This window comes from Rutidosis leptorrhynchoides, chromosome 7 (genome assembly GCF_046630445.1).
Source record: "Rutidosis leptorrhynchoides isolate AG116_Rl617_1_P2 chromosome 7, CSIRO_AGI_Rlap_v1, whole genome shotgun sequence".
Classification (NCBI taxonomy): domain Eukaryota; kingdom Viridiplantae; phylum Streptophyta; class Magnoliopsida; order Asterales; family Asteraceae; genus Rutidosis; species Rutidosis leptorrhynchoides.
In genome coordinates, this window is record NC_092339.1 from 312217870 (window position 1) to 312289958 (window position 72089).

Sequence of the window (72089 nt, forward strand, 5' to 3'; positions counted from 1 at the left end):
TGCTAAAAACGAACATATATTTCATAGCATTATTCCTCAAGAAAGACAAGCTTTTAGTTGCAATTGTTCTATTTACAAGTGATATTCGTTTAAATAATAAAAGGTGAAGACAAAAGACATATTCGACAAATTGAAGACGCAAACGACCAAAAAGCTCAAAAGTACAAAATACAATCAAAGTGGTTCAAATTATTGGTGAGAAACGCCTCAAAATTACAAGAGTACAAGACGCGAAACGCAAAATACAAGATATTAAATTGTACGCAAGGACGTTCGAAAATCCGGAACCTGGACCAAAGTCAACTCTCAATGCTCGACGCAACGGACTAAAAATTACAAGTCAACTATGCACATAAATATAATATAATATTTAAATAATTCTTATAATTATTTATATATTATATTTATTTATAAAAACCGTCGGCATACAAAGAAACAAAAATATGTGAGCTGCTACCTACCCCCATGCGATCGCATGGCCTGGAGGCACAAAAGCCATGCGATCGCATGGCACACCTTTTCAGCCCACATGCCTATAAATTTCGCGGTTTTGATCGATGTTAAACACATCTTTTTCTTCTTTCTCTCATACGTAAGATATATATATATATATATATATATATTTATATTTTAATTTTAATTTTAATTTTAATTTCTAATAATAAGGGTATGTTAGCGAATGTTGTAAGGGTGTAAGTCGAAATTCTGTCCGTATAACGCTACGCTATTTTTAATCACTGTAAGTTATGGTTATTGTTATTTTTAAATTAATGTCTCGTAGCTAAGTTATTATTATGCTTATTTAATGCCAAAGTAATCATGATGTTGGGCTAAATATTAAAATTGGGTAATTGGGCTTTGTACCATAATTGGGGTTTGGATAAAAGAACGACACTTGTGGAAATTAGACTATGGGCTATTAATAGGTTTTATATTAACTAAACGATACCTTGTTAAATTAATATATAGACTTATAATTTAACGTATTTATATATAACCACATACGCTTGACTGGGTACGGTGGGCGGGATATCTATTAATACCAATAATTGTTCTTTTACCGGACACGGAACTGGATTAATAGTTAATAGACTTGTTGAAATAGGGGTGGATTACATTCAAGGGTAATTGGTGTAATTGTTAACAAAGTAGTAAAACCTTGGTTTACACGCAGTCGATAACCTGGTGTATTCATTAAACAAAGTATTAAAACCTTGTTACAATTCGAATCCCCAATTAGTTGGAATATTTGACTTCGGGAATAAGAATAATTTGACGAAGACTTTCGCACTTTATATTTATGACTGATGGACTATTATGGAAAAATCCGTATGGACATATCGAATAATCCAGGACAAAGGACAATTAACCTTTGGGAATAAACTAGAAACAACACGTCAAACATCATGATTACGGAAGTTTAAATAAGCATAATTCCTTTATTTCATATTTAATTTCCTTTATTTTCATATTTAATTACACTTTTAATTATCGCACTTTTATTTATTGTCATTGTATTTAATTGCACTTTTAATTATCGCACTTTTATTTATTGTCATTGTATTTAATTGCACTTTTAATTATCGTACTTTTTAATTATCGCAATTTTATTTTATCGCACTTTTATTTATCGCAATTTCATTATCGTTATTTACTTTACGCTTTAAATTAAGTTGTATTTATTTTTAGTATTTTACATTAGGTTTTAACTGCGACTTAAGTTTTAAAATCGACAAACCGGTCATTAAACGGTAAAAACCCCCTTTTATAATAATAATACTACTTATATATATTTTTGTATTTTTACAAATATAGTTTTTAAAATTATAGCGTTAAGCTTGTTTAAGAGTTCCATGTGGAACGAACCGGACTTACTAAAAACTACACTACTGTACGATTAGGTACACTGCCTATAAGTGTTGTAGCAAGGTTTAGGTATATCCATTCTATAAATAAATAAATATCTTGTGTAAAATTGTATCATATTTAATAGTATTTCGTTATAAAAATAATATTATTTCCTAGTACACCTCGCACACATCATATTTCCTTCAAGATTTTATTTTCTTTTTCTAGGTTGTTTAGACGCACTTCTATCCAAGCAACATGGCGTCTGCTATACTCTCTATTCTTCTCACAACTACTCTGAAGGTTGATGATATCACGCTTCACCATTACGTGCTCCATGTTATTACAAAATAATGGACTGGTTTCACCAGTAGTAGCGGGTTCGGGTTGCTTTCTCTTTAGAGTTGAGTTTTCAGATGATTCTTCAATAGGTTCTTCTTTCGGCTCATAATTTGAGAAGTCACTGTCGTAGTTAGGGAGATCTTGAAGAGCATCTCATTCGGGAGTACTCATCGGTTTATATACCAGTGAGTGATAAGAGCCAGAGTCGGCAGAATTAGCAGGGCTTTCTGATCCTTGAGTCGGTTGAAAATCAGGAGAAGTAGGTAGTGTATCCGGGCTATAATTTGGTGAGGGAGGACTACCAATGCCATAAGGTGGACTTTGGACTGGTCTTTCAGTGGAAGACCTTTCAGTATCTTTTTCGGTTGGCTCGAAAAGAGTCATTTTGTTCGCTTGATGAAAATTAAACATCCTAACATTAGGAAAGAGATTTCGATCAGTTTTAGGATAAGATTGTAAAGCATATATTTTAAGATTTCAAGGCAATCCTAAGTGCTTTAAAGTCTAAGGCAGGAAAGGTTATAGTTTCCTAGATTGCTAAGGCACCCTAGCTAGCAAATAAGGCACACATAAAGATGCAATTCTGGTTCTCTATAACAGCCTGGTTATGCTCTGATACCACTCTGTGACGACCTCCAGATAGGGTCTGGAAGAAACGTCACTAATATCAAATAAACCAACATATTATATTATACGAGAACAATACTACAATAAATGATAAGAATAAACTTTATTGAGTACGCAGCGAAAAATAAAATGTCGTTACAATGATGGAAATTACAATAAAGTAATTGTTTCAAATGCAAGAATAATAAATGCGATATCTCTTGATCCTAAGTCCAAGTAGCATCACATAAGCAGTAAGTAAATAAGCCTGATCGATCAGCACCTGAGACAAACATGCTAAAGTGTCAACCAAAAAGGTTGAGTGAAATCATAGGTTTAACAAAAGTAGTTATCGTTGTTTTTAGACCACAAGATTTTGTTTTCAAAAGTAGATCATACAGATCTTTAGTTATTAAAGAAGATCACAAAGGTCTTAAAAGTTGATCTCGCAGGGATCAAAAAGTTATGCCAATTCGTGATATTTAGACTAAACGTTCAAAGGTTGCCCCAAAGACAAGTTGTGTATATACTTGTCGGTTTAATTTCATTATTAAGTAATACAATGACTTGGTCAAATGTATCAGGGACGTTACTCCCGATAGGCCTACCCTCAATAATTAAGAATGCATTTAACGAGCAATTAAAAATATCACTGTAGGGACTTAGTCGGACATAGCCGGGTATAGCATAGTTTAACAGTTGGTACTTGTGTCTAAATTGTAAATAGTTAAAGTAGCATGTGTCTCACCCCAAAAATTTAAATAAGTTGCATGCAAATAAAGAGTGGGGCTATGTGTTCACCTTAGTAAGCAGATGAGAGAGTTATTCCTCAGAATAGAAAGTTTGGATGAACGTAAGCAGAAAGTCAACCTATTGACATTAAGAATAGTTTAGATGTTTTGCCCGAGTTTAAGTTAAGTTTAAGTATGCAAGTATTTAAGTGTAGTTCGTTTTGCTAAGTTTTTATTCTTAGTAAGTTTCCACTTTTAGTAGGTTTCCATATTTAGATAGTTTCCACGTTTAGAAAGTTTCCATTTATAGTACGTTAGTGTTGAACACTAGTGAGTAGTCCTTAATAAGTCTACCACTTATTAAGTGTGATAGTAACTAAGTATATGATTACTATAGTCGGGGTTGACATTGTGCATCATACCCAAGCATCTATTCCACCGCCGAGTCACCAATATGACCTGTTGATACCGGTTGGCCCAGGATTTCTTGACTAAAATCTAAGTTTGGCATTCGTAATCCACAAGCGTCCCATAGTGGTACCAAGGATCACCCTATGCCTTAAGTAGCATTGACGTTCGAGTAATCCTCACGTTATCGTGAATGACTATTGTAATCGTGTGTTATACTATAAGTAGTATATTATAAGTGTTAGTAGTAGTATAAGTGTATAGGTGTTAAGTAATATTACTAATATAGTATAAGTAGTATTAGGGTTTATTAGTTAGGTAGTATTAATAGTTAGGGTGTATTAATTAGTTAATGATTAGGGTTTAAGTAATAAATATTTAATAGTATTATTAGGTTTAGGGTTTAGCGAAGTAATGATTAGGTAATGATTATTAGGGTTTAATAATAAATGTTTAGGGTTAAGTAATAAATTAGGGTTTAATGAATTAGGGTGTAGGTTTAATTAGGGTTTTATTAAATTAGGGTTAGATTAATTAGGGTTTAAGTATTAAATATATATATATATATATATATATATATATATATATATATATATATATATATATATATATATATGTATGTATATCGGGTATATATGTATATATATAGTAAAAATATATATATATATATATTTTTACATATATATTTGTAAACCGTATATGTATATATATATGTAGCATGTATATTCTTGTTTCATTTTTTAAATACTAACAAATCTTTTAGTAAATCTCTAGGGTTTAAAGATTAAACAAAACCTTCCTCTCTTTTTTTTTAAACTTTCGGCATATATATATATATATCCATTTTTAAATATTAACACAATCTTTAATAAATCTTTAGGGTTTTGTAGATCTAAACCTTTTCTTCTTTTCTTTTTTTCGTTTAAGTATATATGTATATGTATATGTTTTATATATATATTTTTTTTACATGAACAAGTATGTATGTTTATGAATAAGAACCTGTATATGATTATGAACATAAACATGAATCAAAAGATAGAATTTAAAAGTTTGGATCTAGGGTTTTACCTTGTTTGAATGATGAGGAAGATTAACAAGAAAAGATGAAGAACACTTTGAAGATGAAAATCAAACACTTGAATATCGAAGAACACACTTGAAGATCTTGATGAACACGAAGAATGCGATGAAGATCCTTTGAAGATTGCTTGAAGATCACTTGAAGATCTTGAAGATGATGATGATTTCGATGGTGGTGGTGGTGATTTCGATTTTTGGCCTAAAATTGGGAGAGGGGGAGAGATTTTGAGAGAGAGTTGTGATTATGATTTGGTACAAGAAAATGGGTTAGCCTAGGTCTCTATTTATAGGAGTGATTAGAGAATTCTAGAATTAGGGTTTAATTAAGAATTACTTAGGGAACAAGTCAAGTAAATGAGGAGGTGATTATGGGGTGCCTTGGCCGAAAATTTAAGGGGCAAAAGGGTAATTTTACCCTTCCTAAATTCGGCTAGGGTTTGCATGGGTTGGTTTGGAACTTTTTCACTTTAGTCCTTGTACTTTAGATTAGCTTAAATAGTTCCTTAATTATCCAAGTTTAATTATTTTAAGTGTACAAGTTTTAAAGTTATTTGTTTGTTCACAAATATTAATAAGCTCATTATTTTTATCTTTTATTAACTTGTCGTTTATTAAATAAAGTTAATTAATATAATTTATAATTCTTAATACTTAACAATCATTAATTAAAGTTTAATCATTAAGTTTAATTACATTGTTGGGCAAAATAAATGATGAAAGGATATATAAATGTTGGAAATTTGAGGATCGTTATAAAACACAATCCCATACTAGAAGTACCTTTCAAATAACGAAGCAACCATTTGACCGCTTCCCAATGCTCTTTCCCCGGATTAGACATATAACGGCTTACAACTCCCAATGCATGAGCTATATCCGGTCTCGTACAAACCATGGCATACATAATACTTCCCACGGTCGATCTATACGGAACCTTTTCCATCTCCACTTTGTCTTCTTTCATTTTAGGTGATTGATTCTTCAATAACTTTATCGCGCTACCCAAAGGCATAGAACTAGCCTTTGCTTTATCAACATTAAACTTTTCTACTACTTTCTCAATATATTTGGATTGAGACAAGTATAGAACACCTTTAGCACGATCACGCACAATACTCATTCCATGTATATGCTTAGCACTACCAAGATCCTTCATCTCGAACTCCTTTGAAAGCATATCTTTCAACTTATTGATCTCGGACATGTCGGAACCCGCAAGCAACATGTCATCAACGTATAACAATAAGATTATGTAAGAAGACTTGAATTTCTTCAAGTAACAACAATGGTCCGCTTCACATTTTACAAAACCAACCTTCTTCATAAACTCATCGAATCTCAAGTATCATTGACGAGGTGCTTGCTTCAATCCATACAAACTTTTCTTTGTAAGACCATGTTTCCTGTTTCAGTTATGTAGGACGCCGTCCAAGAAGTGGGACGCCGTCTAGTAGAGAAGGACTGGACGCCTTCTAAAAAGTGGGACGCCGTCCAAATGGTCTGACAGGCCAGCTGTGTTATTATTTTAAAAAGGGGCATTTTGGTCAAATCACTTGGATGTCGGTTTGGAGCCTTCAAGGCTGATCTAGATCCCATTTGTGGATCACTTTTCACCCACACAAATACTCTCAACCATATCTAGAGAGAGAGTAAGAGTTTAGAGAGAGAGAGAGAGCTTGATTTGGAGAAGAAGGAGTCGGATTCTCACCAAAGGTCGGGTTCTAAAGTTGTTCATCTCATTCTTGGCTACGTTGTGGTAGTAATGGTAAGTTCAAACTCCGAATTTCATTTGTTAGATTTGATATTCAAGTTAGGGTTTAAGCTTGATTAGTTGTGAAACCCTTTTAGATGATGAAGTGGGTTTATGGTGACTAGTTATTCTTGTCACTTGGCGGGTTTTGGGTTGGTTGACGTTTTGGCCATGTTTAGGCTTTGATTTGGGTTTAATCACTAGGTTTAGTGATTTTGGAAGTGTTGGAACCCTTTTGGGAGTATTTGGTTGACTAATTTTGAAATGGGTCAAAATTAGGGTTTGGTGTCATTTTGGATAAGACGAGTGGTTAACACTTGTGTTCGGGTTTAGTTGGCATATTAGGACCATTCTCACTTGTGTTAATGATTATTGGTTAGTTTGGATGCGGTTTGGTGCTTGGAAGTGCAATGGGTCGAAATTGCAATAAGTGTCGATTTGAGTTGGTTTGTAAATCCACTCTAAGTGTGTTGTTGTATTGTGATAATGGAATAGGTACTTTCCATTGGCGCGTTGCAGATTATTCGGTTGCATTCATCAAGGCGAAAAGGTGAGTGTTAATATCCTATGTGCATATGTATGTGTAGGATAGGTGCGGGTCGGGTGAAGTGGTTCTCGGTTATAGAGCTCACTTCACATATAGGTGGATTTGATGGACTTGTGTAATAGGTCCAATTGGCACGGTTGTGCGTTTTGGTTGACCACCTTTGGCAAGGTGCACACTTTGTGTGTACGATATCACATCTGCTTGTGATGTTGATCATACAACCCCAATGGCGAAGGGTTGGTATTGAGTTGTGATTGGAGAAGTGGATCACGTGTGGATGCGGATTCACGATGACGCGTGTAGTTTCGGTCATCTTACTGAGAAAGTGAGTCTCGTGTAGTTTGGATTCACGATGACTCGTGTAGTTCGGTCATCTTATTGAGGTAGTGATCTCGTGTGGTTGCGGATTCACTAAGGCTCATGTAGTTCGGCCAACCTCGATGTTGTTGTGGTATTGAAGATAGTAATCTCGTGTGGATGCGGATTTACTAAGGCTCGTGTAGTTCAGCCAATCTTCATGTTGGTAATTGGTAGTCGGTTCTGGTATTGGGTTAAGGGGTTAACCTTGGACGTTTGTATATTGCTTATATATTGTCGTATTGTTGTGTTGTAGCTAACCCTCTGGGTGTAGCTTATTGGCGTTGTTCACATCGTCGTTGGTGAACTTATACTTGTTGTTATTATTAGCTTGATGATTAGTGATCGCACGATATGCTTAGCTTAGCTTGCCTTTATGCTTGGATGCTCCGGTATACGTTATTTGATTACTTATGTGGCGTGTCCGTTTTATGCATATATATGTATGTAGTATATTCTTACTCACTAAGCATTAGCTTACCCTCTCGTTGTTTACATTTTTATAGATTTGCATGGATGCGATGGCTCCGGTAAGCGTGGGGACTAGTGGACTTGCGTAGTTGCTTAGAAGACGTGCTTTTGGATTTGATTAGGATTGGCTAGCGTATCCCCAATCACCATGCTCGGTCTTCGTTTTTGTGTTAAATTTATAAGGTCGAAAACTCGTAATTTTGTACGAAAGTCTTAAAACGGCCGATGTGGTCCCGGTGTCGTAAAACTCGATTTTATTGTGGAAAACTCTTAGTTTTAATTATTATAACATATTGTGAAAGTGTTTTGGTTTAAAAGTGTCGGGAAGCGGGTTTTTCGCCCGCGTAACTTTGACAAACTGATCAGGAACTTTTAGTACATTTGGACGCCGTCCAAAAGACATGGATGCCGTCCTGGTCTTCACAACTGGACACCGTCCAGATAACTGGACGCCATCCAGATAACTGGACGCCGTCCAGATGAACTGTGTTACAAATTTTTTTTTTTTTTTTGCATGTTTTTGGTCGGATAACGGGTTGGGTCGTTACATTCTTTAACATACAAACCCACTTCTCTTTACCCTTTACCTCAAAGCCCTCGGGTTGCCTCATAAAGATCTCCTCATCAAGATCCTCGTGTAAAAATGCGGTCTTCACATCTAGTTGTTGTAGATGTAAGTTCTCGGATTCGACCAACGAAAGTACCAAACGAATAGTTGTCATCTTCACCACCGGTGAAAATATCTCTTGGTAATCAACCCCTTTCTTTTGTTGAAATGCTTTAACCACTAACCGTGCTTTGTGCCTCTTCTTACCATCCACCTCATTCTTTATTCTATACACCCATTTATTTTGCAACGCCTTTTTATCATGAGGTAATTTCACTAGTGACCAAGTCTTGTTCTTCTCAAGTGACTCCATATCTTCTTTCATAGCAAGCTACCATTGTATGGATTCTTTGGACTTTCTTGCTTCAAAGTAACTTTCGGGTTCACCATTCTCGGTATAGAGCAAGTAGTTTGTTGATGGAGAATACCTAGGATTAGATTTGGGCACTCTAGTCGAGCGTCTAAGTATAGGAGCAACCGGTATGGTTGGACCAGTTTCATTAGTAGCCTCCTCATCACTAGAACTCGCATTATGTTCAGAATTAACACCGCTATCCGAACCATCCCCATCATTGTCAAGATCCGAACCATCACCATTAATCGACAATTCATTGTTCCCCGAACTCCCACTAGAACTCGCAAGATCATCAAGAGAAACATCATCAAGAATAACATGATCCAATTTTTGACTCTCCATTACCGGTTTGCCATAGACCGAATCTTCATCAAAGCTAACATCACGTATTCGGATAACTCTTCTAACTTCATTATCCCAACAACGATAGCCCATTTCATCCGAACCATAACCAATGAACGTACATTTCTTTGACTTAGCTTCAAGTTTATCTTTATCAATATCTTTGGTCTTCAAATAAACATTACACCCAAAGAATCTAAGATAATCATAACTAACTCTTTTACTTAGCCATTCTTCCTCGAGAATTCGGAAACTCAATGGTGTTGAGGGTCTCCTATTAATCAAATAAGCCGCCGTATTCACCGCATCCGACAGAAACATCTTAGGTAAACCGGCATGTAGTCTCATACTTCTAGCCCTTTCATTCAACGTACGATTCATACGTTCGGCGACCCCATTGTGTTGCGGTGTCTCCGGTACCATTTTCAACATTCTAATACCGAGCTTTGCACAATGGTCTTTAAACTCAAGACTACCATATTCTCCTCCATTATCCGACCTTAAGCACTTGACCTTTAAATTTGTCTCATTCTCAACCATAACTTTCCACTTCACAAAAGTACCAAATACTTCGGATTTAGCTTTAAGAAAGTAAACGCATACCTTTCGAGTGGAGTCATCAATGAAGGTGACATAATAACGAGAACCTCCATGTGATTCTACATTCATTGGCCCAAAAACATCTGTATGAACAAGCTCCAATTTCTTTAACTTTGGTGTATTCCCCGATTTAACAAAAGTCACCTTCTTTTGCTTCCCAAAAGTACATGGTTCGCAAAACCCTAGCTCTATCTTTTTCAAATCCGGAATTCTCTTACTCGAACTAAGAACCTTCATACCCTTATCACCTATATGCCCGAGTCTTCGGTGCCATAGAGTAGAACTAGACCCAATGTCAACCATAGCAATCACCGTGTCTTCTTGAAACAGCTCAACCATATAAAGAGTTTCCCTTTTATGTCCACGTGCCACGACACTACTACCCTCAATCACCTCCCATTGGCGATTCTTGAAAGTAACATCATTACCTTCTTCATCTAATTGACCAACCGATATTAACTTCCTTTTTAACTTAAGAATAAACCTCACGTTCTTCAAAGTCAAATTAGAACCAGGAGTAGTCTTCAATACAACATCTCCTGTACCTTTAATCTCGAGACCTTTGTTGTTTGCCAATCGAACTTTACCTTGATACGACCGAAAATTCTTCATCACGCTCTTGGTGGGTGTGGCGTGAAACGAAGCTCCCGAATCCAAGACCCGAGACTCCACCGAACATTCAATACTACATAATAATGCATACTCCATATCTTTCGCGGTCAAGTTAACATCTTTAACCGGAGAATTATTACAATTTCTTTGATAATGCCCCTTTTGATTGCAACCCCAACAAATAGCTTCACTTCGGTCTTTCGATGGATACCTCTTCTTGAACTTCCCTTTACTCTTCTTCACACCGCGATCAACTTTCCTACCACGGTTGTCGGTAGTCAACAAAGAACCGGATAACAATTCCCCCGAACTTCTCCTACGAGTGTCTTCATCGAGAATTAAATCCCTAATTCCTTCATACGCAAGCTTAGTAGTACCGGTAGAGCTACTAACCGAGGTAACCTTACCCAACCAACTTTCCGGTAATGATGAAAGCAAGATTAGTGCTTTTAGTTCATCATCAAATTTGATTTCAACCGACTCTAGTCTTGAAACAAGATTGTTGAATTCATTGATATGATCCATTACACTCATACCTTCCTTCATCTTCGTGTTGAACAATTGTCGCATGAGAAAAACCTTATTCGTCGCCGTAGGTTTCTCATACATGTTGGAGAGTGCCTTCAAACAATTAAACGTTATCTTTTCGTTCATAATATTACCAACAACGTTCTTGGCGAGTGCAAGAAGAACCGCACCCAAAGCTTGATGATCCAAGAGCATCTAATCGGCATCATTCATGCCTTCGGGTTTGGTCTCCAACAAAAGTTGGTGAAGTTTCTTTTGATACAAATAGTCTTTTACCGCACCCAAATAGTCTTTTGATACAAATAGTCTTTTACCGCACCCAAAACCGCTCAATTTTCAATTTACCGTCTTCCGCCATCGATCCCAACTCGAACCTTGAGCTCTAGATACCAAATGTAAATATTATAGGACCCAAACAATAGACTAATTTCAGAGAATTACCCTTCCACAATCGACAAACGAAAGAACAATAATAAAATTAAAGAACGCGAGATTTAACGTGGTTATATGTAATCGAATGTCGATTACTTTAATCCACGGACCAACTAAGGAGATTTTATTGATATAATTCATCCACATACATGAGTGTTACAATAGGATGCTTATATAGGTCAAAAACACCTTGGAGAACAAGAAAAAACATAAATATGGAAACTACCCGTCAGACACTAGCCGCGCCACGCTCAGATGGGGCCGCGCCGCGCCTCTAAGTCAAAACTCTGGACAGACGTTTTCTTCAAACTGATGCTCTGTTCTTGTGTTAGACCGCGTCGCGCCTTCCAAGGCCGCGGTGCACCTCCTCCCTTAAACCGTTTCCTTCGACTTTTGTTTTGATATCCTTCACATCCAACACTTATCAATGGACCAATTAAGGTTATATTTTCATGCATACAAATCTCAACGCCTTAAATGATTATCTCACTTTGTTTATTTCCATTTCCAATGTGTTTAGAGTGATGTACATACAATATCACTTACGACAAGTATCACTTAACGAAAGGCATTTTCGGAACTTTGATTGTATTTCAAACAGAGTTATGTAAAACCATGTAAGAATGGACATACCTGACGAAGTAGAATTCTATTATATGCAAGATCAGGGGTGGATGTAATGTATTGTTATTGGTTGCACTTGCAATCATTGAAAAAAGTCCATTTAGTGCAATTTTTTTGGGCCTTAACTAAATGAAACCATTGGATTATTTGAGTGCACCTTTAAGCCCATTTATCTAATTGAGTCTTTGAATAAATTGAGTCTTTAAAAAATAAATCTTTTGTACTCCTCGTATCAGACTATCGGCCAGGGGCAGATGTAATGTATTGTTATTGGTTGCACTTGCAAGCATTGAAAAAAGTCCATTTAGTGCAATTTTTTGGGCCTTAACTAAATGAAACCATTTGATTATTTGAGTGCACCTTTAAGCCCATTTATCTAATTGAGTCTTTGAATAAATTGAGTCTTAAAAAAAAAAATCTTTTGTACTCCTCGTATCAGACTATCGGCGACTAGAAAACTGAGCGTATCTTGCAAGCCAACTACGAATCTACGAACTACGGTAATTATAATCTCTCTTATCTTATAAGTTGTTATCATAAATTATGGGTATCAAAATTGTTCATTCAAGGTTCAAAGGAACACATTGTATTACCCAATTCAAGTGTTCAGTAGGTAGGTTTTGTTCAATTCAAGGTAGGTAAGTAGGTTTTGTTCAAATAATCAAATCACGTTCACAAATCAGATGTTGATCTTATTTTTAATTGACTTTGTTTATATTGACCTTGTTTAATTGGTTAATTGTTAACCTAATGTTGACCTTGTATAATTGGTTAATTGGTCGAAACATATGTTTTCTTCTAAATAACATTGTTTAATTGTTATCGTGAAAGTGAAAGCCTTTGAGGGTTTGTTTAATTAAAATACTAGATACTAGATACTCTGATGGATACATTGATGTGAAAATGTGTCCAATATTCTTTATATGTTGCTTTCTATAGCTAACAATTGGTACCCTTTTACAGATTTTAATGGAAAAATATTTTAAAAGAAAAATATCAATTCGCAACCTAGCTCTACACCTTCAATGCCCAAAAATATCGATGCAAATGATCTTCCATGGGATCCCGCCGATAGAAAACCAATTTTAGACTATAATCCTAATCAAAGAGAAGAAATAAGACGACTATATTGTCAAAGAGGACCATGTCAACCAAGCGATTATTTGTTCCCATAAAAAACAATATGCGACAAGGAAAGACGTTTTGTGTCAACTTGGTATAAATATTATCCATGGTTAGAGTATAGTGTAAAGGCAAACAAAGTTTATTGTTTGTGTTGTTATTTATTTAGAGATCAATTTGGACAACAAGCTGGAAGTGACGCATTTCTATCTTCGGGATTTGATAGTTGGGGTAAAAAGAAGAGACTTGCTATCTATGTGGGTGATATCACTAGCTTTCACCATAAGGCACTCAAAAAATGCGAAGACTTAATGAAACCAAAGCAATCTATTTTTGTTCTTTAACTCTTAAAGGTGAGATCGATAATTTATTTGCTGAACCTAATGTGAGTTTGAAACAGGTATGAAATGTTTATTAACTTATTAAGTCTATACCACTATGTATATCTCTATTTACTTTATTAGTTAAAAAAGTGCATTGAATTTTTGAATAGATAAGAGGCCAAGGTTATGATGGAGCAAGTAATATGCGAGGAGAATTTAATGGATTAAAAGCTTTGATCTTAAAAGATAATAGCTCAGCATATTATATTCATTGTTTCGCTCACCAGCTTCAGTTGGTGGTCGCGACAATAGCGAAACACCATGAGGGTGTCGGGAACTTCTTTGATATGCTAGGTGTGGTGATTAACGTTGTATGCGCTTCTTGTAAACGAAAAGATATGATTCGAGAATCTTACAAGGATAGAATACAAAAAGAAATTGGTAAGGGTGAAATTGAAACAGGAACGGGGCTACACCAAGAGCTCTCCCTTATACGAGCAGGAGATACACGATGGGGTTCTCATCACAAAACAATGTTAGGTTTGATTTCTTTGTTTCCAGAAGTTGTCCAGGTGCTGGAGTATGTGAAAAAAGATGGTGACAATCCTTTAAGCCGACGTCAAGCATCCGGTATTTTATCATATTTTAACACATTCGATTTTGTGTTGTATTTGCACTTGATGTTGCGAATTTTAGGCTTAACAAATGCGTTGTCACAATCTCTTCAAAGAAAAGATCAAAATGTTGTAGAAGCGGTTTCATTGGTGCACGGAACAAAACGTTCATTGCTAAAGTTTAGAGAAAAAGGGTTTGATGAAATATTGAAGCATGCGTATTCTTTTTGTGAACAACATACTCTTGAAAGTTTGGATATGGATGAACTTTATATTATATCAAGAAACCGAAAGACCAACTTTACCAATCGCCATTATTTCAAGGTTGATATCTTTACTACAGTGATGGATAGATAAATTCAAGAGTTTAATGATCGTTTTAGTGAGATAAGTACCGAATTGCTTTCTAATATGTCCGCTTTGAGCCCACGTGATTCGTTTTCTTTATTTGATAAACAAAAGTTGTTGAATTTGAGTAAGATGTATCCATCTGACTTTACTCATACGGAAAGGGAACTACTTGAGAGTGAACTTGATGTCTATTATGACATTATTCGACATGATGAGAAATTTACGAGTTTGAATGGGATCGCCGACCTTTCTAGATTAATGGTGGAAACTGGAAAACATATTTCATATCGTTATGTTTATCGATTGCTAAAGCTAGCTTTAGTTTTGCCTGTTGCAACTGCAACTGTTGAAAGATGTTTTTCTGCAATGAAGCTTGTGAAATCCGAATTACGAAATCGAATGGGTGATGCTTTTTTAAACGACTGTCTAATTGGTGCCATAGAAAAAGAAGTACTTCTTAATATAAAAGATGAAGCCGTAATGAAACGCTTTCAAAGGATGGAAGATCGTAGAGGACAATTGAACTAGCTAGGAGGCTACTTATTATCTTTTGTACTGAAACACTATCGGTATTATTGTTATTTTGATCCTTTCTACTCGTTTTGCGATCTGTATTTATAATTCACCCTCGGCATCTATTTTGTGGTACTAAGCTTTGTAAATTTCCTTAGTTATATTGTTAATATAATTATAGTTTCTTGTCCAGTGTTCTTGTATTATAACTCCATCTCAACATTTGTTTTGTAGTATTATATACTTTGAAAATAACCTTCTAGTTCTATTGTAATTGTAAATAAAACTATAATGTCTTGCTTAAAAAAAAATTACAACAAAAAATTATTATTTTGTGCAACCAGTGTGTATGAATCCTAGATCCGCCCCTGCTATCGGCGACTAGAAAACTGAGCATATCTTGCAAGCCAACTACGAATCTACGAACTACGGTAATTATAATCTCTCTTATCTTATAAGTTGTTATCATAAATTATGGGTATCAAAATTGTTCATTCAAGGTTCAAAGGAACACATTGTATTACCCAATTCAAGTGTTCAATAGGTAGGTTTTGTTCAATTCAAGGTAGGTAAGTAGGTTTTGTTCAAATAATCAAATCAAGTTCACAAATCAGATGTTGATCTTATTTTTAATTGACCTTGTTTATATTGACCTTGTTTAATTGGTTAATTGTTAACCTAATGTTGACCTTGTATAATTGGTTAATTGGTCGAAACATATGTTTTCTTCTAAATAACATTGTTTAATTGTTATCGTGAAAGTGAAAGCCTTTGAGGGTTCGTTTAATTAAAATACTAGATACTAGATACACTGATGGATACATTGATGTGAAAATGTGTCCCAATATTCTTTATATGTTGCTTTCTATAGCTAACAATTGGTACCCTTTTACAGATTTTAATGGAAAAATATTTTAAAAGAAAAATATCATCGGTTGATGGAGAATCTTCAAGTCAATATAATTCGCAACCTAGCTCTACACCTTCAATGCCCAAAAATATCGATGTAAATGATCTTCCATGGGATCCCGCGGATAGAAAACCAATTTTAGACTATAATCCTAATCAAAGAGAAGAAATAAGACGACTATATTGTCAAAGAGGACCATGTCAACCAAGCGGTTATTTGTTCCCACAAAAAACAATAGGCGACAAGGAAAGACGTTTTGTGTCAACTTGGTATAAAGATTATCCATGGTTAGAGTATAGTGTAAAGGCAAATAAAGTTTATTGTTTGTGTTGTTATTTATTTAGAGATCAATTTGGACAACAAGCTGGAAGTGACGCATTTCTATCTTCGGGATTTGATAGTTGGGGTAAAAAGAAGAGACTTGCTATCCATGTGGGTGATATCACTAGCTTTCACCATAAGGCACTCAAAAAATGCGAAGACTTAATGAAACCAAAGCAATCTATTGTTGTTCTTTTTCATAGGCAAAGTGAACGTGACAATGAAGAATACCGAATTCAACTAAAAGCTTCACTGGATGTTGTTAGATTCTTGATGTTTAAAACACTACCAATTCGTGGTCATGATGAGAGTGAAAACTCTATTCATAAGGGACTTTATTTGGAAACATTAAGGTTAATTGAAAACCAAAATGAGGATGTTCGCAAGGTTCTATTAAAAGCACCCAAGAATCGTAAGCTAGTGTCCCCCAAAATTCAGAAAGAAATCGCTAGTTGTTTTGCTAAAGAGATACTAAATTTCATATTTGACGAAATCGGCAAAGATGTGTTTTCCTTGTTGGTTGATAAGTCTAGTGACATATCTAAAAAAGAACAAATGGTCGCGGTTTTAAGATATGTTGATGCACGTGGACTGGTTAAGGAAAGATTTGTTGGTGTTGTTCATGTGAAAGAGACATCGTCTTTAACTCTTAAAGGTGCGATCGATAATTTATTTGCTGAACATAATGTGAGTTTGAAACAGGTATGAAATGTTTATTAACTTATTAAGTCTATACCACTATGTATATCTCTATTTACTTTATTAGTTAAAAAAGTGCATTGAATTTTTGAATAGATAAGAGGCCAAGGTTATGATGGAGCAAGTAATATGCAAGGAGAATTTAATGGATTAAAAGCTTTGATCTTAAAAGATAATAGCTCAGCATATTATATTCATTGTTTCGCTCACCAGCTTCAGTTGGTGGTCGTGGCAATAGCGAAACACCATGAGGGTGTCAGGAACTTCTTTGATATGCTAGGTGTGGTGATTAACGTTGTTTGCGCTTCTTGTAAACGAAAAGATATGATTCGAGAATCTTACAAGGATAGAATACAAAAAGAAATTGGTAAGGGTGAAATTGAAACAGGAACGGGGCTACACCAAGAGCTCTCCCTTATACGAGCAGGAGATACACGATGGGGTTCTCATCACAAAACAATGTTAGGTTTGATTTCTTTGTTTCCAGAAGTTGTCCAGGTGCTGGAGTATGTGAAAAAAGATGGTGACAATCCTTTAAGCCGACGTCAAGCATCCGGTATTTTATCATATTTTAACACATTTGATTTTGTGTTCTATTTGCACTTGATGTTGCGAATTTTAGGCTTAACAAATGCGTTGTCACAATCTCTTCAAAGAAAAGATCAAAATATTGTAGAAGCGGTTACATTGGTGCACGGAACAAAACGATCATTGCAAAAGTTTAGAGAAAAAGGGTTTGATGAAATATTGAAGCGTGCGTATTCTTTTTGTAAACAACATACTCTTGGAAGTTTGGATATGGATGAACTTTATATTATATCAAGAAACCGAAAGACCAACTTTACCAATCGCCATTATTTCAAGGTTGATATCTTTACTACTGTGATGGATAGACAAATTCAAGAGTTTAATGATCGTTTTAGTGAGATAAGTACCGAATTGCTTTCTAATATGTCCGCTTTGAGCCCACGTGATTCGTTTTCTTTGTTTGATAAACAAAAGTTGTTGAATTTGAGTAAGATGTATCCATCTGACTTTACTCATACGGAAAGGGAACTACTTGAGAGTGAACTTGACGTCTATTATGACATTATTCGACATGATGAGAAATTTACGAGTTTGAATGGGATCGCCGACCTTTCTAGATTAATGGTGGAAACTGGAAAACATATTTCATATCGTTATGTTTATCGATTGCTAAAGCTAGCTTTAGTTTTACCTGTTGCAACTGCAACTGTTGAAAGATGTTTTTTCTGCAATGAAGCTTGTGAAATCCGAATTACGAAATCGAATGGGTGATGCTTTTTTAAACGACTGTCTAATTGGTGTCATAGAAAAAGAAGTACTTCTTAATATAAAAGATGAAGCCGTAATGAAACGCTTTCAAAGGATGGAAGATCGTAGAGGACAACTGAACTAGCTAGGAGGCTACTTATTATCTTTTGTACTGAAACACTATCGGTATTATTGTTATTTTGATCCTTTCTACTCGTTTTGCGATCTGTATTTATAATTCACCCTCGGCATCTATTTTGTGGTACTAAGCTTTGTAAATTTCCTTAGTTATATTGTTAATATAATTATAGTTTCTTGTCCAGTGTTCTTGTATTATAACTTCATCTCAACATTTGTTTTGTAGTATTATATACTTTGAAAATAACCTTTTAGTTCTATTGTAATTGTAAATAAAATTATAATGTCTTACTTAAAAAAAAAAATTTACAACAACAAATTATTATTTTGTGCAACCAGTGTGTATGAATCCTAGATCCGCCCCTGTGCAAGATGGAACTAAACTATTTTTTTTTATTTTAATTCAATGAAAAAGATGGAACTAAACTATTTTTTTTATTTTAATTCAATGAAAATCTCATCTTGCCCTTGTTATAGTTTCTTTACCTGCAAATTTATATTGATCAGAGTAAATATCATTTGTAGCAAAACTGACAGTAGATTTCAATGATGCATAATAATAATAAAATGGACTGAAAAATCGAAGTGGAATAGGCTAATTCGCAGCTTGACCTGATTATGTTATCATGGATGGTCGTTTGTTTATTCAATCGTTGCTATTCTACATAGGCTAGGCAGTTGTTTTGTGATCCTGTATATTGCATGTATATATCCCCATACCTCAATAAAAATTAATAAAAATATGTTACTTGCTTAAAAAAAAACATATAGCATTAATATTTAATCACTTGTGGTTAACGCCATTCTGAGTGTTCTTGAGGTCTCAACTTCGAGTCTCACCTGAATATTTTATAATGCACTTTGCTTTGCAGTTGGTTATGGAGTCCTCTAAAGACATCGTTGTCTGAGCTTGTCTTATGACAGTATATGTAAATATGTAATATGTATGAGTAAACATATACCCTTGATATGGTAGGCATCCAAATGGGTGTGCCTGGATGTCTCGAAACAACAAAATCCAAGAATTCATCGAGTATAGCCAATATTCAAGCCACAAGTTTCAGTTGGTTTTCAAGGCGTCAAAAGAGAGTAAATTTGGAGTGACATCAATGGGTAATTAATCCAGGGTATTATATTTTGCTGCAAAATAGTCGAACTGGGATAGGCTAATTCGCAGCTTGACCTTCAGTAGTTATGTTATCGTGGATGGTCGTTTGTTTATTCAATCATTGCTATTGTCCATAGGCTAGGCCGTTGTATTGTGATCTTTTACTTATCATGTATATATATATATCTCCCCATATGTCAATAAAAATTAATAAAAAATATGTTACTTGCTTTTAAAAAATAATAAAAAAACAGATAACATTAATATTTAATCACTTGTGATTAGTGCTCTTCTAGGTGTCGGTGAAGTCTCAAGTTTGAGTCTCACTTGGCATTTTACAATGCAATTTGATTTGCAGTTGGTTATAGAGTCCTCTGAAAGCATCGCTGTCAGAGCTTGTCTTGTGGCATATGTTCAGGGGGTGTCCTCTTGAGGCATCGCTCTCCGAGCATGTCTTATTACAGTTGTTCATGGGGTGTCTCCTAAAGATGACTACACGTAGAGTTTGTCTTATGACAGTTGTTCAGTGAAACACCATTGACACGTGAAATGAATATGATCACGTGGTGCTCCGAACTCATTTGATGATCTCTCATCAGTGATTCCAATCTCATTATTAATATATATATATATATATATATATATATATATATATATATATATATATATATATATATATATATATATATATATATATATATATATATATAATCACTTGTCGACTATTTTAGTTGTGTAATAAGTTGTACATTTCGTTGGAGGTTTGGCAACACCACATGATCTTGCCAGGCTGGAAAACATAGTTATAGTTATAATTAGAATTAGATTAGATGCACACGTGCAAGGGATCATCGTTCGCATCGTGGTTGTAATTATTTTCTCAAACTCATGTCTCCGAAAAACCAACCATAAACGTGCCCTCATCTTTCTCCTCTCATTATTGCAACACACACAGACATAGACATATACATATACATATACATATATATATACATATATATATACATATATATATATATATATATATATAGTAGAGAGATCAAATGAGAACTTTTTTTGTATAAGAACCTTGAGAACTCAAAAATACACTGAAATTCGAGCAAAAAAGGGAAATTCGAGCAAAAAAAGATATTCGAGCAAAAATAGGACACGGGCGAACAATAAAAGAGCAATTCGAGCAAAAAATTGGACAAGAGCGAACAAAAAACGAGCAATTCGAACAAAAAACGTGATATTCGAACGAAAAAAGGCGGGCGAATAAATTTGTGTTCTACATTTTTGATAGACGAACAAAAAAATGTAGAACACACGGGTAGTCGAACAAAAATACTGATATTCGAACAAAAATGTGTTCTACATTTTGAAATTCGAACAAAAAAAATAAATTTTTCCTCGACTATGAATTTTTTGTTCGTCCATGTTTTTGATTTTTGCTCGAATTTCTTTTCTTTGCTCGTCCGTGCACATTTTTTGCTCGAATTACAGTATATTTGAAGTGTTTTTGGAGTTCCTAGAGTTCTCACACTAAAAAGTTCTCACTGGATCCTCTATATATATATATATATATATATATATATATATATATATATATATATATATATATATATATTGATCAGAGAAAACTAAGAGTGAGTGAAAATTCATAGAACTCACAGATTAAACTGAATCTACACACAGATTAAGTTAATCTGCACATAGATTGAGCTCAATCTGCACACAGATTGGGCTCAATTTGCACATAGATTGAGTTCAATCAGTGAATTTCATGAGTTCTCTCCTACCATTGGTTCTCTCTAGATCTTCATTGTATAAGTATAACAAAAAATTTTCGATTCACATATGAAACATCCCGAATAACCACCACTTTGGGTCCTCAATAGCGAGTAGAACCCCTAGTTGACAGCTACATGAGCGACGAGACCCATAATCGGATGAATTACACACATTGGAGTATAACAATTTTTATATATATAAAAAATTTATCTAGTTAGAGTACTGATTTCGTTTCTTCCTCAAGAAAAAACTCTCTCGATCCTATATTTATTATTCAGTATTATTTTTCAGGTTGTTTCAAATCAATTGTTCATTTCCATTCATATTCATATTCCATATTTCCATATATAGATTAAAATAAAGAAATAAAGTTCATTTATATTTATATTCTAACTATATCCTAACTATGTATGTAAGACCAAAAATTATAGTTAAAAGTAAGAGGTAAAACTGTAAAGTGTACAAATAATAAAATGTAATGATGATATTTCAAAATTGTTTTTTTTTTTTTTTAGAACAATTCATAGTCGGTGTGGTTTTGATGTTGTTTAGCTAGTTGGTTGGTTGTTGGGCTTCTAAGTGTGCGCGTAGTAGTTGTTTTGTATTGTACTCATTCTTTATTAGTTAATAATATTTGACGTAGTAACTCATTATCTAAAAAACAATTATATGAGACGGATGGAGTATACAATTAATACCGCTCTCCACTCCAGTCCACCCTCAAGGGCGAATGTAGAGGGTAATGAGTGGGGTCCTATGACCCCACTAGTGTAAAAAATATATATAATGTATTCTTTAAATTTTATTTGACACCACTAAATTTAAATATAGGACCCCATTTATTCTTAAAATTTATGGTATTTCGGAGGTAAACAACCACTAAAATAACATTCAAATATAATTAGATTTGAAAAAAAATTGGTACCCCGTTAATTTTTCATCATAGATTCGCCACTGTCGACCCTCTTGGGTCTAATTTGATTTTTGTGTCTCCCTTATTTAGACGAATTCTGCACCAGGTGAAGAACTTGACTATCAACAATCCAGATACATAAGTTTAGCAATTCTATAATTATCATGTGTATGAGTGTATGATCTTCCTTTCTACTTAAGGTATCATTACTATAGACAAATTGTTTTTGAAACCTTGTTAAGGACATCCGATTAGCTACATTTTGTGTCAGATGAACAAGATATAATTATGTAAGGGTGTTCATCGGTTCGGTTTTCGGTTTATTCAGTGTATCCGGTTCGGTGTATTCGGTTTTGAAACTTTTTGGGCAAAACCGAACCGAAAACCGAATTCGAATTCGGATTCGGTTCCGGTTCGGTTAAAACCAACAATTATGAAAAAATTCGAAACTAAGGTAGTTTAATTGTGGTGTTACTGATGTCTTAGTTATTTACAACTTAAAACAATGACGTATAATTAATAGATCAAGAATTCGATGATTTATTAATATTTACAGCTTAATTGTGACGTTTATTGCTTCCGTTATTAGGAAGATGTACATAATAATTTGAGTAACATAAATATAATATAGGTCACCTAATCATCATATGAGTGATAACCTATTTGGATAATTGGATACCAAAATATAATGACATTAAAACACGAATATACAACTTATATATATTAAAATTTTTGAATTCGGTTTTGAATTCGGTTTTCGGTTTAACCGAATTCAAAATTTTTAAAACCAATAACCGAATTCAAATTCGGTTTTACTCGATTTGAAAACCGTTTTTTATATTCGGTTTTGGTTTTTCGGTTTGGTTCTAGTTTGGTTTTCGAGTTAAACGATTTCAAAATAAATACTGACCGGTGGAACATTGTTGAGACGGGGCGGGGCACCCGCCCCAGTTGAATTTTTTTTTAATTAACACTAAAAAATTAAAAAAAAATTACTATAAAAATAAGGTTTTTTTTAGTATTCGCCCCAGCTGCAATTGAAAAATTTAATAAAATCTTAAACCCGCCCCATCTGTGATCAGGTTCAAGTATCGCCACTGGTCATATATATATATATATATATATATATATATATATATATATATATATATACTCCCTCCGTCTCATTTCAATAGTCCACAGACAAAAAACACGCAGTTTTAAGAAATTTCACTAACTTCATTTCTTCACCAATGAAATATCTTCTCTCTCCAGATCCACCAATGAAATATCTTCTTTCATTTCTATTTATAGAAGTGGAATATCAGAATGGGACAGCCCAAACTGGAATACTGCCCTATTGAAATGAGACGGAGGTAGTATGTATATATATATATATATAATAAAGTCGATAATTAAAATAAGGTTCATAAAACTTGCTTTTTATAAAGGTGTTTAATTTTTTCGTAAATGTATTCTCAAGTTTTTTAATACATAAAGGAAAAAAGGAATGTAAAGAGATTGTCATGGATATTAAAACTTAAATAAATATGTTTGAAAACATCAAGTTGGTACATATTCAACGTCCATACAACCTTGTCTTGACATGTTACAAAAATACATATCTCTAAGTACATGTAATTTTGTTTAGAGATCTATTACAACAACAACAACAACAACAAACCTAATCCCGCATATGCGAGGTATGGGGGAGGTGAGATGTAGACAATCTTTCCCCTATCCTAGAAAAAAGACAAGTCATTTCTCCACCAGAAGTGAAACACTCCCAAGAGTAGAGAAAGTCATCCCTCTCAATATTCTATGGATAAAGAGATTCCTTTCAAAAGGATCTCCGGCCTATAAGTAGGAAAATTTTTAAAAATAAAAATAAAAAATGAGACACCATGTAAAATGATAGAATTGTTATAAAAGTAATAATTGGATGATAATTTTATTATTATTATAAATATTGCATAGTATATTTTTTTGAGTATAAATAGGTGTGTTGAGTTAGAGTTTATGGTATGTATTTTTTTGGTTAACAAAAACACTCTCTCTCTCTAGATTCCAAATGCCACCAAACTCTCATTGTACATTTTTCTATAAATAAAAAACCAATTACTCATACCTTTTGTTCAACATTTGTTTTCTCAGTTTTACAGTATCTCTATCTCTATATACCTTCTACAGTCAAGAACCACTAAAGGTAGTTATAAGCCTACTGAATTATAACACGTTATCAGCACGAAAAGCTTAGTGTAATTAAAAGATATCTCAAACGATCACGAATCACTAATCAAGGTATGAAATTATTAATAATTTTCAGACTCGAATATATCAAATTTTGGACTACTAACATTTATATTTATGTTATTTAAGTTATATATGGTCGGTTATACCACCTGAATTATATTTCTGTAATCTAACTTTTACTAACTTCACTAACATTTATATTTATGTTATTTAAGTTATATATGGTCGGTTATACCACCTGAATTATATTTCTGTAATCTAACTTTTACTAACTTCACTAACATTTATATTTATGTTATTTAAGTTATATATGGTCGGTTATACCACCTGAATTATATTTTCTGTAATCTAACTCTTATTAACTTCACTAACATTTATATTTATGTTAATAAGACCTCATGATTGTACGCAACACGTCATTTGACAACACGGTACTTTATGTATGCAACACGTCATTTGACAACACGGTACCATGGGTCGAGATTAATTCCGATCAATACGAATACGACGGGGTCTTTATATGTTATCTAACATTTATGATTACTTATGCAATTAATCATTATTTATTTCATGCATACTAATGTTTATTCTTAAATTTATAATTTTAAAAGTTAAAATAAAAAAATAGTTTGTATTTTTATTAAAAGTAAATCTTAAAAGTTAAAATAAGAAAAAGTAGTTTGTACTTTTATTAAAAGTAAATCTTAAAAGTTAAAATACAAAAAGTAGTTTGTATTTTTATTAAAAGTAAATCTTAAAAGTTAAAATAAGAAAAAGTAGTTTGTATTTTTATTAAAAGTATATCTTAAAAGTTAAAGTAAGAAAAAAAAAGGGATGGTAAAATGGAATAGTTTTTTGTCAAAAATGAAGTATTGAAAATGAAGTGGTCTCCTTCTATAACTAAAAAAAATATATATACTTTTATCAAATGAATTTTTTTGTGGCCGACAATTTCAAACACGAGTCCGTGTTTAGTTTATCAAGAATATCTCTTGCTTTGGTGAAAGGTCACGATCACGATATCAGGTGTTGTGAAAGAATTAAAAAATTGGTCAAGTGGCCTTTTAAAAACTAGAAAAAAAAAATAAAAAAAATTTTTTTTTTATATATTTATAATTTACGGGTAACGTAAAAAAAGGAAGTTTTTTTTAAAAAAAAAAAAACAAAGAAAGTGTTTAAATGAGTTTTACAGAAAGGGTGAAAGCAAAGTAAAAAAAAAAACTTTTTTCCAAACAAAGGTAAATGAAAGTAGGACTTAATACAAGAAAAAAGTAAACATCTCCTAGACGTGATAAAATCTATCAATGATAAGTATTAGACTTGATGAGCTAAATGTGACAAAAATGTTTCAACATGTTTTATGTTAATTTTCTAAAATAAGTTATTATTATTTCGAGTTTAACACATATACATATATTAATTAAAAACAACCTTTTTGTTCTTATGTAGTGTTGGGTTGCAATTTTGGTTGTATGCCATAATTTCATCCAGTAGAGTGACAATAGAAAACTTTTGATGATAATCAATAAAAAACTTTTTTCCAAACTTGTCAAATGTTTTGTTAAAAACGTGACCGTTGAAAAAAGGAGGTTGAATAATAAAACTTAAAAAACAAATTATTTTTTTAAGAGTGTGCATCAAAATGGTCCGTTTAATAATGGGGAGTAAAAATATAGTCAAATTGTTTCAACGAACAAGGGTTCAATTGGATGTCTCTTAAAAAAAATCCGCGGGTACGGGTGATGGATCCAATGGATCCGCATCCACGACCCGCGGGTGCTATCCCTAATTGTGACAAGTACAAATCAACTAAAAGTCTAAAAAATAAATGCTCTTATAGGGACCAAATGTTCACAATAATTGCCTAAGCAAGATATGAAACAAATAGTTCATAAAAAAAAAAAGTCGTTGTGCGTTTTCGGGATGATAGCCGAAATACACTTACAAAAGTAGGTCAGCCGTCAATTCTTTATGGCCATATCAACGTAGATCAATAAAATCATTTATGATTTTGATAAAAGATTAATTAAAAATTAATTGTTTTTTGGTCTTGGATTCTCGATAACAAAAGCAAAGGTTGTTTTTGGTTGCCACAACAAACAAGACAGAGGTTGTTGACTTTTGTTGTTAAACATGGCACAAGTGAACAATAACAATAGATTATTGTTTTTGAAAAGAATAATGATGCGTTAATTTTATTGTATAAAATAAAATTAAAGAAAATGGTTTTCATTGATGACTATGAACAAACGCAAACAAAGTGTTTGTGGTATTTGGTGATTAAAAAAAAGTGCATCTAAAGCTTCTACTGAAAATAATATGCATCTAAAGCTTCTACTGAAAATTAATGTGCAAGGTACAACGTATAACTATATGGTCAAATTCATTTGAGCCTTCGGAGTCACAAGTATATGATGTATATATATATTACTCAATTAACAAAATAGTAAATCTAAATTAATTCATATGAATAGTAAAACGAAATTAATTAATTTACTATTCACATAAAAAAGCGCATATGATAAAAAGCGCATCGCATATGATAAGCGCATATGATAAAAAGCGAATATGATGAAAAGCACAACGCATATGATGAAAATCGCATATGATTAAAAGCGCATATGGTGAAAAACACAGCGCATATGATTAAAAGCGTATATGGTGAAAAGGATATATGATAAAATAAAAAAACACATATGGTGATTTATAAAAAAAAAAAAAAAACACATATGGTGATTAATGGAAAGCACATATGGTGATTAATGAAAAGTATATTGTGAAAAAGAATCACAAATGTTTCTTGAAAGAATTCAAGGTAAGATATATGAACCAATTCATCCATCATATGAACCATTTTGATATTTCATGGTTCTAATAGACGCATCTAGCGGATGGTCTCATATTTGTATGTTATCAAGCCGTAATATGGCATTTGCAAAGTTTCTTGCACAAATTATTAAATTGAGAACACATTATTCTGATTACACCATTAAAAGGATGAGACTTGATAATGCTGGTGAGTTAACATCGCAAGCATTTAATGATCATTATATATCTACAGGGATTGTTGTTGAACATCCAGTTGCTCATGTGCATACACAAAATTGGTTTAGCTGAATCAATAGATAAACGCTTACAGCTAATAACTAGAAAATTGATAATGAGTACAAATCTCTCAATATTTATATGTGGACATGTAAATTTACATGCTGCGACATTAATTCGCATTATACCATGTGGAAGTCGTAAATATTTTCACTTAATACTTGATTTTGGCCAAGAGCCAAATATTTTCTACCTTAAAACATTGGTTGTGCAGTGTATGTTCCAATTGTATCACCACAACACAATAAAATGGTTCTTCAAAGAAAGATGATAATATATTTTGGATATAAAACATCTTCAATCATAAGATATATTGAACCCATGATGGGTGATGTTTTTACAGCACGTTTTGCTGATTGTCATTTTAATAAAACATTGTTCCCTAGATTAGGGGGAGAAATAAAAATAAAAAATAAAATGATGCTTCATGATGTGAACATCAATTAAGGTATATTGAACTCGCACAAAAGAATGTGAAACGAAAGTTCAAAAATAATGCATATGCAAGAACTTGCAAATTAATTACTTTATGCATTTACAGATATAAAAAAGTGACTAAATCATATATATACCAGCGATAAATGCTCCAGCTCGAACTGAAATTCCAAAAGCTGGCAATAATGTCACTGTTGAGTCTTTGCCACGCATCAAACGTGGAAGATCAATTGGTTCCGAAGATAAAAATCCTCGAAAAAGAAAATCAGCTGATAATGAGGTAAGAGAAAGTGTTCAAGAAGAACCACAAATCAATATTCCTTCTGCAGAGGATATTGATAAATGTAAATACTAAAATTGCGATAAATTATGCAATATTATGGAACCGAAATGAAACTAAAATCTCTATGAGATATTTTCATATAATGTTACAATGACATCATGAATAAAGATGATGATCTGGAACTAAAATATGTCATTGAATATACAAAATGGACATGATTGAGCTCAATGGAAAGGAGCAATAAGAGCTGAATTAGAATCGCTCGATAAAAGAAAAGTTTTCGGATCAATCGTTATCACTTTTAAAGATGTGAAACGTATGGGATACAAATGAATTTTTATCCGAAAAGAAATGTGCAAATGAAGTTACAAGGCAAAACTAGACTTGTAACTCAATATTTCTCACAAAGACCAGAAATGAATTAGGAGGAAAAATTATCCTCCTGTAATGGATACAATTACTTATTAGATACTTAATCAACCTGGTAGTTATTTAAATGCATCTCATGAATGTTGTTACTACTTATCTGTATGGATCACTTAATAGTGATATATATGAATATACCTAAAGGGTTAAGGTATCATAAGCATCTAATGTAAAACCCAAGGGAATATATTCCATTAAATCACAAAGATTTCTAAGTGAGTTTATACAAACGGGACGTATGTGGTATAACCGATTAAATGACTACTTGATAAAAAAAAGGGTATAAATATAAACTTATTTTGCACGTATGTTTTATAAAAACAATGTTCGGATATGAGATCGTAGTTGTTTATGTCAATGTTCTTAACATCATATGAACAAATAAAGAGATCTATGAAATCATTCAACTTCTAAAGAATTATTTTGAAATGAAAGATCTTGAAAAAACCAAGTATTACCTTGGATTGCAAATTGAGCATATGCCTAATGGTTTACTTGTACATCAAACAACTTATACCGAAAAGATTTTAAAACATTTTTTTTTAAAGACAAACTCATTGTTGTTAGATCACTCAATATTGACACTGATCTATTTCATCCCTGCGAAGATCATGAAAATTTTAACAGATTGGAAGTTCTATATTTTAGTGCAATTGAGGTTCTTATGTATCTTATAGATTATACAAGATCTGACATTTCTTTTGCAGTTAATTTGTTGACAAGGTTCAGCTCAGCCCCTACCAAAAGACATTGGAATGGGATCAAACAAATAGTTTGATACCTTCGGGGAACTACTGATTTATAATTATTTTATTCTAACGAATCAAAACAAGATTTGGTTGGTTATGCAGATGCAGGTTATTTATCTGATCCGCATAAAGCTAAATTTCAAAATGGATATGTATTCCTAAATGGAGGTACCGCAATATCATGGCGTTCTCAAAAACAAACACTTGTTGCAACATCATCAAATCATGCCGAAGTAATTGCATTACATGAAGCCAGTCGGGAATGTTTTTGGTTGAGATCAATGACACAACTCATTACTGATTCTTGTGGACTAGAACGCAATAAAAGTTCAACAACTATCTATGAAGATAATGTAGCTTGCATAACACAGATGAAAGAAGGGTATATCAAAAGTGACCGAACAAAACACATACCCCCTAGATTTTTCTCATACACTCAAAATCTCATTAAGGACAACCAGATTGAAATGAGATATGTTCAGTCCAGCAAAAACTCTGCTGACCTTTTCACCAAAGCACTTCCAACTGCTATTTTCAGAACACACGTTCATAATATTGGCATAAGGCATGTTCAGAAGATGTAACAACTCAGGCGTTGCCTACTTGAGGGGGAGTCAACTCTATGCTGCACTCTTTTTCCCTTAGCTAAAGTTTTATCCCAAAGGGTTTTCTTTAGCAAGGTTTTTAACGAGGCAGTACTAGTTATTCACTAATAAAATTATCATCCAAGGGGGAGTGTTATAAAAGTAATAATTGGATGATAATTTTATTATTATTATAGATATTGCATAGTATATTTTTTTGAGTATAAATAGGTGTGTTGAGTTAGAGTTTATGGTATGTATTTTTTTGGTTAACAAAAACACTCTCTCTCTCTAGATTCCAAATGCCACCAAACTCTCATTGTACATTTTTCTATAAATAAAAAACCAATTACTCATACCTTTTGTTCAACATTTGTTTTCTCAGTTTTACAGTATCTCTATCTCTATATACCTTCTACAGTCAAGAACCACTAAAGGTAGTTATAAGCCTACTGAATTATAACAAGAATCAAATTTTCATGGGTTTTAAATCCTGTCTGGAATTCAATTTTGGCTCTAAGCGATAGTCAAGTATCCAATAAATCGACGCTTACTGTTGACTCGATTAATAGAGACAAAGAGATCTATTACATACATGGTAGATGTGTACTTCATATTTGTTTCTTTTCTTAAAACCATGTTTCACAAAGTTGTACTTGATATTTGGTCTCACAAAAATAACTACTTAAAGTCGTTCAAATATGCTACGAAAACATCAAGTTAATCGATCAATACTCATTTGATAAATTAGTCGTAACTCACAAATCTTCATGTAGCTACTCGATCTTGTTAGCCTATAGGCTTTTTGCGGCTATCTCTTGTTACTCCAAAACATAACAACTCGATCAGCATAGCATATTGAAATGTCCCGTTCATAATGATTATAAACGTTCCATATTAATTGATTTCGTTGCGAGGTTTTGACCTCTATATGAGACGTTTTTTTCAAAGACTACATTCGTTTTTAAAACAAACCATAACCTTTATTTTATCGACAAGGTTTAAAGGACACCACCTAGATTATCTAGAAATGAAAATCTAAAAATATCACACTTACACACCACCAATACATATTGGTTTACATTATTAATTTGTTACAATAAAGTAAATTTCGAATGCAGTTTTAAACAATATTATACAAGCATGCTGACACCAAATCTTGTTCATATTTTAGCATGCAACAGCGGAAGCTCTTAATAATCACCTGAAAATAAACATGCTTTAAACGTCAACAAAAATGTTGGTGAGTTATAGGTTTAACCTATATATTTATCAAATCGTAATAATAGACCACAAGATTTCATATTTCAATATACATCCCATACATAGAGATAAAAATCATTCATATGGTGAACACCTGGTAACCGACCTTAACAAGATGCATATAGAATATCCCCTATCATTCCGGGACTCCCTTCGAACATGATTAAATTCGATATACTAAAGCATCCGGTACTTTGGATGGGGCTTGTTGGGCCCAATAGATCTATTTTTAGGATTCACGTCAATTAGGGTGTCTGTTCCCTAATTCTTAGATTACCAGACTAAAAAGGGGCATATTCGGTTTAATAATTCAACCATAGAATGTAGTTTCACGTACTTGTGTCTATTTTGTAAAATATTTATAAAACCGCATGTATTCTCATCCCAAAAATATTAGATTTATAAAGTGGGACTATAACTCACTTTCACATATTTTTACTTCGTCGGGAAGTAAGACTTGGTCACTGGTTGATTCACGAACCTATAACAAATATGTACATATATATCAAAGTATGTTTAAAATATATTTACAACATTTAATATGTTTTAATATTTTAAGTTTATTTAGTCAGCTGTCCTCGTTAGTAACCAACAACTAGTTGTCCACAGTTAGATGTACAGAAATAAATCGATATATATATTATCTTGAATCAATCCATGACCCAGTGTATACACGTCTCAGGCTAGATCACAACTCAAAGTATATATATTTTTGGAATCAACCTCAACCCTGTATAGCTAACTCCAACATTACTGCATATAGAGTGTCTATGGTTGTTCCAAATAATATATATAGATGGGTCGATATGATATGTCAAAACATTTGCATACGTGTCTATGGTATCCCAAGATTACATAATATATTAGAATATATGTATTATACAATATAAGTTAGCTAGGATATGATTAATATAGATTTGTTACCAATTTTCACGTAGCTACAACAAGTAAAAATATCCAATCTTGTTTTACCCATAACTTCTTCGTTTTAAATCCGTTTTGAGTGATTCAAGTTGCTATGGTTTCATATTGAACTTAAGTTTATGAATCTAAACAGAAAAAGTATAAGTTTATAGTCATAAATACAGATTACAATTTGTTTTTGTAAAGGTAGTCATTTCAGTCGAAAGAATGACGTCTAGATGACCATTTTGGAAAACATAATTCCACTTTGAGTTTAACCATGATTTTTGGATATGGTTTCATGTTCATAAGAAAAATCATTTTTCCAGAAGAACAACTTTTAAATCAAAGTTTATCATAGTTTTTAATTAACTAACCTAAAACAGCCCGCGGTGTTACTACGACGGCGTATATCCGGTTTTACGGTATTTTTCGTGTTTTCAGATTTTAAATCATTAAGTTAGCATATCATATAGATATAGAACATGTGTCTAGTTGATTTTAAAAGTCAAAATAGAAGGATTAACTTTTGTTTGCGAACAAGTTTAGAATTAACTAAACTATATTCTAGTGATTACAAGTTTAAACCTTCGAATAAGGTAGTTTTATATATATATATATATATATATATATGAATCGAATGATGTTATGAACATCATTACTACCTCAGGTTTTGTGGATAAACCTACTGGAAATGAGAAAAATAGATCTAGCTTCAAAGGATCCTTGGATGGTTTGAAAGTTCTTGAAGTAGAATCATGACATGAAAACAAGTTCAAGTAAGATTTTCACTCGAAATAAGATTGTTAAAGTTATAGAAATTGAATCAAAGTTTGAATATGAGTATTACCTTGTATTAGAAAGATATCTTACTGTAAATAAGAAAGATTTCTTGAGGTTGGATGATCACTCAAAGTAGATTTGCAAGATTGAAAGTAAGCTAGCAAACTTGGAAGTGTTGTTGGTGTGTTCTTGAGTAGTTGTTTTATAACTTGGTTTATGTATGGATTTATGAACTAAATTGAGCTAGATTTTGATGAAGATGATGAAGAACACTTAGAAAAATGGAAGAACACTTGAGAGAGAGTAGTTTGATGCATGTAAGTTGCAAAATAAAAGTGTTTGTGGACACCCTCATTCACGTGAATATGGATGAATCATATAGGCTCCATTAGTTTGTTATTTTGTGAGATATTTCATACTAGATGTTAAATGATGGTTCCCACATGGTTAGGTGACTCACATGGACTGATAAGAGCTGATCATTGAAGTGTATATACCAATAGTAAATACATTTAGAAGTTGTGTATTGTACGAGTGCATACGAGTAGAATTGTTGATGAAAATGAATGAGGATGTAATTGTAAGCATTTTTGTTAAGTATAAGTACTTTGATAAGTGTCTTGAAGTCTTTCAAACGTGTATGAATACATATTAAAACACTACATGTTTATACATTTTAACTGAGTCGTTAAGTCATCGTTAGTCGTTACATGTAAGTGTTGTTTTGAAACCTTTAAGTTAACGATCTTCTTAAATGTTGTTAACCCATTGTTTATTATATCTAATGAGATGTTAAATTATTATATTATCATGATATTATGATGTATTAATATATCTTAATATGATATATATACAATTAAATGTCGTTACAACGATAATCGTTACATATATGTCTCGTTTCGAAATCCTTAAGTTAGTAGTCTTGTCTTTACATATGTAGTTCATTGTTAATTGTAACAACCCTCACTTTTCGACTTTTAAATTTACTGAATTAACCTTAGGGTTATCTGTCTGACTATATGTATTAAGGGTTGTTATATACAATTAAATATTGACCGAATAGTAATTTTTAGTCAACATTGTACGCTTAAATAAATAATATATTATTAATTTATATAATTTGACATAATTTAACTAAGTATATAAACTTTGTATCACTTTTATTATTTAGTTAATGTATTATATATTTAACTATATAATAAATCCAATTATATATAAATGTAATAATATTTACAAACTTACTAAAACTATAGTTTAATAATTAAAATCATAATTATTATTAAAAATACAAAATACCGAATTATTTATTATTTTATGCAAAATTTGTATTTATTAACTAAATAAAAATAAAAAAATATATATTATTGACAAATATTCTTGGAAAAGCATTAAATCAATTTGTTTATTTATATAAAAAAAATCCTTAAAATAAATGAAAATAAATAAATAAATAAATAAATAAATTACTTTTTAATTAAAAATTGTAATGGAAAAACTATTTTTATTATTTTATTTTGTGCATTATCCCATGACCTAACATTTAATACTTTTGAATTTTAAAATCCCATTAAGAATTTAATTATTTCTTTTTCTTTTAATTATTTTATTCTTTTTACCTAATTTTTTCAAGTATAAATACCCCTCATTTCTTATTCAAACTCACACCAAAAATTTCTCTCATTCTCTCTTTGAAGAATTACTACTAGTAAGTATTCTTTTCTTACTTTTTATTTTTTACTTTTTACTATTTACTTTTTACTTTTTACTTCGGTTTATTATTTTTTTACCGAAAAATCTAAATAATGTTATAAATTATATGCAATTAAAAATAAAATAAATAACATGTTATAATTAGTAATATATGTTAATAAAAATTATAAAAGTATTTTTATGAATTAATATATAGGAATTATAATTAAAATCGAATTAATGAATATATATATATATATATACGCACCTAACGTGAAGGTTGTAATTAAAGATAGCGTACAAAGACTACAAACATCACCGCTACTTATGGCCTAGGGTGATCCTTGTTACCATTATGAGACGCTTGTAGATCTCGAATGCCAAGACTTAGATTCTGGTCAAGAGATCCTGGGCCATTCGGTAACAATAGATCATTCGAGTGAATTGCATGTTAGCAACGAAGTTTGGGCGAGATTGTACAACACCTTTGTTAAGAATTATAACCCGAACATTCTTAAACTAGAATCTTACTATAAGTGGAAGCTTTCCATAAATAGTAAGTTTCCAAAAATAGAAACTTTTGAGAAATAGGAACTTTTCTCGAAAACCGTCACTGTCAATATAGTTGCTATATTAATAAACATACTTTATGTCAGTTAGACATTAACTAATCAAACGTTATACCTCTAGGTTGATATCCAGATCACTTACTTGCTTTACTTTCCTTCTTGCGTGGAATACTTCAACTGCTATTTAAGGTGAATTCATAGCCCCTCTTTAATTGCTAGCAAACTTACTTACTTTTACTTGGGGTGAGACACATGCTGTTTTTACTTTTTACACTTTAGACACAAGTACCAAACTGTTAAACTATGCTATACCCGGCTATGTCCGACTAAGTCCCTACAGTAATATTTTTAATTGATGCGGCATGCTTAATTATTGGGGGTAGGCCTATCGGGAGTAACGTCCCCGATACATTTAACCAAGTCATTATATTACTTAATAATGAAATTAAACCGACAAGGACAGACACAACTTGTCATGGGCAAACTTGAACATTTAGTCTAAATATCACGCATTGGCATAACTTTTTGATCCTGCGGGAGATCAACTTTACAAACTAAATCTTGTGGTCTAAAACAACGGTCAAACTTTTTTTTGTTAAACCTATGAACTTCACTCAATCTTTTTGGTTGACACTTTAGCATGTTTTGTCTCAGGTGCTGTTTGATTCAAGCTCTTATACTTACTGCTTATGTGATGCTACTTGGACATAGGATCAAGAGATATCGCATTTATTACTTCTGCCTGTGAACATTTACGTTATTGTTATTCCTGTCATTGTAACGACATTTCATTTTCCGCTGCGTACTCATTAAAGTTAAATTCATCATTTAGTATTGTTCTCGTTTATTATAATATGTTGGTATGTTTTGATATTAGTGACGTTCCTTCCAGACCCTATTGGGAGGACGTTATAGATTGGTATCAGAGCATAACCAGGCTGTTATAGAGAACCAGGATTGCATTTTTATGTGTGCCTTACTTGTTAGCTAGGGTGCCTTAGCAATCTAGGAAACTATAACCTTTCCTGCCTTAGACTTTAAAGCACTTAGGATTGCCTTGTAATCTTAAAACATATGCCTTACAATCCTATCCTAAAACTGATCAAAATCTCCTTCCTAATGTTAGGATGTCTAATTATCATCAAACGACCAAAATGAATCTTTTCAAGCCAACCGAAAAAGATACTGAAAGGTCTTCCACAGAAAGACCAGTCCAAAGTCCACCTTATGGCTTTGGTGGTCCTCCCTCACCAAATTATAGCCCAAATACTACTCTAAAGTTACATGGGTCTCCTGAATACTATCCAACCCCGAGGAATAAAGACAAGAGGAAATGTCTTGAAGAAACTGGGCCGTCAAAGAAAAGATCCCGATCTCCTTCCTACAATGAAGTTGATGTCAAGTACGAGATCATGAATCTGCGAAGAACTACCGATGGCCTAATTCGCCATATTGCAAGGATCGATGCTCAAATGAAGGAAAAAGACCTAGCGATCAAGAAGCTCATGGAGAAAAATGCTGAGCTAAAGAAAGAGATTATATATATACATCTGTTTTATCCCATGACCGATGTGGACTTTGGTTTGCACCCTTACAAGAAATGCCCGATGGGGGAAGCAATCTCTCTCCTACCTAAGAGAAGATGTTGACTTTAGATTGAAGATGGAGGAAAACCGCTTGAATAATCAACTTTCTATGAGGGACCACAAGTACCATGTAATCAACAATGGTGTTTCTAATCTTTATGATAATCTCGAATTCCTGCATGAGAAACAAAAAGCGAAGAATGAGAAAGTTGAGAAGTTTATGAAGAAGGTTGAGGACGAGAAGAAGAGATATGAAGACTACTTCAATCTTAATATTTCCTAATTTATTTTTCCAAATTTCTTGTCTATGTAAAGGCTATGCCTTAAAACTATTTCTATTTCTGAATCGTGCACTAAAAGGCTTATTTAATGCCTCGTTCCTTAATAATATAAAGTGTTTTATATATATCATGTGTTATGATAAAACTGTTAATGTTCCATTGGGAAATGGAGAGACTCTCATCATCCAAGGTGAAAAGAGTGGTTCCAATCTCAACATCATCTCCTGTATTAAAACTCGCAAATACCTTAAGAAAGGTTATCCAGCTATTTTAGCTCACGTTAAGATGATTGAATCGAAATAGAAGCGTATTGAAGATGTACCTGTGGTTAAAGACTTTCCCGATGTGTTTTCCAAAGATCTTCCTGGTCTTTCACCTCCTCGACAAGTTGAATTTCAAATTGATTTAACTCCTGGTACTGCTCCTATTGCTAAAGCACCGTATCGTTTAGCACCCTCCGAGATGAAGGAATTATCCAACCAACTCCAAGAACTATTGGATAAAGGTTTCATTCGTCCTAGCTCGTCCCCATGGGGAGCTCCTATTCTATTTGTTAAAAAGAAGGATGGTACGTTAAGGATGTGCATTGATTATCGCGAACTTAACAAGCTTACTATCAAGAACCGTTATCCGTTGCCACGTATTGATGATCTATTCGACCAACTTCAAGGGTCAAGTGTTTATTCAAAGATTGATTTAAGGTCCGGATATCACCAACTTAGAGTCAAGGAATCCGATATTCCTAAGACTGCTTTTCGCGCTCGTTATGGGCACTATGAATTCTGTGTCATGCCTTTTTGTTTGACCAATGCTCCTGCTGTGTTCATGGATCTTATGAACCGTGTTTGCAAACCCTATCTCGATAAATTCGTCATTATATACATTGATGACATCTTGATCTATTCTAAGAGTGAGAAAGAACATGAGCAACATTTGCGTATGATTCTTGAACTCTTACGAAAGGAACAACTTTATGCTAAATTCTCTAAGTGCGAGTTTTGGCTCAAAATCGTACAATTCCTTGGACATGTTGTTGATAGAAGTGGAATACATGTTGATCCTGCTAAAATTACTGCTATTCAGAACTGGGAGATACCAAAGACTGCGAAGCATATTCACCAATTTTTGGGACTTGCCGGTTACTATCGGAGATTTATAAAGGATTTTTCACTTCTTGCTAAACCTCTTACGAAGCTAACACAAAAAGGGAAGAAATTTGAGTGGTCCGAAGAATAGGAATCTGCTTTCAAGATTCTGAAGGAGAAGTTGACCACAGCCCCGATTCTATCTTTACCTGAAGGTACTGACGATTTTGTTATTTACTGCGATGCCTCAAAGCAAGGCTTTGGTTGTGTTTTAATGCAACGTGAAAAGGTTATTGCCTACGCATCTAGACAGTTGAAGAAACACGAGGAGAACTATACCACACACGACCTTGAGTTAGGTGCCGTGGTATTTGCATTAAAGATATGGAGACATTATCTATATGGTACCCATTGTACGGTGTACACTGACCATAAAAGTCTTCGACACATCTTTGATCAAAAACAACTGAATATGAGGCAAAGCCGATGGCTCGAGTTATTGAACGATTATGACTGTAAGATGGAATATCATCCTGGCAAGGCAAATGTAGTTGCCGATGCCCTTAGTCGAAAAGACGATGTTAAACGTGTTCGTGCCTTAAACCTGAAAATCAAATCAAATCTTATATCACGAATCTGTGAAGCTCAACTGGAAGCTATTAAACCAACACTTATCGAAGGTGAAGGACCTATCGGTTTCGAGAACCAACTCCAAGTGAAAGCTAATGGTACATGGTACTTTGGCAACAGAATTTGGGTTCCTCGCTTCGGTAATCTTCGTGAACTAGTCTTGGATGAAGCGCATAAGACTAGGTATTCTATTCATCCGGGTTCCAGTAAGATGTACCACGATGTGAAGGAATTCTACTGGTGGCCTAATATGAAAGCCGACATTGCTACTTATGTTAGTAAGTGTCTCACTTGTTTGAAAGTCAAGGCTGAACATCAAAAGCCTTCTGGTCTATTGACACAACCTGATATTCCGCAGTGAAAGTGGGAATGTATCGCTATGGACTTTATTACTAAATTGCCCAAGACTTCTAGTGGCAATGATACTATATGGGTCATAGTAGATCGTCTTACTAAATCTGCTCATTTCTTACCAATCAAGGAGACCGACAAGATGGAGAGATTGTCACAACTGTATATCAAAGAAATTGTCTCTCGTCATGGTGTTCCTATATCAATCATATCCGATCGCGAAAGTAGATTCACTTCCAGATTCTGGAAATCCTTACAAACTGCTCTTGGAACTCAACTCGACATGAGTACTGCTTATCATCCGCAACCCGATGGTTAAAGTGAACGAACCATTCAAACATTGGAAGATATGCTTCGTGCTTGGGTTATCGACTTCGACAAAGGCTGGGATAGACATTTGCCTTTGGTTGAATTCTCTTACAATAATAGTTACCACTCAAGTATTAAGGCTGCACCTTTTGAGGCCTTATACGGACAAAAATGTAGATCCCCACTGTGCTGGGATGAATTAGAGGACAGACAGTTAACTGGTCCTGAAATCATACACGAGACAACTGAAAAGATAGTTCAGATTAAGAAACGAATAGAAACTGCCCGCAGCCGACAGAAGAGCTATGCTAATAAAGGTCGGAAAGATTTGGAATTCCAAGTTGGTGACAAAGTCATGGTGAAAGTATCCCCTTGGAAAGGCGTCATTCGTTTTGGTAAACGAAGCAAACTAAGTCCGCGTTTTGTTGGACCCTTCAAGATTACTGAAAGGATCGGACCCGTGGCTTATCGATTAGAATTACCTGCTGAACTTAGCAGCGTACACGACGTATTTCATGTCTCGAATCTTAAAAAGTGTCTCGCTGATGACACTCTCATTATTCCTTTGGATGACATTCGCATTGATGATAAAATGCACTTCATAGAGGAACCCGTAGAAGTCATGGACCGATCTGCTAAACGCTTAAAACAAAGCACCATACCTATTGTTAAGATCCGTTGGAATTCACGACGTGGCCCCGAGTATACCTGGGAACGTGAAGACCAAATGAAACAGAAATATCCCCATCTCTTCTCAACCGCTGACGCATCCGAGAAGTCTACCTAAAACTTCGGGACGAAGTTTTTATTAACGGGGAGGTACTGTAACAACCCTCACTTTTCGACTTCTAAATTTACTGAATTAACCCTAGGGTTATCTGCCTGACTTTATGTATTAAGGGTTGTTATATACAATTAAATATTGACCAAATAGTAATTTTTAGTCAACAATGTACAATAAAATAAATAATATATTATTAATTTATATAATTTGACATAATTTAACTAAGTATATAAACTTTGTATCACTTTTATTATTTAGTTAATGTATTATATATTTAACTATATAATAAATCCAATTATATATAAATGTAATAATATTTACAAACTTACTAAAACTATAGTTTAATAATTAAAATCATAATTATTATTAAAAATACAAAATATCGAATTATTTATTATTTTTATGTAAAATTTGTATTTATTAACTGAATAAAAATAAAAAAATATATATTATTGACAAATATTCTTGGAAAAGCATTAAATCAATTTGTTTATTTATATAAAAAAATCCTTAAAATAAATGAAAAAAATAAATAAATAAATAAATAAATTACTTTTTAATTAAAAATTGTAATGGAAAAACAACTTTTATTATTTTATTTTGTGCATTATCCCATGACCTAACATTTAATACTTTTGAATTTTAAAATCCCATTAAGAATTTAAATATTTCTTTTTCTTTTAATTATTTTATTCTTTTTACCTAATTTTTTCAAGTATAAATACCCCTCGTTTTTTATTCAAACTCACACCAAAAATTTTTCTCATTCTCTCTTTGAAAAATTCCTACTAGTAAGTATTCTTTTCTTACTTTTTATTTTTTACTTTTTACTTTTTACTTTTTACTATTTACTTTTTACTTTTTACTTCGATTTATTATTTTTTTACCGAAACATGTAAATAATGTTATAAATTATATGCAATTAAAAATAAAATAAATAACATGTTATAATTACTAATATATGTTACTAAAAATTACAAAAGTATTTTTATGAATTAATATATAGGAATTATAATTAAAATCGAATTAATGAATATATATGTATATACGCACCTAACGTGAAGGTTATAATTAAGGATAGCGTACAAAGACTACAAACATCACCGCTACTTGTGGCCTAGGGTGATCCTTGTTACCATTATGGGACGCTTGTGGATCTCGAATGCCAAGACTTAGATTCTGGTCAAGAGATCCTGGGCCACTCGGTAACAATAGATCATTCGAGTGACTTGCATGTTAGCAACGAAGTTTGGGCGAGATTGTACAACATCTTTGTTAATAATTATAACCCGAACATTCTTAAACTAGAAGCTTACTATAAGTGGAAGCTTTCCATAAATAGTAAGTTTCCAAAAATAGAAACTTTTGAGAAATAGGAACTTTTCTCGAAAACCGTCACTGTCAATATAGTTGCTATATTAATAAAAAATACTTTATGTCAGTTAGACATTAACTAATCAAACGTTATACCTCTAGGTTGATATCCAGATCACTTACTTGCTTTACTTTCCTTCTTGCGTGGAATACTTCAACTGCTATTTAAGGTGAATTCATAGCCCCTCTTTAATTGCTAGCAAACTTACTTACTTTTACTTGGGGTGAGTGATGTTATGCGAGGTGTATATGAAATAGTATTAATTTAAATGCGAAATACGACGAAATATTACACAAGTTTTAATTATTTATTTACAAAATGGATATACCTAAACCTTGCTACAACACTATAGGCAGTGTACCTAATCGTAGAGTAGTATAGTTTTTAGTAAGTCCGGTTCGTTCTACAGGGAGACGGTTACACTATATTTTTATATAATTACATTTGTACAAAAATATATAAATATAAATATATATATATATATATATATATATATATATATATATATATATATATATATATATATATATATATATATATATATATATATATATATATATAAATATATAAAAGGGGGGTTTACCGTTTAATGACCGGTTTGTCGATTTTATATTTTAAGCGAAGCGTAAAGTAAATTTAATTAACAAAATAAAATAAATAACAAAAAATATAAATGACGAATAATTAAAGGTGCGATGAAATATAAAATAAAATAATTATGCTTATTTAAACTTCCGTAATCATGATGTTTGATGTGTTGATTTTAGTTTTATGCCCATGGGTTAATTGTCCTTTGTCCTGGATTATTTAATATGTCCGTCTGGTTTTTGTCCATAACAGTCCATCAGTCATAAATATAAAGTGCGAGTGTCCTCGTCAAATTATCCTTATACCCGAAGTCAAATATTCCAACTAATTGGGGACTTAAAGTGTAACAAGGTTTTAATACTTTGTTTAATAATTACACCAGGTTATCGACTGCGTGTAACCCAAGGTTTTAATACTTTGTTATCAATTATGCCAAGTGTCCTTGTACATAATTTCACCCCTGTTTTAATAATTCTAGTGACTATTAATCCATTCCCGTGTCCGGTTAAATGAACTATTATTCGTACATATAAATTCCCCGCCCATCGTGTCCGATCGAGTGTATATGGTTATTTATAGGAACGTCCAATTGTAAATCTTTATATTAAAATTAACAAACTATCATTTAGTTAAACAAATATAAAGCCCATTAATAGCCCATAGTCTTATTTCCACAAGTGTCGTTCTTTTGTCCAAACCCCAATTATGGTACAAAGCCCAATTACCCCGTCTTTAATATTTAGTCCAACATCATGATTACTTTGGCTCAAATAAGCATAATAATAACTTACGTACGAGACATTAATTTAAAAAGGAGAACATAACTTACATTGAGTATTTATCGCGTAGTGTTACACGGACAGAATTTCGACTTCAAAAACCCGTAAAATAACCTTTACATAACCCGAACTAATCTAATATAAAACTACCCTATACTATATATATATATTATATATATATTTATTTATTATATCTTACAGAGTATTATTATTATTATGTAAAAATATCGACAGAATGCTCGAGCTTTTATAGGCCATTTCTGAATTTTGCAGCTCCGCGAGTCGCGGCATTTTAAGTCTTCAAACTCCGCGAGTCGCGGAGTTTGATTTTCCAGCTCACATCATTTTGGATCTTTGCTTGTCGACGTTATTAAATAATAATATAATATATATATAATTTTTAAGAATTATTTATATATTATATTTTATTTATGTGCATAGTTGACTTGTAATTTTTGCACCATTGCGTCGGGCGTTGATAGTTGGCTCGGGTACCGGTTCCGGATTTTCGAACGCCTTTTCGTATAATTTAATATCTTGTACTTTGCGTTCCGCAACTTGTACTTTTGTCATTTTTAGACGTTTCTTATCAATAAGTTGAACCACTTGGATTGTATCTTGTACATTTGAGCTTTTTGGACGTTTTTGTCTTCAAATCGTCGTTTTCGCCTTTTGTCTTCGCACTTATTTAATATAAACGATTACAACTTAAAATAAAACAATTACAACTAAATAATTTACATATTGGGAGGATATTGCTACAAAATATATGTTCATTTGGAACACTATCAGTGAGACACATGCTATTTTTACCTTTTACACTTTAGACATAAGTACCAAACTGTTAAACTATGCTATACCCGGCTATGTCCGACTAAGTTCCTACAGTGATATTTTTAATTGCTGTGGTATGCTTAATTATTGGGGGTAGGCCTATCGGGAGTAACGTCCCCGATACATTTGACCAATTCATTGTATTACTTAATAATGAAATTAAACTGACAAGGACAAACACAACTTGTCATGGGGCAAACTTGAACGTTTAGTCTAAATATCACGCGTTGGCATAACTTTTTGATCCTGCGGGAGATCAACTTTACAAACTAAATCTTGTGGTCTAAAACAACGGTCAAACTTTTTTTGTTAAACCTATGAACTTCACTCAACCTTTTTGGTTGACACTTTAGCATGTTTTGTCTCAGGTGCTGTTTGATTCAAGCTCTTATACTTACTGCTTATGTGATGCTACTTGGACATAGGATCAAGAGATATCGCATTTATTACTTCTGCATGTGAACATTTAAGTTATTGTTATTCCTGTCATTGTAACGACATTTCATTTTCCGCTGCGTACTCATTAAAGTTAAATTCATCATTTAGTATTGTTCTAGTTTATTATAATATGTTGGTATGTTTTGATATTAGTGACGTTCCTTCCAGACCCTATTGGGAGGACGTTACATTAATATACTTAATGATATGTTTACTTATCATTTATCATGTTTATATATAGTGTAACAATATATTAAAATGATTCATATGTATTTAGTAAGACGTTGTTATAATGATAATCGTTATATATATCGTTTTCGAGTTTCTTAATTCAATAGTCTCATTTTTTTTTATATAACACATTGTTAAAATACCTAATGAGATACATACTTATCATAATATCATGTTAACTATATATATATATATATATATATATATATATATATATATATCCATATATATGCCATCATATAATTTTTACAGGTTTTAACGTTCGTGAATCACCGGTCAACTTGGGTGGTCAATTGTCTATATGAAACCTATTTCAATTAATCAAGTCTTAACAAGTTTGATTGCTTAACATGTTGAAAACACTTAATCATGTAAATAACAATTTAATTTAATATATATAAACATGGAAAAGTTCGGGTCACTACACATATCTAAGCCAACCTTTTAACAGATTAATCATTCATAGCCAACAAACAAAAATATCACCCCCTCCATCCCATATTAATTATTCTCAAACAAAAAACACGCAGTTTAACGAAATGTTATAAAAATATTATTTTTCTTTTTGTTTACTTTCGAATTTTACCTTTACTTTTTCTTTTTTTCTTAATCTTATCCACATACATTAAGAGCATAACAGAACTTAATCTTCTTATTCTTTTTTATTTATGGAAGTAGACAATTAATTTAGGACATACCAAAATGAAATACTGAACAATAAATTATGGACGAAGAGAGAACTACTTAGATTCATTAGTATACATTTCACGTGGTTTTAATTTCCCATCATTTCAAATGATAGAAGAGTTGGTGATTTTAGTGTTATTCAATGAATCATTCTGATGTATTGGATTTGCTAGGTTGAAAGTGGAAGCAATCTCTAATGCTCTAGTACGGATTCGGAGAGTATGGAGTACACGTGTGATGACCCGAGAATTTTCGAACAAATTTAAACCTGAATCTTATTTGATTTCGATACGATAAGCAAAGTATGTAATGTTGAGTCCAGAAAATTTTGAAACGATGTTCATATATACAATTAGACCTTTGACTATTTCCAATGATTCACGAACAATTGTGTGTAAATAAATATGTAAATGTATATACATATAAATAAATATATACATATGCATAAATTCTATACATAAGAAATATTAAATATAAATAGTAAATAAATACTAAAAATTCAATATATTATATTATTAGAAAATATGATATAATTAATAATTCAGAATATATTAAATTTAATTATAATTTTTAAAATGTAAATGCTATATTAATTTTATCACTTACATAAATATTAATAATTGTATTAATATCAGACTTATTAGTATTATTTTACTTACGAAGTTTGATACATTTGATTATCATTATTATATATCATTATGTTATTATAATTATTGTTAATAACATTATTTTTATAACTAGTAGAAAATTTTTAATTTTTGTTATTATGATTTATAGTTATATAAAATCTAGTACTCATCAGGATATGTTACATATTATATAATTATATAACATTTAAGTGCAAGATTGAAAATAATTATTATATTATTGTCATTACTTTTGTAGGTATTAAAATTTGTATAATTGATATTATTATAACTAATAAGATAGTAATATTTTTATAATAAAATTATTTAAAATTATCATTATTTTAAGTAATGATATTATATAGCAATTATTATTATTAATTACGTTACTAATATATTTATACTAGGTAAATATAAGAATTAAAGAATTTAATATATACATATATATATACAGAAATATAGACACAAATATATATATACAGATTTATAAAAAAAATAATAAATATATATATATATATATATATATATATATATATATATATATATATATATATATATATATATATATATATATATATATATATCCTGATATATATATGTATAGGTACATCATATTCTATAAATTAGTATATTTATAATAATACTATAATTATTAATTAAATTAAATTTATTAATTACGGTATTATATACACCAAATCAAACAAATCAATTCCATATCGTAAGCAAACTGTTTTCAATCTTTTTTCTGTCTCCTAGATTGATAAAACATCAACATCCAATGTACAAATTAGTTGAAAAGCTTAACCTGTTTTATTTTTTTTATTAATCAGATGAACTGTAAATCAAATTGATATTCATAAACAAATGATTTGCACATGTATATGAGGTAAATCGTTCACTTATACATTGTCATTACCAACTAAATATCACTACAATTATTTTTCAATCGAATTAATCAGATAAAGGAACGATGAACCAGGTAAAGCTCTGTTCGACTACAATTCTTCCAATTATTCGAATTCTTAACACTTTTTAAAAACTGTTAATGCAGACATGTTGGAAATCTTTTACTTGAAGTGTCTGTAAAGTCTCAAGTCTTAATTTTATCGATCGAATTCCAATTTTTCAAGTCAAATTTAATTTACAAAAAGTCAAACGTCTTGTTCTTGATCAAATTCGAGATCATGTTTATGTTTCAAGTTAAATTGAGAGTCTAGAAAGTTTATATGATCGATTTAGCACCATTTTCATATTATAATCTTTATCTAAAACGAACTTAAATTACGAAACTGATTTTGAGTTCATGAAGAACATAAACGACTATTACAGTTGCTTTTAATTTTTTTTTTGTTATCTTAATTAATTGGATTAAACTCGATTCGTTTCTGTATCTAGTACTAATCCTAAAACTAAATATATAATTAGATATTAACACAGTTGGATCTCTGGTGGAATTCGATTGAAGAAGCAGAAGGATAATTAGGAAAGGGTTATAAAAATTTTATTTCGATTAATTGCAGAAAAACGTGAACAGTTCAATGGTTAAGAGTGCTAGTGGGTTAGCGGGAGGTCGCGGGTTCGAGCCCCGTCATGGGCAATTTTTTTTTAAAAGACTTTCAAATGGGTATACACTTTTATATTATCAATTTTATTATTGTTATTATTATTATATTTATTATTATCATCAAATTTATTATTACTATTATTAGTGTTAGTGTTATCATTGTTATTACTAACATTATAAACATTATTAATATTACCATAAGTATAAGTATTATAATTATTATCATTAAATATATTAATCATAATATTATTTGTAATAACCTTATCATTTTAGCATTAACACCGTTATTATGAATATTATTATTATTTTCGATATTGATACATGTATTATTATTATTATTATGATTGTTATTATTAGTGATATTATGAAAAGATAAAAACAAGTTATTATTATTTTCATTAATATTAATATTAATATCATTTTATAAGTATTAGTATTATTATTATTAAGTGCTATAAAAATATTGGTTATTATTATTATTATTATCACTAATAATTGTACTATTATTATTATCATTATGAATAGGATTATTAATAAGAAAATAATACAAGTTATCATTATTTTAGTATCAGTATCACTTTTGTAACTATTAGTATAATTAGTATTATTATTAAACAAAAGTATTGTTATTAACCATATCATTATTATTATTAATATTATCATTTTAATAAAGTTATTATTAATATTAGTAGTAGATCAGCAATATCAAAACTATCATTTTTAAACAATTAAATATTTTGTATATAAAACATATTAGTTACATATATATTAATAATCTATATATAAATCATATTAACATTACATATATAAAAACTTACATACAACAAATTAAGCATTTTTAATATAATACTACATATATATAGATATCAAAATAACTATATTGCTCATTTTAAACACATATATGAAATAAATATATACAACATATAATTTAAGATATAAAATGAAGTATATATTTTAAAATGGAATCTTGTATAAAACTTATATAACTACAAAATATATGTAAATAATATATATTAATAAATGAAATTTTGAAATTTCAATTATATGTTTTAATAAATATATAATTGATATAGGTTCGTGAATCCAATGCCAACCCTGCATTTTTCAATATAGTCATATGTAATTTTTACTACAAAATACATTAGGTGAGTTTCATTTGCCTTTTTTACCCTTTATATTTTTGGACTGAGAATACATGCGCAACTTTTATAAATATTTTACGAAATAGACACAAGTAATTGAAACTACATTATATGGGTGAATGATCGAAGCCGAATATGTCCTTTTTGCTTGGTAACCTAAGAATTAGTAAATAGATCTACTAATTGACGCGAATCCTAAAGATAGATCTATGGACCTTGACAAGTCCCATTTGGGGTACGAATGCTTTAGTACTTCGAGATTATTATTATACAGACGAGAGGTTCTGTTTGAGGATATTCTATGCATTAAGTTAACATCAGTTACCAGGTGTTCAATCCATATGAATGATTTTTGTCTCTATGCATGGGACGTATGTTTATGAGAAATGAAAATCTCGTGGTCTATTAAAATTATGAAATGATTATTTATGATAAACTAATGAACTCACCAACCTTTTGGTTGACACTTTAAAGCATGTTTATTCTCAGGTACGAAAGAAATCTTCTGCTGTGCATTTTGCTCATTTTAGAGACATTACTTGGAGTCATACATGACATATTTCAAAAGACGTTGCATTCGAGTCGTCGAGTTCATCAAGATTATTATTAAGTCAATTATAGTTAGATATATTATGAAATGGTATGCATGCCGTCAACCTTCGATGTAATGAAAGATTGTCTTTTCAAAAATGAATGCAATGTTTGTAAAATGTATCATATAGAGGTCAAGTACCTCGCGATGTAACCAACTGTTGTGAATCGTTTATAATCGATATGGACTTTGTCCGGATGGATTAGGACGGGTCTTTACAACACGTTCGTCAAAGAGTTAAAGAGAAAGCTTGAGTTGAGTTTTAGTTTGTAATGAAATAAACTAAAAGGCTTAAGGTGCGATGCACCAGTATATTGGTGTGCCGCTCTAGGTGGTGAAGTGTGTCGCATTAGCTGCTTGATGCGCCGCACCGTATAACGTGCAGGGACCATTTCATTAACAGAAATTATGGATGAGTTTTAGCTGTGCCACACCACTCCTGGATGCGCCATACCATAAGGCTGGAAATGGACGTGGTGCGCCGCACCACGCTGCAGAATCTGCAGAAAAGTTGCAACTTTTGCCAAACGTTTTGCAACATTTCATAAACGGTTGCATTGTATATCTGGATGTTTTGGGACATCCTTAAGTGCTTTATTAGGATACTAATACACCCTTTCAATCATGTCTATTGCCAAGGGTTGCATCTTTTGATCATAACCAATATTGAAAGGTTGTAACACTTCATTGCATCCTTTGATCAATTATAAATACTTGACTTCATTCATTCAAGAAAGGTTCCAGAAATTTGCAATTTCTAATAGACTTTCAACATTCAAACTTGTAGATTTACTTTCTACAATTGTATAGAATAATTATCATTTACCCAAGATGATTGTTCATCTTAGTCTTATCCCAATCTTGATTTCGTGTAACTCGTGACTAAGTGGGTCAAAATACTCGATAAAGAAAGTGACTAAACGATTCTAGGATCAATCCGGCTATTGAATTCTCAACCCATAACACTTTTATTTATCAACTAGATATCGTAATATATAGAAGACTAGAGTGTAACTGCTAACATATAACTAAACATTATATACGAGTAAGGTTAACTTATAAACATAATATAACTGCTAACATTTCCTCGTAGTTAGAGCGAGAAAAGATAAAACAGTCAATCTAGTTTGAAATTGATAAAAACAACTGACATAATATAATTGCATATTGCTTGACATTTTCTCCTTTTCTGCGAAGTTTTTCAGCGAAAGTTTTGTGATCTGTAGTTGTTTTCGCAACAGTTTTAGGCTTTGCAGTGGTTTTCGCGATAGTTGTAGGTGCATTTGTGACTCTTTTGTCACAATTTTATGATAGTTATCGGGACATTTTTATTTTTCTGACAGTTTCATGCAGTTTTGTGACGATTTATAACTCTTTTTGTGGCGGTTTCAGTTTTTGTAACAGTTTTATGTTGTCTGTGTTGATAACAGGCTATAAAGTAACTGCTAATAAGTTGGAGTCTTTTGTTCGTTATGGGGTCGGCATTGTAGTGAAAACTCTGGGAATGAAAGGTAGGATAACAATGGTGGTAATGTGTTATTATCAAAATAGAATATGAGACAACTTATGATACAAGTTATGCTAGAGTGTAACTGCTAACTTATAATTGAACATAAGTGGTAACCTCACTTTTGCTCTTGAATCCTATAAGGAGCTAAACTAATTAACAAGAATGTTTTTCTCATAAAATTATCTATTCGTTGTCCATTGCTTAGAACCATATTATATGTAAGAGTTTCGGGTTTAAGTCGAAACACAAAGTATATAAAGTCGAAGGCATAAATGTATAATAAGTGAGAAATCTTGTTATTTTACTATTTAAAGAGGTTATAATGTCATAAGAATTTTAAGGATTGAAATGACATTTTAAAAATGGCTGTGATTTGTATACCATTACACTATTTTAGTGTACAACATTTCAAAGTATTACTCTTAGTGTTTGATACAATTTTAAAGTATTTCAACCAACCTATTACTCTTTGTACAATGTTAGTTTGTTTTAACGTTATTTGAGTTGTTAGGGAGGCTCGTTTATAGATAAAATTCGATTAGTTAGTTGTTTTTTAGGTGCGAGCTCCCCCGTTGATCCTGTTTTATTTGTACTTCTTGTTGAGGACGTCTTCTTTTGAAAAACGATCTCGTTTCTATATGAGTTTTCGATATTTTTGAAAAAAAACTATTAGTGTATACTAATTTTGATTCATACACATTAACTGATTCAAGTGTAACTTGTGAGGAGAATCACATCTTTACTCTGTAAATATACTCCGTATATCGTAACTCAGATTGACATTAAGTTCATCGGTAATGGTAAATCGTGATTATATATATATATATATATATATATATATATATATATATATATATATATATATATATATATATATATATATATATATATATATATATTAGAGAAGTTAGGTCAGATAACTAGAATTCATAAACCATGTCAATGTGAAAACTCAAAAGGAATACATTAATGGTGTACAACGTCTCTTCTTTCTCGTTTCTTTTTCTGGCTTCCATAGTTCCGTGGTGATTTTGGCATCGATTGTGGGCTTTTCGGAGATCTTGGTCACTCTCCATCATCGTTCTTATAGTAGGAGTTGTGTTGGTTACTTGGGATCCCTCTTTTGTCGTTGTGGTTCCAGGATCTTTGGTAGCCAATTTTGCTTTGGCCGTCTTAACTTTCTTCTCTTTTCCGGCGGTATAATGGTAAACCCGACTGCCATAGCCTTTGTCCATCGTAGTTCTCGTGGTGGGCAAGACTATGGTGGCCCAGATCCTTTTTCTGGTTGTTTTTGCTTTTGGTTTGGTATAACGATCTCGCCAGAGTCACCTAGGACGACGGCAGGTGGTGGCTCTCTACCCCGTTGGTGATGGCCACCGGTTGCTAGTGTCCAGAGGTGATTCTCTTATTCTTCCTCTCTTCATGGTTATCTACTGGTATCAGTGGTGGTGACTACCAAGTTTTGGTGCTTAGTGGTGGTGTCATAGGTTCCACCTGGGTTGTCCACCACTCTATTAGTCGTGGATACTTGTGGTATGTGAGGACGGGAGGGGGTGGTTGGTGCTTGTATAGTCTGTCTTGGATCGGGTTGCTTGTCGTGTGTTTTATGTTCGTGTCCTTTTTTCAGTTTTGCCTTCGAGATTTGAACCATGTAACAATCTCCCTGTTGAAAATCTAGTCATCATGCTGGGGTGGGTCGGGTATTTTGTGCGGGATCCATCTGTTGCGGCTCGAGAAGTTCTGTGGTTTCCAGGGTGTTTTGTTCTTTTTTTTGGACTCGACTACTCAGCGAGCCTCAGCGTTCTCCTGCTGGTTTTGCTGTTTTTTCGAGAATAGTTTAAGTGTTTCAGGATTTAGGGTTTTAGTATTTAGCTTAGTTTTGTTGTTGTTATCTAGCATTATCAATGTTTATTCACAAAGTTGGTGGTGTTTGTTTGTTTAGCTTAACTCAGTTCTCTACACTTTATGTGGTATGATTAAGACTGAATTTCTATTTCCCATTAATTCGATTGTGTACTTTGTTGATATTCGAATATGCTATTTATATTGTCATTATTTGCAATAAAAAGAATTTATGAATCATCACCATTTAAAAAAAATTGTTCAATTAGCTAAAAAAAAGTTATTTCGCTAAATAACTTTATCATATCCGTTACAATAAAGTGTGAACTTTATGAAATAAGTCCAAAAGTAAATTTAAAAATGGTAAGATTAGACCTTCCAACCCCCTCATTTATGTAGAAAGATAAAGTCAGCCGACAAACTTTGAGGTCGGCAGTTGTCGGCCGGTAACCGGGGAAATTTTACCGGAAATAATATTAATAAAAAAATCCCCAATCATAACGATACATCTAAATGTTGTGTCTCGTTTCAATCCATACTTTTACATCTTATTTACTCCTATTAAATATTTATTTAAAATTTAAATTATTGTATTATTAAAAAATATATCTTTCTTCCAATTAAATAATTAACCAGATCCGTTTTTCACTATCAATGTTTTATTCTTGTCTCAAGTAATCATTCTGTTCTTCAATCACATTTCTGTTTCCATTTCAAATACTCTTTGACCTAATTTTACATCCTCTCAATTCAATCACTGCTTACATTTGGGGATTCATTGTATACAGTGGCGTTATGTTCCAGATTGCTCATATTTAAAATCATGAATTGATTAACGTTAGCATTAATTATAATTCAAGTGTTTGTTTGATGAATCAGCTCATGTTTATCCGATTGAATTTCAGGTAATCAAGTAAATTCTTATTTCTTCTATTGTAATATAATAATAATTAAATGTATATACAAAACATATTTCCCTAATGCGTGTATCACCAGAAACGAATGTGTTTATCATTCATTCTTTTAATTTATACAATATTTTTAATTTTTAATCCTTTTTTATCTTTTCTTATCATTTTCTGTTTACAGTTTTCATTGCATCAAATCATCTCATAAATTAAAAAAAAAATTTGTGATGGTAAAATGTTGAGATTAAATATATCTGGATTTGTTAAACTAAATCATTGGTTTAAGGATAGTAAATTGTAGAAGAAAATAAATATATGTTTTGGGTAAATATGTTGTGTAGATTGGCTAAAAACTCTATTAATACATATTAAATAAAATTAAATAAAATGATTATGATAATAATTGATAATTGATTTCAGGTAATCTAAAGTTTCTGTAATTAGTAATTGCAATAATATCATGGACCAATCAGAGATTGAAGAGAATTTGTTTGCACTTGGTGAACCAAAGGTACTACTAATTGCTAATTGTTATAATTTCCATTTTTAGGTTTTCATGAAATCTTATATGGAATACTAATTAAAGGAAATAATCACTTTATTTGTCAATATATTGAATAGTACTAATATTTGCAATATTGTTGTAGTTACATGGAGGAATGTGTACAACTCTCTCTATGATCTATGCTAAAGTGTTGACTATATTTCCCGATTTAGAAGCCGCTAGACCTCGAAGTACATCGGGGATTCAAGCTTTATGTTCGTTGCACATTGCGTTGGAGAAGACAAAAACACTTCTTCAACATTGTGCAGAATGTAGTAAACTTTACCTGGTAACATACCTTTTTTAAACCTTGTATGTTTTATTTTTTTTAATTTTAATTTTAATATATTGGTTTCTTATGTATAGATGTGAACGTTTTGCAGGCTATAACAGGTGACTCGGTTGTTCTAAAATTCGAGAAGGCAAGATCTGCTTTGCAAGATAGTCTTAGACGGGTCGAAGATATTGTCCCGCAAACAATTGGTTGTCAGGTAATATGAAAGTATATGCAAGATAGTTTTGAAATTATATAAATAAATTAACTTCTTATAAGTTTCAACGAAAATATAGAAAATGTTAACAAATCAAACCGACCCATTTATCAAGTTTTAAAAAACTCATTGTCTTGACAAGAACCTGTTTCGACCCATTTGCCCAACCTGTCTGATCTACCCAATTTGCCACTCATAAGTTGATATTATTCATCTCCAACATTTAATGAGCATCCAGATTTTTAGTTTTTTAATTTTATACCGGTGATTCTTGTTTTTTATCATGCTTATTCAACTGTAACGCTATTACCATAATGCATATAACAATTGGACTGCATTAAGTGTGACAATAGGCAAATGTATTATAATCTAATTACAATTTTCTATTTCTCAGATTGCTGATATTTTGGGTGAGCTCGAGGGAATCGAGTTTTCGCTTGATCCATTAGAGAAGCAAGTAGGTGATGAGATAATCAGTTTGTTACAAGAAGGTCGAAATTTCAACAACAATGGCGACAACAACGAGTTAGAAACTTTCCACCAAGCCGCATCAAAACTCGGTATCACGTCTTCAAGAGGAGCTTTACGTGAACGAAGATCTCTCAAAAAACTCGTCGAAAAAGCTCGAATCGAAGACGACAAACGGAAAGAATCAATAGTCGCTTATCTCTTACATCTAATGAAAAAATACTCGAAATTATTTAGAAGCGATTTTTCAGACGATAACGATTCACAAGGTAGTTCAACCCCGTGTTCACCAACCGTTTACGGATCTTTTGAATCCGGGTTCACCCACGCGTTTGACCGACAACTCTCAAAAATGAGTTCGTTTAACTTCAAACCAAACTTTAGAAGATCGGGTCAAATGCCGGTCCCACCGGAAGAACTTAGGTGCCCGATTTCGTTACAATTAATGTATGACCCGGTCATCATTGCGTCCGGGCAAACGTACGAGCGGATTTGCATTGAAAAATGGTTTAGTAACGGGCACAACACGTGCCCAAAAACTCAACAAACATTAACCCATCTTTGTTTGACCCCTAACTACTGCGTAAAAGGTCTAGTTGCTAGTTGGTGTGAACAAAACGGGGTTTTGATCCCCGAAGGACCACCGGATTCCCTGGACGCCAACTACTGGAACCTACCCTTGATGGAAAACGAGTCGGTTAAATCAAGATTGTCCGAAAGTATCGGATCATGCAAGTATGAGAGAGAAGGAGATGAACTTGAGGTAGTGCCTGAACATGAAGTGAACATGTTTGAAAGCTATGAGGATTTGTTGACTATTTTGACCATGGAGGATGAGAAGAAAAAGCTTAAAGCTGTAGAGCAGATACGGTTGTTGACTAAGGAAGATGAAGAGGCTCGAATCGTTATGGGTGAAAATGGTTTTGTTGAACCGTTGTTGCATTTTTTCGAGTCGACTATGCATCAAAGGAACATTGTTGCTCAAGAAAGTGCAGCCATGGCTCTGTTCAACCTCTCTGTCAATAACAACAGGTATGTTATGGTCACTCTTATTATAAATATATACTCACTATACTATTTGTGTAGTATCAAAAATTACCCATGAACAGTAATGTTCCAATCTTTATGGGCAGGGGTATTTTGGTTATTTGCATTTCATTTTTTACTTTAAAAAAAGAATACATTTCTTAACATTTTCTTTTTTCCTTTCTTTACAACATTTTTTTTTTCTCCCACATTTTACTATTGTAACCAAAAGTGTCCGATTTTTGTGATTTCAGCCACATTCAATTATGTGTGTTCGGTAAGTTGAAGCGGGGTATTATTTTTTTTTTTTTCGGTTATACTCACAAAGGGTAAAATATTATAATCGAAAATATCTAGTCTTTACCGATCGTCTCTCTATCTACATTATAACATCCTTTACGTAAACTGTCCCACCACAATGCGGGGACCCAAACACACGTTTAATAAAAATAAAGTATTGGTGAAATTATACTTTTTTTTTTATCATTTGGCACCCTAGCTATCCGTGAAAGTTTTGTCGCCTTTGTCACATAATATTTCGTAACACGATTAGTATTTAACTTGTGAGCGATTGCGGATCTGTTTTTTTCAGAAACAAAGAAATGATGTTAGAAGCCGGAGTACTTCCGTTGCTAGAGGACATGATCAGAAATTCAGGCTCACCGGGAGCGGTTGCAGCCCTCTACCTGAACCTATCCTGTTTAGAACAAGCCAAGCCCATTATCGGTTCGAGTGAAGCGGTCCCGTTTTTGATACGGGTTCTAGAGGACAGTGCGAATCTCGAATGTAAATCTGATGCTCTACACGCACTCTTCCATCTTTCAACATGCCATTCTAACATCTCCCGGCTCGTATCTTTAGGCATTCTAAATGCGCTTCTGCCACTCGTCGATGACATCACATGGACCGAAAAAGTATTAGCCGTTTTGACCAACATGACTAATGTAGCTAAAGATGAGATCGTATCAACTCACGGTTTAATCGGTTCGATTTCATCGGTTCTTGATTTTACCGAGGAAATAGTACAAGAACAAGCTGCAGCCTGCTTGCTGATTTTATGCACAAAAAATGAAAAGTGTATTCAGATGGTTCTTCAAGAAGGGGTTATACCTTCACTAGTGTCGATATCCGCTAATGGGACTGAAAGAGGAAAACAAAAGGCTCAGAAACTGTTGATGTTGTTCAGGGAGCAACGTCATCGGGACCCACCGACTGTTTACTGCGGTGGCCCACAGGAATGTGAGATTGGTGGGGCCCGTGTTGATGCGGAAGTTAAGTCGTTAACGAAACAGGCGTCTAGGAGAAAAATGGGGAGAGCTTGGAGTTCTTTGTGGAGAAACAAAAGTTTCTTGGTGAACCAGTGTTGAGCCGAATGGTTAGGTGAGTTGGTGCGACCCTTGACCGTGGCTCGAACCTGTGTATGGCTTTACCGGTTTGGTCAGAATTTAGCAGTTGTAACCTGTAAATTCTTTTTAATCTTACATAATCTCACTTTTATTTGCTGCTAATTTTGTGCAAGTTTATGTCATCTATCTTTGATGAGTAGGCAAGTTTGAGCTAATTATGGGTTGCCTTGCTTAAGACATTCTAACATTCTATTTTAAGTTCTAACCAAATATTTATAATTTTGACATTAAATGCTTAGTAGGAATGGGCTGGGCTAATTCGAATTTTGAGGAAATATTATGAACCAACAAAACTATATTAATGCCTCTATAAAAATCACACATTGAAACAGAAACTTTTAACTAATTCCTCAATCCACACATAAAATGAGTGTTATGATGACTTGCAACAAGTGTTCGAATTTTCCTTAGTAATTGTCCATTGAAATTGACATTGCATGCTCAAAGAGGAAAGCATATTTCTTTGGCGTTAATTCGTACATTATAAGACAATTTTTAACCGTGACTGTAATATCACAGGCAGTTAGTACACTTTTTGGTCAAAATAATCTGCGTGTGACATGACAATGTTAGTAATGATACCGCAACCTGCATGCGCACCCCATATGTATGCGGGCACTCATTAGTGTGCGTATGCGTGTGCTTGTGTGCGGTATGCGGATTCGTATCTAATGCCTTTGTTCTCAGTACAGCGATTACTTGGCTATCAAGTAAATATCTTTTCCATAATTACATCCGTGATTCGGGCGAGTTTGTTATGGAAAGGATTGCCAGTATCTCGGATGGTTCTAGAATTAGGGTTTGCCTATATATACAAACCCTAACTATCATTCTAATTATCATCACGTTACGTAACCATCATCTGCTACACGTCTTACGTGTCCAACATCATCTAGCATCTTCTCAAGGTTAACATGTTAGTTTCTTGATTAACTAGCACCTACGACCTTACTTGGGGCCTTCAGGTCGACGACCTGTCATCGAAGGTGGACTTAATCACTTGGTCACCCCGCCGACATCATCATGTCGGTCAGGGTTATTCACGGTAGCCGGACCGGAGAGCCTCGTTCTAAGATCCTTAAACCCCAATAACGTATTGAGCATGCATGTTAAACCCTATGGTAAAAATATGCATGATCAAGTGGTGCTTTCATTGAGAGTCGAATTAGTTCAAGACTGTTTTATTGCTTTCTCTTTTAAAAGGTTTTGAATTATAAGGCTTATTGTTCACGAAATTTTTTGAATTTTTTCTTTTAACAGTATCATGACTTCCGGGGACTCGTCGGAACGTACTCAAACGGATAATCAAAACACACCATCTGGCAGTCAGCATACGCAGGCTATGACTGGGGCGGGATACACGCCATATCTTTCACCTGTATCCTGCGAGCCTTTTCAGAGGTATAAGCCGATATATCCAGATGGGATTACACCGCCAAGGGCAAACTCGCCAGTTACCACCACGCGGTTGGATTTTTCCGCAGTGGATCCAAGGGTCATCTTGGTAGGCACTAGCGGTGAAACAGTAGGCCCGCACGTAGTATGCTGCGGCCAGGTACCTATTTATAGTGTCACGGTTTCAATTCCTCTGCAGACGCAGAGTGTTCAGCAGAATTCATCGTTTACACCGTTGCAACCTTGGCAACCACCGCGTCCAATTTCGCAGTTCTTGACTCCTGCGGATGCGCAGACATTACTTAATAGTTGGGGGTTCGGTGTCATTCCGGATGCCAATTCTCATTGGACGCCGATAACCGCAGAACAACAAAGCACTGCGCATACGGTTGGGCTTATAGCGGCATATCCTCAGGTCTCGCAGGCATCTGCGCCACAGGTTTCGGCACCTTTTCAGATACCCGTATACTTTGCGCCGGCAAGCCTGCCTTCTTTTCCAAATCAGCCTTGGTTGTATCCGCAGACTCCAGGGCAGCCCTGGCAAAATATTCAAGGGCAGGCAAATCTCACAAGCCAATTTATGCAGGCGGCACCTCCTGACATGGTCCACCTATTTTCACAACCTGATTTTGTTCAGGATATGATGAGGCGTTTCTTCGCAGGGCTCAAAGGTGACCCTGTTAAACCACCTTTTGAGCTACCAACTACTTTTGATAAGTTTCCTCCGCATATAACTGCATATCCGTTTCCATCTGCGCCAAAGATACCTCATACGTTGGGTACTTACAATGGCTTAACTGATCCAGATGACTTCTTACAGCGCTTTGAAGGCGCAATGCGCACTCAAGGTTGGGTGGGTCCGGTTGCGTGTCAGATATTCCCAATGACACTGCAGGGTATTGCTCGTGAATGGTTTAATAAACTGCCGGCGGGTAGTATAGCCGGGTTTATGGATCTGCGGACGAAATTCTTGCTGCAATATCAGAATCAGAGGCCACGCAAACGCACTCATATCGAATGTCATGATATTGTGCAGAAATTCAAGGAATCTTTGGGTGAATTTCTCACAAGATATACTAATGAGTGTCTGCGCATACCAGATCTCAAGCCAGAGCAACAGATTTCCGGACTTATACATGGTATAAACTCAGAACGTCATCCAACACTGGTAAGGCGTCTGCGCCATACGGTCCCAACAACTTATGCTGAAGCGCTTAATGAATGCCATGACTATATGCGGAGTGGCGAAGATAATGATATTCCAACAGCTAGTTCACGCAACGAGAGGAAAGACGATGATGATCGTTCGCGTGATCAAAATCGTGCCAACAACTCTCGCGGAAGGTATCCTAGCGGTGGTCCTATCAGGAATGATAAAGGGAAATCAGGTGGCAATTATCGAAACAATAATCAGCGCGGCATCAATAATCAGAACTATGCGCTGCTTAAAAGTTTGTCTAAAACGCCAAAAGAAATTTTGGCAACCGAACCAGTGTGCGCAACCTTTGCGGTTCCAACTCCGCTTACAGAATTTGGTAAGCGGGAAAAAACGAAGTATTGCGAATTCCATGACGATTACGGGCATGACACTAATCGATGCAAAAACTTGATGGGACGAGTACTCGAGGCACTACGCGCAGGTAAATTGGATCACCTAAAACCACCTAAGAAGGACAAGGGAAAATCCACAGAAGAAGGGTCAAAGGCTAAAACTTTCGCATGGCAAAAAGTTGATAAAACAAAAAACGCCGACTTAACCATTAATATGGTCGACGCAGAGAAAGTTAGCCAGCGGAGAAAGTACAATGATCACCATGACTGGGAACTTCTCCCAATCATGTTTCCTCCTGTAATGTCAATCGACACAGTTAACGAACCCATTATCATCAAGTGTCGCATCCCTACTTGCGGAGTACAAGTTAAACGCATGCATGTTGACACCGGGAGTGGCGTGGACATTATGTACGAGCATTGCTATCGTTTCCTCCATGCAGAAGTTAAAACGCAGCTACGTCAGTCTGATATTACGTTATCTGGGTTCTCCGGGGAAAGCTCATGGCCGCTAGGCCGAATAGAGCTAATAATAGAACTCGCGAATGACAAGAATCCGCAATTGGTTAGACACGAGTTAGTTGACTTTTACGTGGTTTGTTCAACTTCGCGGTACAACGCGTTGCTCGGAAGAAATTTCATACGACGTTTTAGCATTATACCGTCGGTGGTGCATGGTTTGATAAAGTTTTCTACGAAGGGAGGGGTTGCCACAATTGCTTCACATCAAACAACCGAGTTGTGTGGTTCAGTTGTGCCTGTAAACATTCCCAGCGTAGGAGAACAACTCGCAAGCAGTGCGGTCATAGCAAATCGTTTACATCTGGATAAGCGGATTAAAATCGGCGCAGGCTTGTCAGCCGAAACAAAGGTCAAATTGCATGGAATATTATCCGCTAACGCAGATGTTTTCGCGTGGCATGAATCAGACATGACTGGGGTTCCGCGAGATATTGCGGAACACAAATTAAATGTTAATCCATCACTCACGCCTGTTAGACAAAAGAAGCGGCATATGGCTCTTGAACGCAGTGATTGGTTGTGCGCGGAAGTAGATAACCTTGTCAAAGCAAACATTCTACGGGAAGTACGCTATCAGGCATGGGTTGCTAATCCTGTGTTAGTCAAGAAGGCTGACGGTAATTGGCGGATGTGCGTTGATTTTAAAGACATTAATAAAGCGTCTCCTAAGGACAACTACCCTCTCCCGGAGATAGACTGGAAGGTGGAATCATTGTCAGGTTTCCGGTACAAGTGTTTTCTAGACGCATACAAGGGTTATCACCAAATCTTAATGGCTGCAGAAGATGAGGACAAAACTGCTTTTCATACGCCGCAAGGTATTTATTGCTATACGAAGATGCCGTTCGGATTAAAAAACGCGGGCGCAACATATCAGCGCGTAATTGATGCGGCATTCAAACACCAAATTGGTAGGAATCTTGAAGCGTACGTTGACGATTTGGTAATTAAGAGCAACACTGAAGAAGAAATGCTCGCAGACATCCTAGAAACGTTTGCGTCTTTACGCAGGATAAACATGAAGCTTAACCCGCTTAAATGTAGTTTTGGGGAAGAGGAAGGCAAGTTTCTAGGTCATGTGGTGACAGCGCGGGGAATCAAGGCAAATCCCAAAAAGATTGAAGCCATTGATAGTTTTCCATCTCCGAAGACAAAGAAAGACGTGCAGAGTCTAACCGGGAAGCTTGCGGCGATCACGCGGATTTTGTCGAAGGCCGCAGAGAGACAATTGCCATTCTTCAATACTTTGAAGAATTGTTTAAAGAAGAAAGACTTCGTGTGGACTCAGGAAGCAGAATCAGCCTTTCAGGAGATGAAGAAGGTGCTCGCTGAATTACCAACACTCACCGCGCCAGTATCTGGAGAAACGCTTACGCTATATCTTGCGGCATCGAAAGAGGCTATCAGCTCAGTCCTCATCGCAGATCGCGAAAAGGTAATCTACTTTTATTTACATTGTCTATTTCGCAGAAATTTAACGCTGAGGTTTTCTCAGACGCAAATGCCGGTCTACTTCGTAAGCAAGACGCTGACATCAAGCGAAGTAAACTATTCACCAATAGAAAAGCTAGTATATGCGCTAGTCCACACAGCGCGGCGTTTGCGCCGGTACTTTCAAGCACATCCAATCGTGGTTCTAACTGATCAACCGATCAAACAGGTTGGTACATGCCTAATTTGCGGCAATGTCCGGGGTTACCGCATTGACTAACGCAATCGTTTTTCTTTAAGGTGTTATACAAGCCTGAGATTTCTGGCCGAATGGCTAAATGGGCAGTTGAGTTAGGAGAACACGAGATAAATCTTTCCTCGCGAAGCGCGGTTAAGGGTCAAATACTTGCGGATTACCTTGCGGAGTTGCCTGCGGATGTCGACGCATCAGCAGAACATCAAGATACGCATGCACCAACTTTGTCACCATGGGAGTTATATACCGATGGTGCCTGCAGCGCAGCTGGCGCGGGTGCGGGTGTAATTTTAACTGGTCCAGATGGCGAAGAGCATACGTATGCGCTACGGTTTAATTTTGATGTTACGAACAACGAAGCAGAATATGAGGCTCTGTTAGCAGGTATGCGCATTGCGCATAAATTGAATGTTAAAATTCTGCACGCTTATGTGGATTCAAAGCTGGTATGTAGTCAAGTCAGCGGGGACTTTGAAGCACACGACATTGCCATGCAGCAATATTTATCGCTTGTTCATAACCTCGCTAACCAGTTTGAAGCTTTTCAAATCTCCCACGTAATGCGGGGGCAAAATAAGAAAGCGGATGCGCTTAGCAAATTGGCCGCTTTGGCTTTTGATCATCTGGGGAAGAAAGTTCTTATAGAAGAACTGCATGCGAAATCCATTGTTATGATGCCTTTGGTAGCACCTGTTGAGGAATCCAGCTCAACATGGATGACACCTATTATTGCATTCCTGCGGAATGACACATCACCTGCGGATTCCGTTGATGCGAGGAAGGTCCGCACTAAGGCACCACTGTATGCCCTCGAAGGTGAAGTCCTATATCGAAAAAATTATTTAGGGCCGCACTTAAGGTGTATTGGTCCGAAATTATGCGGCTAGGTGCATGCGCTCTTCATTCGGGGCACAGGTGCATGAAGGTGTTATACGCGAGGTGCATGAAGGTGCATGAAGGTGTTATACGCGAGGTGCATGAAGGTGCATGCGCTCTTCATTCGGGGCACAGGTCTATTGTGTCAAAAATTATGCGGCTAGGTTATTATTGGCCCACTATGTACGCAGATACCGCGCCGATAGTGAAGCAATGCGAATCTTGCCAAGTAGATGCACCTATCAGCAGGGCACCTGCGCATCCTATGATACCAGTCTCCTCACCATGGCCATTCTGTAAATGGGCAATTGACATAGTCGGACCATTTCCAAAAGGCCGAGGTAATATTCTCATTTATTTTATACCGTATGCTATTTACGTCAGTATCTTACGCATACTCTGCACACACAGGAAACATTAAATTCTTAATTGTTGCAATCGACTATTTCACGAAATGGGTTGAAGCACGACCGCTGGCGGCAATATCAGGAAAAAGGGTGCGTAATTTTGTATGGGAAGACATAGTTTGTCGATTCGGTATACCAAACGAAATTGTTAGTGATAATGGTACGCAATTTGCGGGAGATCCTTTCCGCAGCTGGTACGCGGAGCTTAATAATAAGCAAACTTTTACATCCGTTGCGCATCCGCAGACGAACGGCCAGTGCGAAGTCACCAACCGGGACATAGTGGCTGGAATCAGAGCTAGGTTGGGTCATGGTAGAGTTGGTTGGTTGGACGAACTGCCAAAGGTTTTGTGGGCGCATAGAACAACGCCCAAAGCAAGCAATGGTGAGACTCCGTTCAGTTTGGTCTATGAATCAGAAGCTGTTGTGCCCGCAGAAGTTGGGGTACCAACGTTCCGCATACAGAATTTTGACGAACAAAATAACTCAGAAGCTTTGCGGGAAAATCTTAATCTGCTTGAAGAACGCAGACTCTCTGCGGCGGTAAACGAAGCCAATAACAAGCAGAAAATTGCAAAGTACTACAATCAGCGTGTGCGTTCGCGCTCTTATAAGTGCGGGGACTTAGTTTGGCGTCAGAATGACGCAAGTCATGCGGAGGATACTGGGAAATTGGGCCCCCGCTGGGAAGGTCCGTATAGGGTAGCAAAAGCAAGCAACACCGGGGCATAGCATCTCGAGACATTAGATGGAAAACCTGTGAAACGCACTTGGCACGCGACATTGTTGAAAAAATGTTATATGTAGCTGGATGGACCTGATCACTCCAATTTATTTTAGCATATTATTTTTTCTATGTATTTTCCGTCCGTTTGGATGTGTCGCGGTTGTAATCATTATTAATGCCAATTGAATATTTACTCGTGCATACTTTTATTGTTTATTTCTTTTTGTATGCGGTTCCTGCCTACTTAAGGGGTGTCCTCTAGCCCCCGTGCGGCAGAAGCCTGTTTGGTTACAAGGCTAGACATTAACGGCAGGCGAAGGAAATTGGTTTTCCCCTAGCCAAGCGCCACGCAGACTAGATGGCTGCCAAGTCGACTTAAAAATACAAGCATTGGTTTGCTTGTGCGTAATTACTCTCGCATTGGTTTGCGTGAGGAACTCTTAAGCATAAAAGCATTGGTTTGTTTTTAGTTGCGTTGCTTACCATACAGCTAAAGTGCACCCCTAGTACATGACAAAGCAATAACGCAGTAGCTTTTGAGTCTAAGTTGTTCAAGGTAAAATCGCTAAAGTATTGGTTTATTTTACGCAGTACCTGATCATATGCATAAGTTTTGGTTAACTATGCGCATGGGCATGCGGTTAATTCTTTGTTTTGATTCGCGATATATAAACAAATTAATACACTACGCATGCATAACACGATAATAATATACATAAAGTTATTACAAATGGTAATTGTTTCAAACGCCTGCCCATCACGGGACTTAAGGCCCAAATATTGTATTTACAATTGCCTGCCTAAGCATAGGACTTACGGCGCTAACTATTACAACCTCCTATTAATCCTCCTTGAGGAACCCATCAATCGACATATTAGGGTCCGCTGCAAACGCATTAATTAGGGGGATCGGGATGGCAGTGATGGCTTCTTCCGCTTCCAAGAGCACTGCAGCCGTACCCTCCTTCAATTTTTTCTGCACGACGTCGGGGTACGGCGGTGTGAGCCCGCAGGCTTAGATCACCTCTAGCACTACCTTGTTGATTTCGTGGTCTTTATCCGCGTCAACGTAGGCGTTGAACTTGTCGGACACAGGCCCGGAATCCATCACCTTCTGCGCAATGGTAGGAAGAGCGGTGCAAAGGTTTGTCAAGTTCGCCTCTGCTAGCTCGCGGCCCGTCACCGCATCATCCTTCTCCCTTGTAACCTTTTCCATCTCCACCCGCAGACGCTCAGTCTCCCCCTTGGACTGGTCAACCGCCCCAACCAGCGCGCTGTTTTTCTTTCTCTCTTCAATCAATGCGGTTTTGGTTTCCGCCGCGGTTAACTCTACCGCCTTGCGCGCTTCTTCCGCGGCGTCCCTGTCTTTCTTAACCTGCTCAACCCCCGCTTGCAGCAGCCCTAATTCTGTTTCTTTCCGCACGACCACTTGATACAGGTTAGTGGAACGGCGGGCTTGATCCGCAACCATGCCAAAAAAGACAAGGCCGTTTTGGATGAAGGCGTTGAGCGCCTGATTAAAGGGCAGTGCGGCTAGTTGGTTGCGGAACTCAGCCGGGAAGATTTGTTGGAGGAAGGCGAATTGCTCTGCGGCGTTTTCCGCCGATGACTGGGTGAGCTGCGCCAGGTTCGCCAATCGGAAACTGCCGTGTGGCAGGGTTGGTGTAGACTCAGAGTCAAGGTGTATCGTCTTGTCCTTTGACTCGGCGGTAGCTTCAAGGTCCGGATTGACCCGCGGTGGGGTGTGATGCGTCTCTTCAGCATGCTCTGCGTATTAATAAATGGTTAAATAAATGCAAACTTAAGAATGCGGTATGCGCGAAAGCAGAACTCCTACCAGAAGATGGGGGAGGTAGATCCGCTGAACGGGGTTCGATGGGAACGAAGTTGTCGTTCCGCTTATCCTCCCTCTGCTTGGGAGTGAGTTTCTTCTTCTTCAGTTGGGGTTGGGAGGCTTCGGCGGCCTTGCGCTTATTACCGGAGGTGGAAGGTGCATTCTCGCCAACATTCTCCTGCTCCAACTGCTGATTTACATTCTGCTTGCGGAAGAAAATGCCCGCAATCTCCTCCGCAGTCAGTACTTTCTTCATCTTCATCTCTGCAAACATGCACGCATTTGTTAGCAAATATAAATAGCAAACTGTTATGTTAGTACGTGATTATGCTATTCCTACCCTTTCCATCCGGTCCGACTATGGCTGGACGCACATCTTTCCATGGCCAGTGTGCGGAGATCTTCCCTAACCGCAACATTACGTTCCCGTATGACCGGTGCACCAGCTGTGCGTTAGCGCACTCCGCCAATAGCTTTGTTTCCTCGTCATCAAGGACCGAGGTTTTGTTCACATCCTTCTCCACCTTCTCGCACCATATAAGCGTTTGCGAAAAATTAGTACCAACTACAGTTTGGTCAATGTAAAAGAACGTTTCTTTCCAGTTACCCGCATTCGACTTTGGGGTTTTTGTGAAATTTTGTCGGGCGAAGAAGGTGAACCAGGATTTGTGGTGATTGGCCAAACGGTATAGATGACAGAAAACTTTAACAAGCGGTACCTTGTTGAGTGCGACGCACCACATCTCAAACAGTACTATTTTACCTATGGCATACGGGTGTAGTTGCCCTAATCCCACTCTGAAGTGGTCTAGTACGCCTAGGAAGAAGTCGGAGGGGGAACCCTAAAGTTGCCGTGCTTGAACGCATGTTCGTAGATGGCCACCTTCTTCTCCGGTGGCTCGTGAGCACGCTGATTAGACAAGGGTGGCACCGGATTGTACTTCGATAATGGTGGGTATTGTTTGACTAAGTAATCAATGTGTTTCTGCTCTATAATCGATCTAACACTATCTACATAGGTCTCGTTAGCCTTAGTCATTTTCTATAGAGTGGTTGGAGAATTACTAACCTTTAGACGATGTCCGGAGTATTTAGGATTTGATCAGAATTGAATATAGCAGCGTATTGGGGAAGCTTGGAGCAGAAAAATGGAAATGTGTGTGAATTGGGGCTATTTATAGTGACGATTTGGAGTCAGGGGTTGATCGTGGCTGTACACGTGTTACGCGATCAACGGGTGGCATTTCAAGTGCGCGCGTGGATGTCAGTTGGGTATGGTTACCTATGAGCGCGTGGCTGACACGCGCCTGCTAACAGCCACTTTACGTCTTGTCAGCCGAATGGGCTTCTGCGACAGTGACAGGCATTAAATGACCTCGAAACGCACGCGGAAAATTAAATGCTAGCCGTTTTCTTTTTTTTCTTCGCTTAATAGTTTGACATCATATGTCTTGCGCCATATAACATCAAACTGGGGGGACATAATGATACCGCAACCCGCATGCGCACCCCATATGTATGCGGGCACTCACTAGTGTGCGTATGCGTGTGCTTGTGTGCGGTATGCGGATTCGTATCTAATGCCTTTGTTCTTGGTACAGCGATTACTTGGCTATAAAGTAAATATCTTTTCCATAATTACATCCGTGATTCGGGGGAGTTTGTTATGGAAAGGATTGCCAGTATCTCGGATGGTTCTAGAATTAGGGTTTGCCTATATATACAAACCCTAACTATCATTCTAATTATCATCACGTTACGTAACCATCATCTGATACACGTCTTACGTGTCCAACATCATCTAGCATCTTCTCAAGGTTAACAGGTTAGTTTCTTGATTAACTAGCACCTACGACCTTACTTGGGGCCTTCAGGTCGACGACCTGTCATCGAAGGTGGACTTAATCACTTGGCCACCCAGCCGACATCATCATGTCGGCCAGGGTTATTCACGGTAGCCGGACCGGAGAGCCTCGTTTTAAGATCCTTAAACCCCAATAACGTATTGAGCAGGCATGTTAAACCCTATGGTAAAAATATGCATGATCAGTTAGTTTTTGATATTTTTTTAACCGTTGTGTCAGTTTTTTTTGTCAAATATTAGGTAGGGTGATGTGGTAAAATCTGATTGGAAATTGGGTAAAAAAATAAATTCATAATAAAAAATAAATATTAAAAAAACAAAAAAAAAAACTCACTGATTGGCTGCCGAAGAAAGTCAGACAGTTTCAAAATATACACATACATAACTGACGGTACCCAAACTGGCTAACTGACGTCCGGTTATATTCCGTCAGATTTTTGTCAGTTTTGCTACATCAACTGACGGATGAAAAGTTACGGACTGTTAGGAATGGTCTAAAGGACAAGCGCACATTTTTGAGATCAAACATCTTACATTGGATTCAATACATATTCTAAAATAAGCAAATGTGGTTTTTTAATCTAAGATTCTATCATTAACAAGTATAGAAATTATTAAAAGTGAAAGTAGTGTATACTCAATATTCCAACACACATATATAAGAAAATATATAAGAATGGAGCATCTTCTAATAGAATTTGATGAGCATTCTAAAAGTGTTGTATCTGTATTTTTTAATTAACCAAAGGTTTATAACACTTATTTGTTTGATTTCTTGTCACTCAGTGACATAATGATAAATATTGAGCATACGTGACTAATTAACTAAAAATGTTTTATGATTTTGTAAAGTCGTTGTTGCACTAATTAGATTAAGTATTAACCATAATATGTGTCAAAACACAATTTTATTCTTTAGTTAAAAAATACATTTGATCGTCGTTACCACGGTTGAACGGCTGCTTGAATACAGCTCGAGCCATATTATAATGTGAAGATGAGTTTACGTCTTTGAGTTACCACATCTTACTGCGATTAACCTGCTGTTAGATCGCAAATTGAGCCGCAGAGGAGCAAACCAATGAATATTAATAACATTTGAATTATAACCTTTTAAAGCTATCAAATGATTGGACAGTTGTTGCGCTAGCGGAGCCCCATACGACACAAAAAAACCGGGCCGAACTTCTAAGCCGAAGAAGAATGAGAAGAAATGATCATATACATGGCATTGTATATGTGTGTTTTATTTGCTAAAGGTCAAAAGCAGAATTACGCGAACTCTAAAGCAAAGCTATGCAATATTTGTTGAAAATAAAGCACAGCGGTTATGTTTCCGCGTTAATAAGGGACCGCGGTTTAATCCGCTGAGTTTCCGCGAACGGTTGGGTGATTCGCAGACCGCGGATATCTCGAATACTATAAATAGGAAGCTTGGCCTCTCATTTATAGGTTGTTGATTCTCTGTCATTTTGCCTAAGCCTTTGTGATTTCCACTTGTGATCTTGCCCAAGGGATTTTTACATCGCGTAAAGGTGAATTATGCTAATTAACAATCAAGACCGGGTCAGGGTGATTGATCACTTGATAGTTAAAGTGAAAGACGATCATCGGGGCCCAAAATAATCATCAAACACTCCATCCTCAATCATAATCTTATTGCACTCAATCCGTAATTAAGTAACATCATTAATTAGGGATTGATCAATTGGCGCCATCCGTGGGACGCGTTTTACGAATTAAACTGAAAATTATTTGTTTTGCGCTGTCAAACGATTAATTCTTTAGTTTAATTTCAATCGTGTTTTTGTTGTGGTGATTTACAGGTGCTTTTTGAAGGCGTAATTAGTTGATCTGCTTGATTGTCGTGATGACAAACACAAAGCAAATAGGTGTTTCTGCGAACGCTGATGCACTGCCTGGCGATTCGCAGAATGTCACAATATTTCCATTGCAAGCAAATACCAATATAACTGCGGGAAAGTCGATTCAAGAGTCGACCGCTAAAACATCTGCGGCAAATAATGCTAGTGATTCGCAGCCAGAAGTTGCTGCTGAAAAAATGGTTACACGCAGATCATTATTGCAAAACCGCGAAGAAACAATTACTGAAGGAAAGAGAATGAGGGCTTTGGCTGGCTAATCTAGTCTGCGAACTGACAAAATTGGTGGCACTACCATTGAACAGGCTAAGAAAGATGCTAAATGTAGTCGCGAGTCCCGCATACCGCGAACTTACCTATGGCCGTTAAATGATTCAGGATCACAGGTTGATCGCCTAGTTATTGAGCGAAATGATAGTGATAGTGATAATGCAGAAGAACGCGTTAATTTGAATTCTGCATATAACTCAAAAATGGCTAAGGCGTCAAGAGAGGAAAGCGAATTTTCTGATGATTCGGATAGTGTGGAAGAATTTGTTAAAGTTCCACATGTTAAGCGAAAACGACCACCAACACCTTTCCCTCGTTATGGGGAAGAAGGTGAACCATATGATGCTGCCCGCAGAGAAAATGCTCAAAATTTTTTGGCGGATGCTTTCAGAAGCATTGCGCCAAAGTCAATGCAACATAAGTTTGAACAGCCAAATTTTCTGCAAGATATGATTGCCAAGTTTTGTGCGGAGAATGCAGATACTCGCACAAAAAAGGCAACTAAAATCACTACTGCCGCGGACAAGTTTGTCCAACATATTTCTGATTATCCAATTGTTTCTCCGCCAATTGTGCCGGCAACTCTGGAAGTTTATTCGAGTTTAACCGATCCTTTAGATTTTCTGCAGCGCTTTGAACGGGTGGTGAGCACCTATAACTGGGATGAACCAGTCGCGTGTAGAGTGTTCCCCATGGCTTTGCAAGGGTCAGCAAGGGAGTGGTTTCATAGTCTGCAATCTCGCTGTATTATTGGCTTTGTTGATCTTCGCGAAAAATTCTTGTTACAGTTCCAGAATCTACTGCCGCAGAAAAAGACGCATATCGAATGTCACGATATTAAACAAGGCAACAAGGAAACCTTGAATGCGTTACTTACGCGGTACATCTACGAATGTCAAAAGATTCCAAGCTTGCATGAAGACCAAAAAATCTCTGGATTTTTGCATGCTATTAATCCGCAGCGACATCCAACTCTGGTGCGAAGGCTGCGAAGAGATGTCCCGCAGACTTTTGCTAAAGTTCAACAGGAAACATATGATTATCTCAGCGGTGGAGAGTGTAGTGACCCGAACTTTTTCATGTTTATCTATATATTAAATGAAATTGTTATTTACATGATTAAGTGTTTTCAACATGTTAAGCAATCAAACTTGTTAAGACTTGATTAATTGAAATAGGTTTCATATAGACAATTGACCACCCATGTTGACCGGTGATTCACGAACGTTAAAACTTGTAAAAACTATACGATGACATATATATGGTTATATATATAGTTAACATGATTTTATTATAAGTATGTATCTCATTAGGTATTTTAACAATGAGTTATATACATAAAAATGAGACTATTAATTTAAGAAACTCGAAAACGATATATATAACGATTATCGTTATAACAACGTCTTACTAGGTACATATGAATCATATTAAGATATTGATACACTTGGTTAATTATGTTAAATGATAAGTAAATATATTATTAAGTGTATTAACAATGAAATACATATGTAAAAATAAGACTACTAACTTAATGATTTCGAAACGAGACATATATGTAACGATTATCGTTGTAACGACATTTAACTGTATATATATCATACTAAGATATATTATATATCATAATATCATGATAATATAACAATTTAACATCTCATTTGTTATAATAAAC

General features: G+C 34.6%; 3 protein-coding genes across 4 annotated transcripts; all 3 read left to right on the forward strand.

Moving 5' to 3' along the window:
• Positions 1–13268: 13268 nt before the first annotated feature.
• On the forward strand, positions 13269–14659 carry LOC139860169 (uncharacterized). Its single transcript, XM_071848942.1, has 4 exons — positions 13269–13408; positions 13535–13626; positions 13719–13765; positions 13859–14659. The coding sequence occupies exons 1-4, from the start codon at positions 13269–13271 to the stop codon at positions 14657–14659; spliced, it is 1080 nt and encodes a 359-aa protein (XP_071705043.1).
• Positions 14660–14713: 54 nt separating this feature from the next.
• On the forward strand, positions 14714–51527 carry LOC139860170 (uncharacterized). The gene is made up of 6 exons (XM_071848943.1): positions 14714–15130; positions 16038–17099; positions 17193–18391; positions 19486–19622; positions 50637–50734; positions 51492–51527. The coding sequence occupies exons 1-6, from the start codon at positions 14714–14716 to the stop codon at positions 51525–51527; spliced, it is 2949 nt and encodes a 982-aa protein (XP_071705044.1).
• A 1749-nt stretch (positions 51528–53276) lies between these two features.
• On the forward strand, positions 53277–57538 carry LOC139857319 (U-box domain-containing protein 45-like). Of its 2 annotated transcripts, none has more exons than XM_071846057.1 (6): positions 53277–53471; positions 53887–53977; positions 54114–54299; positions 54394–54501; positions 54896–56001; positions 56588–57538. In XM_071846057.1, the coding sequence occupies exons 2-6, from the start codon at positions 53927–53929 to the stop codon at positions 57360–57362; spliced, it is 2226 nt and encodes a 741-aa protein (XP_071702158.1). In that variant the 5' UTR covers positions 53277–53471; positions 53887–53926; the 3' UTR covers positions 57363–57538. The 2 variants fall into 2 exon arrangements, with proteins under 2 accessions (XP_071702158.1, XP_071702157.1); XM_071846056.1 differs by having other exon boundaries at positions 53277–53463.
• Positions 57539–72089: the final 14551 nt, after the last annotated feature.

What these genes read in the sequence shown, in the direction of transcription:
- LOC139857319 (XM_071846057.1), top strand. Translation starts at nt 53,927, where the DNA reads ATGGACCAATCAGAGATTGAAGAGAATTTGTTTGCACTTGGTGAACCA. An exon ending in TTGCACTTGGTGAACCAAAG is followed by an intron (nt 53,978 to 54,113) that starts GTACTACTAATT and finishes ATATTGTTGTAG; the next exon opens with TTACATGGAGGAATGTGTAC. An exon ending in CGCAAACAATTGGTTGTCAG is followed by an intron (nt 54,502 to 54,895) that starts GTAATATGAAAG and finishes TCTATTTCTCAG; the next exon opens with ATTGCTGATATTTTGGGTGA.
- LOC139860169 (XM_071848942.1), top strand. Translation starts at nt 13,269, where the DNA reads ATGCCCAAAAATATCGATGCAAATGATCTTCCATGGGATCCCGCCGAT. An exon ending in TGTCAACCAAGCGATTATTT is followed by an intron (nt 13,409 to 13,534) that starts GTTCCCATAAAA and finishes TTATTTATTTAG; the next exon opens with AGATCAATTTGGACAACAAG. An exon ending in CTAATGTGAGTTTGAAACAG is followed by an intron (nt 13,766 to 13,858) that starts GTATGAAATGTT and finishes ATTTTTGAATAG; the next exon opens with ATAAGAGGCCAAGGTTATGA.
- LOC139860170 (XM_071848943.1), top strand. Translation starts at nt 14,714, where the DNA reads ATGTCCGCTTTGAGCCCACGTGATTCGTTTTCTTTATTTGATAAACAA. An exon ending in ATAATGTGAGTTTGAAACAG is followed by an intron (nt 17,100 to 17,192) that starts GTATGAAATGTT and finishes ATTTTTGAATAG; the next exon opens with ATAAGAGGCCAAGGTTATGA. An exon ending in CGAATTACGAAATCGAATGG is followed by an intron (nt 18,392 to 19,485) that starts GTGATGCTTTTT and finishes TTGATATGGTAG; the next exon opens with GCATCCAAATGGGTGTGCCT.